Raw genomic sequence first — 72,089 nt, forward strand, 5'->3', positions numbered from 1 at the left:
ACTCTGGCTTCCAATTTATCTTCAACTTCCTAAAACAGTGAATGTGGCTTCCAATTTATGTGTAAATTGTGAATGTGGATTTTTATAACTCCTTTAAACTCTTACCGAAAGATATAATAAATGGCAACTTAACTACTTTCCCTTTATGGCGGCATTATAAAAATATGGTGTCTTTCAGAACTTGATGCACACTTTCCATAAAACAAGGCCACCTCATCCCAATCAGGCATGTCATTGATTGTAATAGGCAATGCAATCTTCTTTGTAAGATTTTGTCATTTATTGGATTTTAATTCTCTCACTCAAGCTTGCCATTTATTAACTAATTAATAACATCACTTTCCAATTCCCATGCGTATATAATTAATATCCATGCCAAACCATATAAAATCCAATCATGTAAGGGAAAAGGAGCCAGAACGTGTGCACCCTACATTCAGGGTCCACATGGCTACCACCTTTGACCGCTAGCTAGGTAGACAACCGAGTTGGCTACCCGATGTCATAATATTGGGTGTATATATGTTATATGAATTTATAAAATATGGATTATATGCATATACAAAATACAAAATACACACACACACACATATACTCAAATGTATGAATATACATTTATGCACACACACACACACATACTGACATGTATGAATATACATATATGAACATGTGTACATTGAAAAAAAAATGAAATTATGATTTAATCATTTAATTCAAACTTTCATACTGTAAGGAAGTTAAGTAGCGGAAACAACTTCCTACACTAACCTTGAGAGGAGGGTAATGCAAAACTTTTTTAGATCGTTACAATAGTTACAGAAAACAGAAATAGATATAATAGCAATCATACCACAACACAATGATTTACGTGGGGAAAACCCTTTCGGGAGAAAAACCCCACCCTCCAAAAGCAGCTCAATATTTTATTCAGCAATCAAAACAAATTACAAAATACTTGCAGAGCAAGCTCTTCGCAGGAGTACCACTAATCAGAGATTCAGAGGCAACTCAATAGCCATAAGACTCTTACACTCAACCTCTATCTCACACACCTCATAAATAGGAGATACAATACAAGAAACCGTCAAACGGTATTACAAAACCATGGGCTAAAACCACCCAATAAGGTGTAGCCGACCTTATCTCCCTTCTATGACATGTTAAAGCACACATCAACACGTGTCGCTCCCTTTTACAGCTCATTTATGTATCCGATACAAATTATTTTTCCTATTTCAGGAGTACAAACTTCCGGAGGCCATAACTTGAGAACCGGGTGTCCGATTGACGAACCGTTTGAAGCGCCGGAAAGCTCGCGAAGTGCTCTATCACCTCGTAACCCGCTTTGCCGGTTACAGCAACTTTTCAGGGTGTTTCGGAGCCTCTAAAGTCCCCAAAATTAAGTTTAAACATTTTATTGCACCCCTCCAAGATGAAAACTTTAATATCTTCAAAACTAGCTGTGACCTTGCGACGCAACTTTACCGGAATGCTTATCTAGCCAACCAGAAGCTTCACGGAGAGTTTCGCACCATTTCGTGCTCAAATAAAAACTTACTATAAATAGTAACCTCACATAAATGCAAGGTTGAGACACCATTTTTCCCAACAAATCTCCCACTTGTCGAACACCTTGCATGAGCGGAAGGGAATGTCAACACAAGAATCAATTGCTAGGGGCCATAAGGCCCATAGACTCTGAACACCATCTGAACTTCTCTGTGCTCACAGCCTTAGTTAAAGCATCTGCAACATTCATCAAAGTTTCCACCTTAACCAGCTTCACCCTACCATCTTCGACCATATCTCTAACAAAATGATACTGAACATCAATATGTTTGGTCCGGGCATGAAATGTCGGGTTCTTAGCTAGGCTAATTGCACTCTGACTGTCACAGTAAACTGTCACTATACCTTGTTTTATTCCAATATCCGAACACAGTCTCTTAAGCCAAATGGCCTCTTTACAAGCATGAGTAGCTGCCATATACTCTGCTTCAGTAGTGGATAAAGCAACCACAGCCTGTCGCTTACTCATCCAACTAATTGCACCACCAAACAAAGTAAACACATAAGCACTGGTGGATCTTCTGCTATCAATATCACCTGCCCAATCTGAATCTACATAACCATGGATATCAAGGGAAGTCATGTCTCCAACTGAATTACCATGATAACACAAAGAATACTCTGAAGTACCCTTCAAATATCTGAAGACTCTTTTGACTGCATCCCAATGAACTCTACCAGGATTAGACATATATCTAGAAAGTACTCCCACTACTTGGGCAATATCTGGTCTAGTACAGACCATAGCATACATCAAGCTTCCAACTGCACTCTGGTAAGGCACTCTGCTCATGTCTTCCATCTCCAATGGGGATGTAGGACAATCTGAAACAGATAGTTTCGTTCCAACTGTAAAAGGAACACTCAATGGTCTACAATTCTGCATGTTGAACCTCTGTAACACTGAATTCACATACTTACTCTGGCCTAGCCATAGCTTTCTGTTCGCCCTATCTCTTCTAATTTCCATCCCAAGAATGTGCTTTGCTGCACCAAGATCTTTCATTTCAAATTTAGCAGCGAGCTGAGACTTCAGTTCTAAAATCACACCTTTCCCTTTACCAATGAATAACATATCATCAACATACAATGCAATGAATAAGAAATGATCACCATAAGATTTATAATAAACACAGTGATCTGATTTAGAACGTTCAAATCCCAAACTCAACACATATGTATCAAATTTCTGGTACCACATCCTAGGACTTTGTTTAAGGCCATACAAAGATTTCTTCAATTTACAGACCAACTTACTTTTGCCTTTCACCACATAGTGCTCCGGCTGTGTCATATAAATATCTTCCTCCAAATCACCATGAAGGAAAGCAGTTTTCACATCCATTTGCTCAACCTCTAAATCATAAGCAGTAGCAATAGAAAGCAAAAATCTAATGGACGTCATTTTTGCAACAGGAGAAAATATCTCACCGTAATCAACACCCTCAACCTGAGAGTAGCCTTTTGCAACCAACCTTGCTTTATACTTCTCAATGCTTCCATCTGAACCAATCTTTTTCTTGAACACCCATTTACAACCAACAGGTTTTCGTCCTTCAGGCAATGGTACAAGATCCCATGTATCATTCTTTTTCAAAGCTGCCATTTCTTCTTCCATAGCAATCTTCCAGGATTCTGCATCATTCATACCTAATGCCTCTTCTACAGATTTCGGTTCATCCATACTAGTATTCAGAGCAAAAATACATCTCCAATCATCAGGTAAATACCTTTCAGGTGGTTGTCTATGTCTTGTAGACCTTCGAACAAGCTGAGTTGGAGGTTCTTCTTCCTCTTCTGAAGATTCAGAGCTGGATGAGCTCTCCTCAAATTCTTGCCTATCTAGGGGTCTTGATTCAACTCTTTCAGGTGTAGGAGGAAGTTGAATCACATCTTCTTTTTTTAGTCTGTTCTGGCTGCAATGTAACAGAAGGAGACTTAATTTCTCTAAAAATAACACTTCTACTGTGAATTACCTTTTGTGCAATAGGGTCCCAAAGCTTGTATCCTTTCACACCATAACTATACCCGATGAAGATACATTTCACAGCCTTGTTCTCCAACTTTGTTCGCTTCTCCTTTGGCACATGTGCATATTCCTCGCAACCAAAAACTCTAAGATGTCTCAATGAAGGCTTGTGACCTGACCATGCTTCCATAGGCGTTTTATCAACAAGAGCTGATGTAGGAGACCTGTTAATCAAGTAGCAAGCAGTGGCAACAGCTTCAGCCCAAAACTTTTGTTCAAGACCAGCACCACTCAACATACTCCTAGCCTTTTCCATCAGTGTCCTGTTCATTCTTTCTGCAACTCCATTCTGCTGTGGAGAATACGGAGTTGTCTTCTGCCTGTTAATTCCACAGTCTTTACAGAATCTATCAAAATCATTAGAGCAAAACTCACCGCCATTATCAGTTCTCAAACATTTTATTTTCTTTCCAGTCTGCAACTCAACCATTGCTTTAAATTCTTTAAAACGACTAAAAACTTCAGATTTACTCTTTAGAAAATAAACCCATGTCCTTCTACTAAAATCATCAATAAATGAAACATAATATGTGGATTTTCCAATCGAAGAGACATCTACTGGACCAAACACATCAGAATGGATAAGATCCAAAACACCACAAGTTTTATGAGAACTCGAGTAAAACTGAACGCGGTTTTGTTTTCCATAAATGCAATGCTCACAGAAATCAAAGTCAAGGTTACAGTCATTCAAACCTTCAACAAGGTTTTTATTTTTCAAGGTCCTTAGACCCTTTTCTCCAATGTGGCCAAGTCTCTGGTGCCATAACATAGTCTTCTCTGCAGGTAACTTTGCTTCAGACGAAAGAGCACCCTTAGGTACCCAAAAACCATTTCCATCTGCTGAAGGTGAAACCTTCAAATCTTCCAGTGAAGTATCCGCAGATTTGCTTTTTACAGAAGTGCTATTACACTCAACAGTGTATGCTTCAAGCTTATACAAAGTGCCAAACCTGACACCTCTAGCAACTACCATAGCACCCTTAATCATCTTACATCCTGTTTCAGAAAAGACTACCTGCACACCCGCATCTATCAGTTTGCTCACAGATAACAGGTTTCATTTTAATCCAGGGATATGCAACACACCATTAATCCCTTTTATTCTACCATCAGAAAACTTGATTCTAACTTTACCTCGACCAACAATGTCTAGAGGTGAATCATCACCTAAGTACACCTTACCTCCATTAAATCCTTCATATTCAGAAAACCAATCTCTATTGGAAGTCATATGAAAAGATGCACCTGAGTCAATTAGCCAGGCATCATTACCTGCATGAGTCGCCAAAGCCGCAATAAATGCATCGCCATCTTCCTTGTCGGACTCAGAATCAGAATCGAACTTTTTCTTTTTCTTCTTCTTTTCTTCTTTACAGTCCTTATGGATGTGACCCGATTTACCGCAATTCCAGCAAATGACTTTGGACTTTCCAGGAGATTTTGATCTCCCTTTGGATTTGGACTTGCCGCGCTTCTCATTCTTCTTGCCTTTCTCCTTAGGTCTTCCATGAACGGTTAGGGCTTCCTTTGAACTGATGGATACCTTCCTTCGCATCTCTTCACCGAGTAGGGCACCCACCACATCTTCAGATTTCAAAACAACAGAAGTACTACCGATAGCCATAACAAGAGAATCCCACGAATCAGGCAAAGAACAAAGCAAGATCTGACATTTCTCCTCCTCGTCCATCTTAACACCGACGGATACTAATTGAGCCACAATCATATTGAATGCTTCTAGGTGGTCTGCAATTCGTCCACCCTCTTCCATCTTCAAGGAATATAATTTCTTTCTTAAGAAAATTTGATTTAATAAAGATTTCACTTGATACATCTCACCAAGCTTAGTCCATAGCTTCTTTGCAGAGTTTTCTTCATGGACATTGATTAGAACAGAGTCTGCCAGGCACAGTCTGATTAGACCCTTGGCTTTTTGGTCCATAACATCATACTGAGCTGTCGCAGTAGGATTTAAGGGCCTTTGGACATTCGCATCAACAGCATCCCAAAGATCTCGATCTATTAGCAGATCTTCCATCTTTAGCTTCCACATCTCAAAATTACTTCCATTAAATTTCTCCACCTCTATTCTCCCTGACGAACTCGCCATCTGAATATTCCTGCAACAAGATCAAAAAGTGTCTTCTGCACAAGCTCCCACTCAAATCTGGATTAGTTCAAAAAACCCAACTGCCCACAATTGAAACCAAAGGTGATCAGGCTCTGATACCACTTGTAAGGAAGTTAAGTAGCGGAAACAACTTCCTACACTAACCTTGAGAGGAGGGTAATGCAAAACTTTTTCAGATCGTTACAATAGTTACAGAAAACAGAAATAAATATAATAGCAATCATACCACAACACAATGATTTACGTGGGGAAAACCCTTTCGGGAGAAAAACCCCACCCTCCAAAAGTAGCTCAATATTTTATTCAGCAATCAAAACAAATTACAAAATACTTGCAGAGCAAGCTCTTCGCAGGAGTACCACTAATCAGAGATTCAGAGGCAACTCAATAGCCATAAGACTCTTACACTCAACCTCTATCTCACACACCTCATAAATAGGAGATACAATACAAGAAACCGTCAAACGGTATTACAAAACCATGGGCTAAAACCACCCAATAAGGTGTAGCCAACCTTATCTCCCTTCTATGACATGTTAAAGCACACATCAACACGTGTCGCTCCCTTTTACAGCTCATTCATGTATCCGATACAAATTATTTTTTCTATTTCAGGAGTACAAACTTCCGGAGGCCATAACTTGAGAACCGGGTGTCCAATTGACGAACCGTTTGAAGCGCCGAAAAGCTCGCGAAGTGCTCTATCACCTCGTAACCCGCTTCGCCGGTTACGGCAACTTTTCAGGGCGTTTCGGAGCCTCTAAAGTCCCCAAAATTAAGTTTAAACATTTTATTGCACCCCTCCAAGATGAAAACTTTAATATCTTCAAAACTAGCTGTGACCTTGCGACGCAACTTTACCGGAATGCTTATCTAGCCAACCAGAAGCTTCAAGGAGAGTTTCGCACCATTTCGTGCTGAAATAAAAACTTACTATAAATAGTAACCTCACATAAATGCAAGGTTGAGACACCATTTTTCCCAACACATACCTCTTCAAATGACTACTACATACACTAACAATGAAAACCTCAACCAATAAATTTCAAACCCATAACCCCAAATTTTGTAACAACGACATGCAAACTTTCATACCACCGTGATTCAAAACACACCTACATCGATGTACACTAAAACTCTACAATGTTTGAAATGACAAAATATAATGGATATCAAGTCATGTACATGTATGTATATTCAGATGAGCAATTCTCTATATACATATTTTGTAGGGGGAAAAGTGAGACTAAGCGAATAAACCCTAATCCCACTCTCATACACACTCGTGGAATATGAAAGAGCCTAGGGAGGTAATGCACTTTGACTACTTATTAGGAAGAGAGAGTTGAGGATTACCTTTTAGTGTTTCTATTCCCTTGCTGCAAATGAGAGATAGGAATGATGCAAGTATACACTAGTAACCCTAATCTAGAAATGCAGAATCGAGAATAATTGACATGCTGCTAAAAAGTACAAATTAAGAGGCAAATTCAAAAGTGCACCTATGTCAAAAATTTGAGCCAAAATGCCTAGGACAAGGGTGTTATGCCCCTCTCCTGATTTTGCAAACCTAGAGTTGTAACAGTCAAACTGAGATCTGAAGAATGAGACCTACTAATCTACCAAATTTTGGTGAAAATAGGGAGGACCAAGGTGCCATGCCCCCATCCTAGGCAGGACCAAGGTGCCATGCCCCTGTCCCAAGGGTTTTCACTGATTTTTGTCCCTCAGAATAGTCCCTATGTGCACTTTTGATCCTGAAACTTGAAGCAACACACGGATCCCAAATCTACACCTGTAGTTGAAAATTGGGTTTTGGGTGGCTATATAGGGTTTTACCTTAGTCAAACTCCTAACCTCAACAAATAGCCGATTTGTATTGTAAAATAGTGTGTGTAAGAACCTTGTGTGTGTGCTAGATCCTAGAATGAAAGTAAACAATCTAGAGCAGCCCTAAAGAGTAAACCCTAATTGCTTGTAATTGACAAAGTAGATTCTCTAAATCAATGATGCAAAGTTATCTAAAGCATGAATGTAAACCAATTTGATGTAATGAAGCTCATAAAAAGACATGGAAACAACATGAAACAACACCCAACCCCAAGAGAGAGGTAGAAGCCATTCTTCAGTTGGTGATCTCCTATTGCTTTCCTACATCTTCAAAAAACTTCAAAATGATGGAAGAATGCTTGATGAATGATTGATAGGAGTTGTGGAATGTTTTTGAAGACTTCAAAATATATTCTCTTTCGCTACATAGAAGGTTCCTTGTGATCGCTCCAAAAGATTTTTCCTAGATCCAATTCCTTAGACCTTCAAATGAAGAAAGAGAGCTCTTATGTTGTTGGCATTATAACAGACAAGGGAGATTGTTGGCATTTCAATAAGGATATTCAGAAAGTTGTAGATGACTATGGATATAACTGATTAAGGATGTTCACTATCTTAATATTGTTATTTTGTCATTGATGTCAAGAAATTGATTTTCTAATTTAGTATGATGTTGCCATATCTTAAGAAGTATGTTTTGAAAAGAGTTAAGATGTCGGTAAAAGACACAGAAAGAATGTGATGAATAAGGGGAGGAATAAGTTATTCAATGGGAAACTATTACCGAGTTAGACAATGATGAGATCATGATGTTTAGATTGTTTTGATATCCTACATATGTTATTGTTTGTAAGGTTTATACTATACTATGTTACCGAGCAAAGAACCTAGTCGGTAAACCCTAAGGAACCTAATCGGTAAACCCTAAGGTTATTGATATTGGTTAATGAAGGCAGAATGTCTACCAAGTGAAGTGTAGTATTTACCGAGTTGCAACCAAGTAATAACAAAATGCATTGAATGAATAAAAGCATTATTTAATGAAGGAAGCTGATGAGCTGGAGTTGATTAAATGATTGGTAAGCCATGTATGAAGTTTGTTAAGGATCTATGGCAATGGAAGATCGACAGGAAGATCTACAGCTCAGATTGAACCACAATACCTTGGAAAAAGTTCCAAGAAATGTATGCAAGTTCCAAGGTGAGGTAAAACATTTTTAGATCGAAGAATACAGGGAACCTGGTCAAGATTGAAGATCTGATGGCTATGATTGATCATGGGAAATGTGATCAAGGAGATTAAGCGGTTGGAAAATTGTTTATAAATAAGGAACTATTGATAAACAATGGATGCGGGCAAGTGTAAGCACAGGGATGCTACATAGTGATTACCAAGCATAGAAGCTTGAAGACTTGTTTTGATAACAGAGTATAGAGCCTAGCAGAGGGACAAGATAAGTCCTATGACTAGATTGTATTGAGCAAATAAGAATCTGCTTTAACATTTTAGATGTGAAGTTGCAGATATATTTTTATTACTGTTATTTTGTGAAGTAACAGAAAATCTCTTAACCGAGTGGACTTAACAGTCTTATTTGCAAAACCCTCTAGAAAGGTGACATTCTTATTGAGTGTTTGAAATCCTTTAACAAGGTCACTTCTAACAAGGTGAAGATCCTAACAGATCTGAGAGAAATCCCTTAACTAGGTCACATCTAGCAATGTGTTTGTAATATTTAACAGGATTTGCTTTTAACTGAGCATACTCTAGAAGAGTATATTTCTTAGTGGGTCCGAAATCCCATAGTGGTTCCTCCCTATTTCGATTTCCACATTAAATCTGGTGTTATATGTTTTGTGATCTTATCTGTTTATGAGTCTGCATGCATTACTATTTTTCTGACAAGTTTACCGAAGTTGAATCTATTGTTTTTATGGAAGATTAAGTTTGAATGATTCACCCCCCCCCTCTCATCTTGATAGCTTGACATCTATACTTAACAAATTAGTATCAGAACCATCAATTGGTATCAGAGCATTTTGAGTCTGAAAAAAAAAAGGTTTAAAGGTACTTGAGGCAAAGATCCAAAGATGTATAAGACGGATGCACCAAAGCTGAACAAGTCAAGTTTCTCTACATGGCAGAAAAGGATGAAGCTGCACTTATCAAGAGTTGGAGAATATGTTGTCTACTATCTAGAGAATGATTTCGTTACACCTAGCACCTATCCATTAACAATGGAAGAGACAAAGGCAAAGGAAGAACATATTCAAGCAATGATTGAAATAACATCTGCATTGACCGACTCAGAGTTTAATGATCTAGAAGGTTGTATTGATGCTAAAGCAATGTGGGACAAGCTCATATCTATGTATGGTGGAGATGAACATGTTCAAAGAGCAAAAGTGGATAGTCTAAGAGGACAACTTGAATCTATGAGGAAGAATGAAGGTGAGAACATAACACAGTACAGTACAAGATTAAAGGAGATTGTCAATCAAATCAACGGAGCATGAGGAACTATTGAAGAAAAGGATGTAACAAGTAAGTTATTGAGAACCCTTCTACTAGCTTATGCAATCCGAGTCTCTACAATCAATGAATTGAGGTCTGTACCCAATATGCTAGTTTCTTTAGATGCTACTATTGGTAAGCTACATGCATTTGAGTTAAGTAGCTTTGATAACAATGGGTCATCGGTAAATAAAGTTGAATCTGCATTCAGTTCTTTTCATATTGATGAATCTGATGATTACAATGATAGAAAGTATAAGTACTCTGAAGGAAATCACAGTGGAGCAAGTGAAAGATTTCACAAAAATATGGAAGAAGTACACAAATTGTATGAGGAAATCAGGAAGCAAGAAGAGTTTGAAGCATAATTGGCCATAAGGTTATCGACAAGAAAAGGTAAGTACAAAGGAAAGTTGCCTTTGAAATGTTTTAATTGTGATAGAATTGGACATATGGCTTGTAACTGTCCTGACAAAGAATCTAGTGAAAAGAGAGATTACCGAGATGACAGACAAAAAGATAATCATTACAGAGGACACCGAGACTTTAGGAGAAGAGATAAAAAGACATGCCTAATAGCTGATGAGGAATCTAATGATGATAAATCAGATGAAACTGATATAGAGGAAGTTGTTTATGTGGCTATCAAAGATGGATTAGATGAACAAAGGTATGAAGAAAAAGCTTTAATATCTCATATAAATACTAATGATTCTTGGATCATAGATAGTGGATGCTCACATCACATGATAGGTGATAAACACAAGTTTGTTAAATTAGATGATTATGATGGAGGCTATGTAAGATTTGGTAATGATGCACCATGTTCGGTAAGAGGTAAAGGATCCATAACACTTCTTGACAATGCTAAATGTAATGATGTTTATTGGGTTGAAGGTTTGAAATACAATTTGTTCAGTGTAGCACAGCTAAACAACATAGGTTACCGAATAGAGTTTCAAAAAGGAATTGTCAAAGTTCATAACAAGCATGGAAAGTTAGCTGCTACTGGGACACAAACAAGAGGTAATACATTTCATCTTAACTGAACTCAGAGTAAGTGTTTATATGAAAAGACAGATGATACCTGGTTATGGCATAAAAGGTTTTGTCATGCCAATTTTGATAATCTGATCAAAATAAGTAAGAAGCACTGAGTAAGAGGTCTACCGAGTCTTGAGAAACTTGAGAATGCTATGTGTCGAGGATGCCAGAAGGGTAAGATGACAAGATCAAGCTTTACAAGTAAGTCCTACACTTCTAAGGGAATTTTAGATCTTGTGCATACTAATCTTTGTGGTCCTATGAAAGTTCAAAGTTATTATGGTGATAAATATTTCATATTATTTGTGGATGATTACTCAAGGATGATGTCAGTAATGCTTTTAAAAGAAAAATTAGAATCTTTTCAAATGTTTAAATGGTACAAGGCAAGAGTTGAAAATGAAACAGGAAGACAACTAAAATGTCTTAGATCAGATAGAGGAGGACAGTTTACCTCTGATGAGTTCAACTTATTCTGCAATGATCATGGTATAAAAAGAAAAGTCTCTGCATCAAGAACTCCACAACAAAATGGGATAGCTGAGAAAAGAAATAGATCTATTGTGGGTGAACTCACAAAGTTGGTTCCCACTTTTTGGTACGTCCTAATTTTTGCTGGAATCATACATTTTGTAAAAAATATAATGATTTAAGCTTTAAGAGGTCCAATTTTAAGTAATTAATTGAAGAGAGTTAAATCAAAGGCTCTTAGATCAAAGTTTCTTGGATAGAACCTCTCTACTTCTAAATCATACTTGCAATGGAGTCTCCTTCTCATCTATCAAATGCTGATAAAAAACCAATTTTACATTAGCTTTTGGGGGCTCAAATTAATTCATTTAAAACTTTTTTTTTAAAAGTATTTAGTCCTTATTATAAGATTTCCAAATAGTATAAAAAATTAATATATTTAATTTCATTAATATATTTTTATTTTATTTCTTATGAATATAGGTTTTTCACCAAACATGAACTTCTTTGTTCAATGCATTGGGAAAAATAGTAATCTAATTCAAAAAAATTCTGAAAATATCTATGCACTAGGTATTGATGTTTTCTTTCTAACAAAAAAAAGAAAATTTAATTTTGATATATATAGAACAAGTTATGTGTTCAAACGTACACCTATATCTAAATTATAATTAGTCAAACTTCAAAACTTAATAAAATGAAAAATATTCAACATATCACTATCAAACCAACTGTGAGCCCTGGGTATTGATGTTACAAACCAAAATTCAAAAGTATTAAGTTTTTATCATTTATAGAAAAAAAAATTATGTGTCTCCGGATACACATCACTCTTAAAAAATGTTGTTTGTTGTATAAAACTACATTTTGAGGGGGATGGAAAAGTCAATAAAATTTTATTCAAACAAATTTGAAAAAATATATTTAGAATCTACAAACAAGATTTTAAAAATCACTAGTTTATATCATCTTCAAATTCTTAATGGTTTAAAAGTTATAGGTGTCGGAAAGTGAAGGGTTTTTTCAAAATATTCATATAAGTGTCAAAGTTGGTCAAAAAGTGGGAACTGGTATTGTGAGTTTACCCTTGTGTATTGTGCAAGAACCCTGATGATTAAAAAGAAAGTTCCACAAACATTTTGGAGAGAAGCAATAAGCACAACAATTTACACCCTGAACCGAGTACAACCGAAGAAAGGAACTTTGAAGACACCTTATGAAATCTGGTATGACAAGAAACCTAATGTAAGTTATTTTAAAATTTTTGGAAGTAGAAGCTATGTACACAAAGATGATAGAAATTGTAAGTTTGATCAGAAAAGTGAAGAAGGAACATTTCTAGGTTATTCTTCTAGAAGAAAAGCATTTAAATATCTGATCAAATCATCTAACAAAATAGTAGAAAGTGCAAATGTGAAAATTGATGAATTTGCATAAAGAAATGATGAAGGAAACTCCAAAGAACCAGAAGATTATGAAGAATTTGTCTATGTTCAACCGAGAAGTCCTACTAAGAAGACTGTTGACGGAAATGAAGAGAATATCAAGTTATCGAGTGATAAAGAAGATCATACAGAGCCTACCGAGCCTGTACTAGCCAAGTATGTCAGAAGGAATCATGTACCAAGTCAGATTATAGGAGATAAGAATGATCCAGTGATGACAAGGAACAAACTAAGACAAAACACATCTGATATCTGAATTTGAACCGAGGATAGTGAAAGAGGCTTTTAACAGTGAAGATTGGATAAATGCTATGATAGAAGAAATTGATTAAATCAAGAAGAATGACACATGGACACTGGTCCCAAGACTGAAGGACAAAAATGTAATTGGTACAAAGTAGATTTTCAGAAACAAGCTGAATGAAAAAGGTGAGGTCATTAGAAATAAAGCAAGACTAGTTTGCAAAGGTTATGCTCAAGAAGAAGGAATAGATTATGGTGAGAATTTTGCACCTTTGGCAAGACTTGAAGGAGTAAGAACATTGTTGGCATATGCTACTTACAAGAATTTCAAGGTATATCAAATGGATGTGAAATTTGCATTTCTGAATGGTATATTAGAAGAAGAAGTTTTTATTGAACAACCTGAAGGATTTGTTCAAGGAGAAAATAATGATCAGGTATGTAAATTGAACAAAACTTTATATGGTTTGAAACAAGCACCTAGAGCATGGTATGAGAGATTGCACTCATATTTGATCAAAATTGGTTTTATAAGAACGAGTGAAAACAACAATATGTACATGAAGAATGATGAAAATGGAATACTGATCTCAGCCATATTTGTTGATGATATTATTTTTTGTAGAAATGACTCTTTATGCAAGAACTTTGGAAATGAAATGTGAAAAGAATTTGAGATGTCATTAATCGGTGAGATAAAGTATTTTATAGGCTTTTAGATACTGCAAATGAAAGATGAGATTTTCATTACTCAATCCAAGTACATAAAGGAAATCTTGAAGAAATTTGGAATGGAGGATTCTAAACCTGTAAGTACTCCTATGACTACAAACTATAAACTATCAAAGAATGATGAATCTGCATCTGTTAATGAGACACTTTACCGATCTATGATTGGAAAGTTGCAATATGTTGTTCACAGTAGGCCAGATATAGCACATGTAGTAGGTATAGTTGCAAGATTTTCTATAGATCCTAGGGAAACACACATGACAGATATCAAAAGAATTTTCAGATACTTGAAAGGCATTGAAGATTATGGCTTAGCATATCAAAAAGAAAATGTCTTTGATTTAAAATTTTATACTGATGCTGATTGGGCAGGCAACATTGATGACAGGAAAAGCACAAGTGGAGGAGCTTTCTTTTTAGGAGAAAGACTAGTGTGTTGGCTTAGCAAGAAACAAGGATGTGTTTCACAGTCAATAGCAGAAGCTGAATATGTTCCTGCAGCATTGAACTATACCAATATAGCATGGATAAAACAACTGTTGGAAGGCATAAATGAGAAAGTTACCAAGCCAGTAACTATATTCTGTGATAATACTAGTGCCATTAACATTTCAAAGAATCCTATTATACACTCTAAGACAAAGCATATCTCTATCAAGTATCATTATCTTAGAGAAGAAGTTCAAGAGAAGAAAGTGGTTTTGGAGTATGTTAGCACAAAGGAACAAATAGCAGATATCTTCACCAAGCCACTACCAAGGGACACTTTTGAGCATCTTAGAAGTAAGTTAGGGGTCCTACCCCTATCTTCCATTCACTAACCGAGTTCAGTGAAAGCATCAATTCAATGACTCTACAGAATATCTTTTAGGAGTTGATGCTAATTTACACAGTTTAGGAGGTTTTCTAAAGGTGTGCAAGCAACAATAACAGGGAATAGGAACTGAAGACAAAATGCTTTGACTGAGACTGAGTAGATACATAACAACAAGGAATTCACTTCTCAGTGGAAGAAATTATGTTTTAGTTCTTTTCATTTTTGGCATTATTGTCAAAGGGGGAGAAGACTAATGTATGGGGGAGAAGACTAATTACAGGGGGAGAGAATTTCAGCAATCCAAATTCAAATCATTTAGGTCAAATCAATTCATTTTGCCATCAATGCCGAAGAGGGAGATTGTTGGCATTATAATAGACAAGGGAGATTGTTTGCATTTCAATAAGGATATTGAGAAGGTTATTGATGACTATGGATATAACTGATTAAGGATGTTCACTGTCTTAATATTATTATTTTGTAATTGATGTCAAGAAATTGATTTTCTAATTCAGTATGATGTTGCCATATCTTAAGAAGTATGTTTCGAAAAGTGTTAAGATGTCGGTAAAAGACACAGAAAGAATGTGATGAATAAGGGGAGGAATAAGTTATTCAATGGGCAACTATTACCGAGTTAGACAATGATGAGATCATGATGTCTAGATTGTTTTGATATCCTACATATGCTATTGTTTGTAAGGTTTATACTATACTATGTTATCGAGCAAAGAACCTAGTCGGTAAACCCTAAGGAACCTAGTCGGTAAACCCTAAGGTTATCACTATCGGTTAATGAAGGCGGAATGTCTACCGAGTGAAGTTTAGTATTTACCGAGTTGCAACTAAGTAATAACAAAATGCATTGAATGAATAAAAGCATTATTTAATGAAGCTGATGAGCTTGAGTTGATTAAATGATTGGTAAGCTGTGTATGAAGTTTGTTAAGGATCTGTGGCAATGGAAGATCAGCAGGAAGATCTACAGATTAGATTGAACTGCAATACATTAGCACAAGTTCCAAGAAATGTATGCAAGTTCCAAGGTGAGGTAAAATGTTTTCAGATCGAAGGATACATTGAACCTGGTCAAGATTGAAGATCTGATGGCTATGATTGATCATGGGAAATGTGATCAAGGAGATTAAGCGATTGGCAAATTGTTTATAAATAAAGAACTGTTGATAAACAATGGATGTGGGCAAGTGTAAGCACATGGATGCTACATAGTGATTACCGAGCATAGAAGCTTGAAGACCTATTTTGATAACAGAGTATAGAGCCTAGCAGAGGGACAAGATAAGTCCTATGACTAGATTGTATTGAGCAAATAAGAATCTGCTTTAACATTTTAGATGTGAAGTTATAGATATATTTTTATTACTGTTATTTTGTGAAGTAACAGAAAATCTCTTAACCGAGTGGACTTAAAAGTCTTATTTGTAAAACCCTCTAGCAAGGTGACATTCTTATTGAGTGTTTGAAATCCTTTAACAAGGTCACTTCTAACAAGGTGAAGATCCTAATAGATCTGAGGGAAATCCCTTAACCGGGTCACATCTAGCAATGTGTTTGTAATCTTTAACAGGATTTGCTTTTAACCGAGCATACTCTAGAAGAGTATATTTCTTAGTGGGTTCGAAATCCAACAGTGGTTTTTCCCTATTTGGGCTTCCACGTTAAATCTAGTGTTATATGTTTTGTGATCTTATCTGTTTATGAGTCTGCATGCATTACTGTTTTTCTGATAAGTTTACTGAGGTTGAATCTGTTGTTTTTATGGAAGATTAAGTTTGAATGATTCACCCCCCCCTCTCATCTTGTTAGCTTGACATCTGTACTTAACATATTAGTATCAGGTTTATCAATTCCTTAGGCCTTCAAATGAAGAAAGAGAGCTCTTATGTATGAAACTCTAGATCTTAATTTCATCTTTAGGCTGACCTAGGATTTGAATTTCCTGCTAATATTTTGGGGTTAAGAATTTTAATATCATAAAATTATGCTCCCGAAATTCAAGGAACAATGTCGAGGACCGTGTGCAACTTGCACAAGGTCCGACCAACTTTTCACCAAATTTTCAAGTCCATTATATACAATGATATTAGAGCAAATCCCAATGTTACACTTGATTCCAAGGTGTTTCAATATGTTAAATCGGGCCTTATAGGTTGAAATGGGACATAATTAGGGTTTATGATTTAATTATTTATTGAAGGAATAAAATGAAAAGAGGCACACTTAGGGTAAAGGGCCCAAATTTATAACATATGAAGAAATAAAATATGAATTTATATTTAATTAAATTCATTAATTAAATACTTAAAAGAGATAAGAAATGTAGGATACAAAACACACTAAGGTGGGTGCTAAACCAAGTGTGAAATTGTACCACCCTAGCAAGGGTGTACAATTTATGATGCTACATTTAACCCCCACTTTAGTGGTCATATGATAGTATGTGCATATAGAAGCTAAAGTAAAGAAAAGTAAACATCATTTGAAAAAAGGATATATCCATAAGTTGTTGGACGAAGCCCCTAGCGGTATCTGCAGTACATAGTTAGGAACCGCACCCTACAAAACCACATGTTAGATCACAAAATCACCTAATGCTTACCAAGGAAGGTGATAAAATTTCTGGGTAGCTATATGCTGTCCAATTTCAGCTTGCTTATTAGTGAGGTGAAACAGGGTATCATGTTTACCATAGTGAATTGTAATGAAGATCTTGATGAAACATTTTCACAACAAGGCTCAATTGTACATACAAGCACTTTATAGAACAAATGCACAATAAAAGAATGAATTCACAATTCCAACACCATAGATGGGGTGAAAATTGGAGTTCCCTAGCTCACGTTATGATAGATTAAATAAAAAGGGAAAAATTAGGGTTTTTAACTTAAAATAATAAAATGAAAAAAGTGCATACCTCATAAATATGAAAGTGACACTTTCATTTGTCACTTTTTGACTTTCAACATTATTCATTGTAGAGGATCCCACGTATCAGTCATCATGCCTCAATGTCAACCCAAGTGACCTACATGGATGGAGATCCTACACTGGGCTGTGTTGACTAGTGGACCGCTCGATGAGGTGAGTTGACTTTCCATTGACTCGTCGTTGACTGTTTCTGATTGTATTTGATTTTCATGGTTGATGATGTCATCATCAAGATCATGCACATTCTCCCTATCTGGGCACCATGGTCTTCTAGGGTGCCCTAGTCCCATAGGGGTGCCCTAGTCCCATGGGGGTGCTCGGGTCCTCCCAGGGCGTTGTGGTCCCACTTGGACACCCTAGTCCCAAAGGGGCACCTTGGTCCACTTAGGACGCCCTAGTCCTTTCTCAAAGTGACTGAGGGTTGCACAGGATCAAGAGTCAGATAGATAGGATAAATGTGATGATTTTTTTGGTTAGATGTTTATGATCGATGAGTAAAAACTGATGACTTGATGGTTTTGATTTTGTAGATTCTTCTCTACATTCATGAGCATATTGTCGGTCACACCTTCCAAAGACTACAAAGTCATATTCTGAGGCTCTCACCAAAGGATAGAGAGTTGTTGCATTTGGTAGGTTTGCGGTATGCTATGACTATGCTTTCCATCAAGTTCCACCCTGCGATGCTGATGGATTTTATGAAGAGATGGGATGTGGATACCTCCACGTTTCTTCTACCCATGGGGGAGATGACAGTCACACTCAAGGATGTGTATTGCATAGTTCATCTTGCAATCTAAGGAGGGAAAGTGAGATACCATGCTAATCACACCGCTATTGGTTATAGGAGAGAGCATCTCTACTACATCAAGAGAGAGATGCCCAGTGAGATGGGGGGTCGCATTATGATCAATTGGCTCTTGCATCCCACTGGTGAGGTTCCACTAATGAGATGACTAATGATTGATACCATTTCATTAGCCATGTGCCCTAATGGGTGTGGCAATCACATGCATGGAGGTCTCTCTTACATAGTTAGATCTATGGAGAGACATCGAAGGGTATTCTCTTGGGGGTGGAGCATGCTAGCCTACCTCTTTCATGACATAGGAGAGTACATCTTTGGATAGGGATGCAACTTGATGACCTACACACTACCACAAATATGGATATTTGAGCATATCACATGCACCAGGCCTGTTGGGGTTTCTATTGACTTGGTTCTAGAGCAACCTAGGGTATTCGCATGTCCACTTACTCATGAGTGGTGGTTCGAAGATCTGCTGCATTGGATAGTGATTTTTTACAGATTGACAGCAAAGGTTATTAGATGGAGAACCTACCTCAGGATGTATATGTGGGTGGGTATACATAGGTATTTGTTTTGCATGCAGAGAACCATCTACTAGAGGGATGGTATAGCCACATTGTAGTCCCATTCTACTTTGACTGAGTTCGGTGGTAGTTTGGGTTCGAGCAGTGTGTCCCTACAGATGTGCCTATCTACATCCGACACTCATGCATGACTCCTAGGCTGGGAGCCATTTCGAGACCTACCAGTGATGAGATTGATATCATGGATTTAGATGGGTCAGATTAGGATATCACAACTGACTATAGAGATGATGTGGGTGCACACTGATGGTACATCACATGGTCGGGTAGGACATACCCTGGAGCCATCTTTCCAGTAAACTTCCCTAGAGGGAACCCCAAACCATGGATACATGCAAGCAATGAGGAGGACTTCGATACATCCAAGAACCTTGGTGAGGAGGACATAGACAATCAAGATGATGCAAGACAATAAGAGAATGGTGGTGATGGAGATGATCCTCATGCAGGAGAGAGAGATTAGGATGTTGATGATGAGGGGGATAGAGAGGAGGAGGATGAGGAGGAGGAGGAGGAGGATAAGGAGGATGAGGAGGATGAAAAGGAAGAGTCAGATGTAGTTCCTCATCACTCTGCAGATGACACCATAGACCTAGATCCACTGACCATTCCATTGTGAGGGGAGAAGGACCCTATAAGGGGTCTTGATTCTAGTCCCCACCATCCCATGCCCACTGTGCAAAGGTAGTATGAGTGCAAAGAACCTAGTGGGTCCCAATCACGGGAGGTCTCTTTCCATGACCCCTAATAGTGAGAAGGAGATTCACGTAATGTTTTTTATGATTGTTCAATTTATACATCTTAATTATTTGGATTTGATGATATAGATATGTTGGCATTATAACAGACAATGGGAGATTGTTGACATTTCAATAAGGATATTGAGAAGGTTGTTGATGACTATGGATATAACTGATTAAGGATGTTCACTATCTTAATATTATTATTTTGTCCTTGATGTCAAGAAATTGATTTTCTAATTCAGTATGATGTTGCCATATCTTACAAAGTATGTTTTGAAAAGAGTTAAGATGTTGGTAAAAGACACAAAAAGAATGTGATGAATAAGGGGAGGAATAAGTTATTCAATAGGCAACTATTACCGAGTTAGACAATGATGAGATCATGTTGTTTAGATTGTTTTGATATCCTACATATGTTGTTGATTGTAAGGTTTACACTATACTATGTTACTGAGTAAAGAACCTAGTCGGTAAACCCTAAGGAACCTAGTCGATAAACCCTAAGGTTATCGCTATCGGTTAATGAAGGCGGAATGTCTACCAAGTAAAGTTTAGTATTTATCAAGTAGGAACCAAGTAATAACAGAATGCATTGAATGAATAAAAGCATTATTTAATGAAGGAAGTTGATGAGCTGGAGTTGATTAAATGATTGGTAAGTCATGTATGAAGTCTGTTAAGGATCTATGGTAATGAAAGATCGGCAGGAAGATCTACAGCTCAGATTGAACAGCAATACCTTAGCACAAGTTCCAATAAATGCATGCAAGTTCCAAGGCGAGCTAAAACATTTTTAGATCAAAGGATACATTGAACCTGGTCAAGATTGAAGATCTAATGGCTATGATTGATCATGGGAAATGTGATCAAGGAGATTAAGTGGTTGGTAAATTGTTTATAAATAAAGAACTATTGATAAACAATGGATGCGGGCAAGTGTAAGCCCAGGGATGCTACATAGTGATTACCGAGCACAGAAGCTTGAAGACCTATTTTAATAACAGAGTATAGAGCTTAGTAGAGGGATAAGATAAGTCCTATGACTAGATTGTATTGAGAAAATAAGAATCTTCTTTAACATTTTAGGCGTGAAGTTGCAGATATATTTTTATTATTGTTATTTTGTGAAGTAACAGAAAATCTCTTAACCGAGTGGACTTAACAGTCTTATTTGTAAAACCCTCTAGCAAGGTGACATTCTTATTGAGTGTTTGAAATCCTTTAACAAGGTCACTTCTAAGAAGGTGAAGATCCTAACAGATCTGAGGGAAATCCCTTAACTAGGTCACATCTAGCAATGTGTTTGTAATCATTAATAGGATTTGCTTTTAACTGTGCATGCTCTAGAAGAGTATATTTCTTAGTGGGTATGAAATCCCACAGTGGTTTTTCCCTATTTGGGTTTCCACGTTAAATTTGGTGTTATATGTTTTGTGATCTTATCTGTTTATGAGTCTCCATGCATTACTATTTTTCTGATAGGTTTACTAAGGTTGAATATGTTGTTTTCAGTGAAGATTAAGTGAGAATGATTCACCCCCCCTCTCATCCTGTTAGCTTGGCATCTGTACTAAACATAATAGTATCAGAACTATCAATTGGTATTAGAGCTTTGGACTCTAGGAGAAAAAGTTTAAAGGTACTTGAGGCAAAGATCCAAAGATGTATAAGAGGGATGCACCGAAGCTGAACAAGTCAAGTTTCTCTACATGGCAGAAAAGGATGAAGTTGCACTTATCAGGAGTTGGAGAATATGCTGTATATTATCCTGAGAATGATTTTGTTACACCTAGCACCTATCCATTGACAATGGAAGAGATTAAGGCAAAGCAAGAACATATTCAAGAAATGATTGAAATAACATCTGCATTGACCGACTCAGAGTTTAATGATCTAGAAGGATGTATTGATGCGAAAGCAATGTGGGACAAGTGCATATCTGTGTATGGTGGTGATGAACATGTTCAAAGAGAAAAAGTGGATAGTCTAAGAGGACAACTTGAATTTATGAGGATGAATGAAAGTGAGAACATAATCCAGTATAGTACAAGACTAAAGGAGATTGTAAATCAAATCAAAGGAGCAGGAGGAACAATTGAAGAAAAGGATGTAACAAGTAAGTTACTGAGAACCCTTCTACCAGCTTATGCAATCCAAGTCTCTGCAATCAATGAATTGAGGTCTGTACCCAATATGCTAGTTTCTTTAGATGCTACTATTGGTAAGCTACACGCATTTGAGTTAAGTAACTTTGATAACAGTGGGTCATCGGTAAATAAAGTTGAGTCTGCATTTAGTTCTTTTCATCTTGATGAATCTGATGATTACAATGATAAAAAGTATAAGTATTCTGAAGTGAATCATAGTGGAGCAAGTGAAAGATTTTGCAAAAACATGGAGGAGATACACAAACTATATGAGGAAATCAGAAAGCAAGAAGACTTTGAAGCACTACTAGCCAGAAGACTACCAAGAGGAAAAGGTAAGTACAAAGGAAAGTTGCCTTTGAAATGTTTTAACTGTGATAGAATTGGACATATGGCTTCTAACTATCCTAACAAAGAATCTAGTGAAAAGAGAGATTACCGAGATGATAGATAGAAAGATAATCATTATAGAGGACACTGAGACTTCAGGAGAAGAGACAAAAAGACATGCCTAATAGCTGATGAATCTAATGATGATAAATTAGATGAAACTGATACAGAGGAAGTTGTTTATGCGGCTATCAAAGATGGATCAGATGAACAAAGGTATGAAGAAAAAGATTTAATATCTCATATAAATACTAATGATTCTTGGATCATAGATAGTGGATACTCACATCCTATGATAGGTGATAAACATAAGTTTGTTATATTAGAAGATTATGATGGAGGCTATGTAAGATTTGGTAATGATGCACCATGTTCGGTAAGAGGTAAAGGATCCATAACACTTCTTGACAATGCTAAATGTAATGATGTTTATTGAGTTGAAGGTTTGAAATACAATTTGTTGAGTGTAGCAGAGCTAAACAACACAGGTTGCCGAATAGAGTTTCAAAAAGGAATTGTCAAAGTTCATGACAAGCATGGAAAATTAGCTGGTACCGGGACACAAACAAAAGTTAACACATTTCACCTTGACTCAAATCGGAATAAGTGTCTATATGCAAAGAAGCACTGAGTAAGAGGTCTACCGAGTCTTGAGAAACCTGAGAATGCTATGTGCTGAGGATGCCAGATGGGTAAGATGAGAAGATCAAGCCTTACAAGTAAGTCCTACACATCTAAGGGAATTTTAGATCTTGTGCATACTGATCTTTGTGGTCTTATGAAAGTTCAGAGTTATTACGGTGATAAATATTTCTTATTATTTGTGGATGATTACTCAAGGATGATGTCAGTAATGTTTTTAAAAGAAAATCAGAAACTTTTCAAATGTTTAAATGGTACAAAGCAAGAGTTGAAAATGAAATAAGAAGACAACTGAAATGTCTTAGATCAGATAGAGGAGGAGAGTTTACCTCTAATGAGTTCAACTTATTCTGCACTGATTATGGTATAAAAAGACATTATGGTATAAAAAGACAAGTCTTTACACTGAGAACTCCACAGTAAAATGGGATAGCTAAGAGAAGAAATAGATCTATTGTGGATTGTGCCAAAACCTTGATGATTGAAAAGAAAGTTCCATAAACATTTTGGAGAGAAGCAATAAGCACAACAGTTTACACCTTGAACGGAGTACAACTGAAAAAAGGAACTTTGAAGACACCTTATGAAATCTGGCATGACAAGAAACCTAATGTAAGTTATTTTAAAATTTTTTGAAGTAGATGTTATGTACACAAAGATGATAGAAATGGTAAGTTTGATCAGAAAAGTGAAGAAGGAACATTTCTAGGTTATTCTTCTAGAAGCGAAGCATTTAAATGTCTGATCAAATCATCTAAAAAAATAGTAGAAAGTGCAAATGTGAAAATTGATGAATTTGCAGAAAGAAATGATGAAGGAAACTCCAAAGAACCAGAAGATTATGAAGAATTTGTCTATGTTCAACCGAGAAGTCCTACCGAGAAGACCGCTGAAGGAAATGAAGAGAATATCCAGTTACCGAGTGATGAAGAAGATCATACAGAGCCTACCGAGCCTATACTAGCCAACTATGTTAGAAGGAATCATGCATCAAGTCAGATTATACGAGATAAGAATGGTCCAGTGATGACAAGGAATAAACTAAGATAGAACACATGTTTGATATCTGAATTTGAACCGAGGATAGTGAAAGAGGCATTCAACAGTGAAGATTGGATAAATGCTATGACAAAAGAGATTGATCAGATTAAGAAGAATGACACATGTACACTGGTCCCAAGATCGAAGGACAAAAATGTAATTGGTACAAAGTGGATTTTCAGAAACAAGCTAAATGAAAAAGGAGAGGTCATTCAGAATAAAGCAAGACTAGTTTGCAAAGGTTATGCTCAAGAAGAAGGAATAGATTATGGTGAGACTTTTGCACCTTTGGCAAGACTTGAAGGAGTAAGAACATTGTTGGCATATGGTGCTTACAAGAATTTCAAGGTATATCAAATGGATGTGAAATCTGCATTTCTGAATAGTATATTAGAAGATGTTTTCATTGAACAACCTAAAGGATTTATTGAAGGAGAAAATAATGATCAGGTATGTAAATTGAACAAAGCTTTATATGGTTTGAAACAAGCACCTAGAGCATGGTATGAGAGATTGCACTCATATTTGATCAAAATTGGTCTTATAAGAACAAGTGAAAACAACAATATGTACATGAAGAATGATAAAAATGGAATACTGATCTCAACCATATTTGTTGATGATATTATTTTTTGTGGAAATGACTCTTTATGCAAGAACTTTGGAAATAAAATGAGCAAATAATTTGAGATGTCGATAATCGGTGAGATAAAGTATTTTATAGGTTTACAGATACTGCAAGTGAAAGATGAGATTTTCATTACCCAATCCAAGTGCATAAAGGAAATCTTGAAGAAATTTGGAATGGAAGATTCAAAACCAGTAAGTACTCCTATGACTACCAATTGTAAACTATCAAAGAATGATGAATCGGCATTTGTTGATGAGACACTTTACCAATCTATGATTGGAAAGTTGCAATATGTTGTTCACAACAAGCCAGATATAACACATGTAGTAGGTATAGTTGCAAGATTCTCTGTAGATGCCAAGGAAACACACATGAAACAATCACAAGAATTTTTAGATACTTGAAAGGCACTGAAGATTATGGCTTAGTATATTGGAAAGGAAATAATTTTGATTTAAAAGTTTATACTAATGCTGATTGGGCAGGCAACATTGATGATAGGAAAAGCACAAGTGGAGGAGCTTTCTTTTTAGGAGAAAGACTAGTGAGTTGGCTTAGCAAGAAACAAGGATGTGTTTCACAATCAACAGTAGAAGCTGAATATGTTGCTGCAACATTCAATTGTGCCAATATAGCATGGATCAAACAACTGTTGGAAGGCATAAATGAGCAAGTTACCGACCCAATAACTATATTCTGTGATAATACTAGTGCCATAAACATTTCAAAGAATCCTGTTATGCACTCTAAGACAAAGCACATCTCTATCAAGTATCATTATCTTAGAGAAGAAGTTCAAGAGAAGAAAGTGGTATTGGAGTATGTTAGCACAAAGGAACAAATAGCAGATATCTTCACCAAGCCACTACCAAGGGACACTTTTGAGTATCTCAGAAGTCAATTAGCAGTCCTACCCCTATCTTCCATTCACTAACTGAGTTCGATGAAAGCATCATTTTGATGACTCAACAAAATATCTTTCATGAGTTGATGCTGATTTAAACACTTTAGGAGGTTTTCTAAAGGTGTGCAGGAAACAATAACAGGGAACAGGAATTGAAGACAAAATGCTCTGACCGAGACTGAGTAGATACATAACAGCAAGGAATTCACTTCTCAGTGGAAGAAATTATGTTTTAGTTCTTTTCATTTTTTTTTGGCATTGTTGTCAAATGGGGAGAAGACTAATGTATGGGGGAGAAGACTAATGATAGGGGGAGAGCATTTCAACATTTCAGGAATCTAAATCACAATCATTTAGGTCAAATCAATTGGGTTTGCCATCAATGCCAAAGGGGGAGATTGTTGGCATTATTATAGACAATGGGTGATTGTTGAAATTTCAATAAGAATATTCAAAAGGTTGTTGATGACTATGGATATAACTGATTAAGGATGTTCATTGTCTTAATATTATTATTTGTTCATTTATGTCTAGAAATTGATTTTCTAATTCAATATGATGTTGCCATATCTTACGAAATATGTTTTGAAAAGAGTTAAGATGTTGGTAAAAGACATAGAAAGAATGTGATGAATAAGGGGAGGAATAAGATATTCAATGGGCAACTATTACCAAGTTAGACAATGATGAGATCATGTTGTTTTGATTGTTTTGATATCCTACATATGTTGTTGATTGTAAGGTTTATACTATACTATGTTACCAAGCAAAGAACCTAGTCAGTAAACCCTAAGGTTATCGCTATCGATTAATGAAGGCGGAATGTCTACTGAGTAAAGTTTAGCATTTACCAAGTAGCAACCGAGTAATAATAGAATGCATTGAATGAATAAAAGCATTATTTAATGAAGGAAGCTGATGAGCTGGAGTTGATTAAATGATTGGTAAGCCATGCATGAAGTCTGTTAAGGATCTATGGCAATGAAAGATCGGCGGGAAGATGTACAGCTCAGATTGAACCACAATACCTTAGCACAACTTCCAACAAATGTATGCAAGTTCCAAGACGGGGTAAAACATTTTCAGATCGAAGGATACATTGAACCTGGTCAAGATTGAAGATCCGATGGCTATGATTGATCATGGGAAATGTGATCAAGGAGATTAAGCAATTGGCAAATTGTTTATAAATAAGGAACTATTGATAAACAATGTATGTGGGCAAGTGTATGCACAAGGATGCTACATGGTGATTACCAAGCACAGAAGCTTAAAGACCTATTTTGACAACAGAGTATGGATCCCAACAGAGGGACAAGATAAGTCCTATGACTAGATTGTATTGAGAAAATAAGAATCTGCTTTAGCATTTTTAGATGTGAAGTTGTAGATATATTTTATTACTGTAATTTTGTGAAGTAACAAAAAATCTCTTAACCAAGTGGACTTAACAGTCTTATTTGTAAAACCCTCTAGCAAGGTGACATTCTTATTGAGTGTTTGAAATCCTTTAACAAGGTCACTTCTAACAAGGTGAAGATCCTAATAGATTTGAGGGAAATCCCTTAACCATGTCACATCTACCAATGTGTTTGTAATGTTTAACAGGATTTGCTTTTAACCAAGCATACTCTAGAAGAGTATATTTCTTAGTGGGTCCGAAATCCCATAGTGGTTTTTCCCTATTTGGGTTTCCATGTTAAATCTGGTATTATATGTTTTGTGATCTTATCTGTTTATGAGCTTGCATGCATTATTGTTTTTCTGATAAGTTTACTGAGGTTGAATCTGTTGTTTTTAGTGAAGATTAAGTGAGAATGATTCACCCCCCCTCTCATCCTGATAGCTTGGCATCTATAATAAACATATTAGTATCAGAACTATCAATTGGTATCAGAGCACTGGACTCTGGGAGAAAAAGTTTAAAGGTACTTGAGGCAAAGATCCAAAGATGTATAAGAGGGATGCACCGAAGCTGAACAAGTCAAGTTTCTCTACATGGTAGAAAAGGATGAAGATGCACTTATCAAGAGTTGGAGAATATTATGTATATTACTTGGAGAATGATTTCGTTACACCGAGCACCTATCCATTGACAACGGAAGAGATTAAGGCAAAGCAAGAACATATTCAAGCAATGATTGAAATAACATCTACATTGACCGACTCAGAGTTTAATGATCTAGAAGAATGTATTGATGCTAAAGCAATGTGGGACAAGCTCATATCTATGTATGGTGGTGATGAACATGTTCAAAGAGAAAAAGTGGATAGTCTAAGAGGACAACTTGAATCTATGAGGATGAATGAAAGTGAGAACATAACCCAGTAGAGTACAAGAGTAAAGGAGATTGTAAATCAAATCAAAGGAGTAGGAGCAACTATTGAAGAAAAGGATGTAACAAGTAAGTTATTGAGAACCCTTCTACCATCTTATGCAATCTGAGTCTCTGCAATCAATGAATTAAGGTCTGTACCCAATATGCCAGTTTCTTTAGATGCTACTATTGATAAGCTACATGCATTTGAGTTAAGTAACTTTGATAATAGTGGGTCATCGGTAAATAAAGTTGAGTCTTCATTTAGTTGTTTTCATCTCGATGAATCTGATGATAACAATGATAGAAAGTATAAATATTCTTAAGTGAATCACAGTGGAGCAAGTGAAAGATTTCGCAAAAACATGGATGAGGTACACAACCTGTATGAGGAAATCAGAAAGCAAGAAGAGTTTGAAGCACTACTAACCAGAAGGCTACCGAGAGGAAAAGGTAAGTACAAAGGAAAGCTACCTTTCAAATGTTTTAACTGTGATAGAATTGGACATATGGCTTCTAACTATCCTGACAAATAATCTAGTGAAAAGAGAGACTACCAAGATGACAGATAGAAAGATAATCATTACATAGGACACCGAGACTTCAGGAGAAGAGATAAAAAGACATGCCTAATAGCTGATGAATCTAATGATGATAAATCAGATGAAATTGATATAGAGGAAGTTGTTTATGTGGCTATCAAAGATGGATCAGATGAAGAAAGGTATGAAGAAAAAGCTTTAATATCTCATATAAATACTAATGATTCTTGGATCATAGATAGTGGATGCTCACATCACATGATAGGTGATAAACAAAAGTTTTTTATATTAGAAGATTATGATGCAGGCTATGTAAGATTTGGTAATGATGCACCATGTCCGGTAAGAGGTAAAGGATCCATAAAACTTCTTGACAATGCTAAATGTAATGTTGTTTATTGGGTTGAATGTTTGAAACACGATTTGTTCAGTGTAGCACAGCTAAACAACACAGGTTACCAAATAGAGTTTCAAAAAGGAATTGTCAAAGTTCATGACAAGAATGGAAAATTAGCTATTGTCAGGACACAAACAAAGGGTAACACATTTCACCTTGACCCAACTCGGAATAAGTGTCTATATGCAAATTTAGATGAAACCTAGTTATGGCATAAAAGGTTTTATCATGTAAATTTTGATAATCTGATCAAAATAAGTACGAAGCACCGAGTAAGAGGTCTACTGAGTCTTGAGAAGCCTGAGAATGCTATGTGCCGAGGATGCCAGATGGGTAAGATGACAAGATCATGCTTTACAAGTAAGTCCTACACTTCTAAGGGAATTTTAGATCTTGTGCATGTTGATCTTTGTGGTCCTATGAAAGTTTAGAGTTATTATGGTGATAAATATTTACTATTATTTGTGGATGATTACTCAAGGATGATGTCAGTAATGTTTTTAAAGGAAAAATCAGAAGCTTTTCAAATGTTTAAATGTTACACGGCAAAATTTGAAAATGAAATAGGAAGACAACTAAAATGTCTTAGATTAGATAGAGGAGGAGAGTTTACCTCTGATGAGTTCAACTTATTCTGCGATGATCATGGTATAAAAAGACAAGTCTATGCATCGAGAACTCCCTAACAAAATGGGATAGCTGAGAAAAGAAACAGACCTATTGTGGATTGTGCCAGAACCCTGATGATTGAAAAGAAAGTTCCACAAACATTTTGGAGAGAAGCAATAAGCGCAACAATTTACACCCTGAACCGAGTACAACTGAAAGAAGGAACTTTGAAGACACCTTATGAAATCTGGTATGACAAGAAACCTAATGTAAGTTATTTTAAAATCTTTGGAAGTAGATGTTATGTACACAAAGATGATAGAAATGGTAAGTTTGATCAGAAAAGTGAAGAAGGAACATTCCTAGGTTATTCTTCTCGAGGCAAAGCATTTAAATGGATGATCAAATCATCTAACAAAATAGTAGAAAGTACAAATGTGAAAATTGATGAATTTGTAGAAAGAAATGATGAAGGAAACTCCAAAGAACTAGAAGATTATGAAGAATTTCTTTATGTTCAACCGAGAAGTCCTATCGAGAAGACTACTGAAGAAAATGAAGAGAATATTTAGTTATCGAGTGATGAAAAAGATCATACAGAACCTACCAAGCCTATACTAGCCAAGTATGTTAGAAGGAATCATGCATCAAGTCAGATTATAGGAGATAAGAATGATCCAGTGATGACAAGGAACAAACTGAGACAGAACACATGTCTAATATCTGAATTTGAATTGAGGATAGTCAAAGAGGCATTTAATAGTGAAGATTGGATAAATAATATGACAGAAGAGATTGATCAAATCAAGAAGAATGACACATGGACACTGGTCCCAAGATCAAAGGACAAAAATGTAATCGATACAAAGTGGATTTTCAGAAACAAGCTAAATGAAAAAGGAGAGGTCATTCGGAATAAATTAAGACTAGTTTGCAAAGCTTATGCTCAAGAAGAAGGAATAGATTATGGTGAGACTTTTGCACCTGTGGCAAGACTTGACGGAGTAAGAACATTGTTGGCATATGCTGCTTATAAGAATTTCAAGGTATATAAAATGGATGTCAAATCTGCATTTCTGAATGGTATATTAGAAGAAGAATTTTTCATTGAACAACCTGAAGGATTTGTTGAAGAGAAAATAATGATCAGGTATGTAAATTGAACAAAGCTTTGTATGGTTTAAAACAAGCACCTAGAGCATGGTATGAGAGATTGCACTCATATTTGATCAAAATTGGTTTTATAAGAACAAGTGAAAACAACAATATGTACATGAAGAATGATGAAAATGGAATACTGGTCTAAACCATATTTGTTGATGATATTATTTTTTGTGGAAATGACTCTTGATGCAAGAACTTTGGAAATTAAATAGCAAAGAATTTGAGATGTCATTAATCAGTGAGATAAAGTATTTTATAGGTTTACAGATACTGCAAATGAAAGATGAGATTTTTATTACCCAATCCAAGGACATAAAGGAAATCTTGAAGAAATTTGGAATGGAGGATTCAAAACCAGTAAGTACTCCTATGATTACCAACTGTAAACTATCAAAGAATGATGAATCTGCATCTGTTGATGAGACACTTTACCGATCTATGATTGGAAAGTTGCAATATGTTGTTCACAGCAAGCCAAATATAACACATGCAGTAGGTATAGATGCAAGATTCTATGCAGATCCCAAGGAAACACACATGACATCAATCAAAAGAATTTTCAGATACTTGAAAGACACTGAAGATTATTAGTATATCAGAAAGGAAATAATTTTGAGTTAAAAGTTTATACTGATGCTGATTGGGTAGGAAACATTGGTGATAGGAAAAGCACAAGTGGAGGAGCTTTCTTTTTAGGACAAAGACTAGTGAGTTGGCTTAGCAAGAAACAAGGATGTGTTTCACAGTCAACAACAGAAGCTGAATATGTTGCTGCAACATTGAATTGTACCAATATAGCATGGATCAAACAACTGTAGGAAGGCATAAATGAGCAAGTTACCGAGCCAGTAACTATATTCTGTGATAATACTAGTGCCATAAACATTTCAAAGAATCTTGTTATGCACTCTAAGACAAAGAACATCTCTATCAAGTATCATTATCTTAGAGAAGAAGTTCAAGAGAAGAAAGTGGTATTGGAGTATGTTAGCACAAAGGAACAATTAGTAGATATCTTCACCAAGCCACTACCAAGGGACACTTTTGAGTATCTCAGAAGTCAGTTAGGGGTCCTACCCCTATCTTCCATTCACTAACCGAGTTCGATGAAAGAATCAATTCGATGACTCAATAGAATATCTTTCATGAGTTGATGTTGATTTACACACTTTAGGAGGTTTTCTAAAGGTGTGTAGGAAACAATAATAGGGAATAGGAATTGAAGACAAAATGCTCTGACCGAGACTGAGTAGATACATAACAGCAAGGAATTCACTTCTCAGCGAAAGAAATTATGTTTTTGTTCTTTTCATTTTTTTTGGCATTGTTGTCAAAGGAGGAGAAGACTAATGTATGGGGGAGAAGACTAATGATAGGGGGAGAGCATTTCAGCATTTTAGCAATCTGAATCCGAATCATTTAGGTCAAATCAATTGGTTTTTCCATCAATGCCAAATGGGGAGATTATTGGCATTATAACAGACAATGGGAGATTGTTGACATTTCAATAAGGATATTGAGAAGGTTGTTGATGACTATGGATATAACTGATTAAGGATGTTCACTGTCTTAATATTATTATTTTGTCATTGATGTCTAGAAATTGATTTTCTAATTTAGTATGATGTTGCCATATCTTATGAAGTATGTTTTAAAAAGAGTTAAGATGTCGGTAAAAGACACAGAAAGAATGTGATGAATAAGGTGAGGAATAAGTTATTCAATGAGAAACTATTATCGAGTTAGACAATGATGAGATCATATTGTTTAGATTGTTTTGATATCCTACATATGTTTTTGATTGTAAGGTTTATACTATACTATGTTACCGAGCAAAGAACCTTGTCGGTAAACCCTAAGGAACCTAGTTGATAAACCCTAAGGTTATCACTATCGGTTAATGAAGGCAAAATGTCTACCGAGTAAAGTTTAGTATTTACCGAGTTGCAACCAAGTAATAATAGAATACATTGAATAAATAAAAGCATTATTTAATGAAGGAAGCTGATGAGCTAGAGTTGATTAAATGATTGGTAAGCCGTGCATGACGTCTATTAAGGATCTATGGCAATGAAAGATCGGTAGGAAGATCTACAGCTCAGATTGAACCACAATACCTTAGCACAAGTTTCAAGAAATGTATGCAAGTTCCAAGATGGGGTAAAACATTTTTAGATCGAAGGATACATTGAACCTAGTCAAGATTGAAGATCTGATGGCTATGATTGATCATGGGAAATGTGATCAAGGAGATTAAGCAGTTGGCAAATTGTTTATAAATAAGGAACTATTGATAAACAATGCATGTGGGAAAGTGTATGCACAGGGATACTATATAGTGATTACCGAGCACAGAAGCTTAAAGACCTGTTTCGATAATAGAGTATAGAGCCCAGTAGAGGGACAAGATAAGTCCTATGACTAGATTGTATTGAGCAAATAAGAATCTGCTTTAGCATTTTTAGATGTTAAGTTGTAGATATATTTTATTATTGTTATTTTGTGAAGTAATAGAAAATCTCTTAACCGAGTGGACTTAACAGTCTTATTTGTAAAGCCCTCTAGCAAGGTGACATTCTGATTCAGTGTTTGAAATCCTTTAACAAGGTCACTTCTAACAAGGTGAAGATCCTAACAGATTTGAGGGAAATCCCTTAACCGGGTCACATCTAGCAATGTGTTTGTAATCTTTAATAGGATTTGCTTTTAACTGAGCATACTCTAGAAGAGTATATTTCTTAGTGGGTCTAAAATCCCATAGTGGTTTTTCCCTATTTGGGTTTCCACATTAAATCTGGTTATATATGTTTTGTGATCTTATCTGTTTATGAGTCTGCATGCATTACTATTTTTCTGATAAGTTTACCAAGGTTGAATCTATTGTTTTCAGTGAAGATTAAGTGAGAATGATTCACCCCCCCTCTCATCCTGTTAGCTTGGCATTTTTACTAAACATATTAGTATCAGAACTATTAAGAATGTTATTAATTAAAAACCTCTTTCTATCTCTACAGTTGGCATCCAAGAGTGGCACTCCCTTATCCTATATGCAGTGACAGGCCTCATCCCAACTGCACACATTCCTATCTCCTTACAGATAGTGCATAGACCATAGGGGAGTGTGGGGCACCAAAAAGACCTATTCACCCCTATTTGGGTGGAGATGGAGTTCTAGTGAGAGAGGGAGAGATCCTTGTTAGAGTGACTATAGCAAATAGAGCGTGATCTAGCAATGTCTCAGGAAAAGGAAGCCACATACCATGGGATCATGATGGAGAGGGATCGTAGGAGCTCCACATAGAGTCACTTATGTTCCACATAACAATACACACCCATGGGCCCACCCCCATGGCTAGATCAGGAGGGGAAATCTAGTCACCATCCTCTAATTGCGAGTCCTAGGGATAGGAGATGATCATGATGTGATACTTTTTGATGTTCAGTGATATACATGTTTTGACATTCATCGATACATATATTTGTTTATGCTTATGGTTTGTCTCAAAACATGCTATTTTAATTCTTGAAACAATGTATGCATTGCTTTGATTAAAAATAACATATTTGGAAATGAACATGAATGTCTAATTTAATTTTCATATGATTAATTTCTCAATGCTTCATGATTAAATTGATACATGTGTGATTTAATTAAATAACTAAGTATTTAATTAAATTCTAGGTTGGTGATATAGATGGAAAATGTGTTAAGCTTAAGAATTATATGACTAATGTGATTTAATTAACTCTAATTAAATACAACATGATATAACCCTACTTAACACATACGAAATTATATAACATGCTAGCACATATAAAATGAAAATCTATTACAATTTACATAAATGAATCCAAGGCAAACAATAAAGTAAATAAACATGCTTGCCAAGAATGATGTAATGTAGACTAAATAATACAATATCATTTAATACCACATACATCAATGAAGATATGCTAACATATTATCCAATTTGGAGTAAGAAAAGGCATAAGAAGAGAGAATAAACTAGAATAAGAGAGAGAGAGAGAGAGAGAGAGAGAGAGAGAGAGTAGGCATAGTATCTACAAAGGTGCATAGCATTTATAGGTTCCTTGAGAGGCATACCTTCCACATCTGCTATCTTGTAAGCACCAGATCCATAGACTTTGACAACTATGTATGGTCCAAACCAATTAGGGCTGAACTTTCCTTTCCCCTTGGGTAAGGCATTCACATTGTGCCAATTCTTATAAAGTACTAAATCACCTATTGAGAAGGAATGTTGAATGACTTTATCATTGTAGCTTAGTTGTAAAGTTTTATGATACACTTGAATATGCTCAAGGGCATTTATGTACCATTCGTTGAGCATCTCAAGTTGTTGGAGCCTTTGTTCTCTATAGGAATCACCATCCACTATACCCTTAAGAGAAAATCTTAAAGATGGAATTTCTAACTCCAAAGTCATAATTGCATCAACACCATAAACAAGATTATAAGGAGTACAACCTATAGCAATACACAAGCTCATCCAGTAAGCCCAAAGAGCATAGATTAACTGAGTATGCCAATCCTTCCCATGCTTGTTCACAATCTTATGATTTTTTTTTCAATTATCTTGTTTGAAGACTCGGCTTGACCATTTGATTGAGGATAGTATAGTGTAGATAATTTATGCTGAATATGATATTTCTGGATAAACTTATTCACATATTTGTTTTTAAATAACGTTCCATTATCTGAAACCAAAATAGAAGGTATTACAAATTGGGAAATGATGTTATCTAAGATGAATTGACAAATTACTTAAGCGGTGGTAGATCGAAGACAAACTGCTTCTACCCACTCCATAAATTAATCAGTTGTAGTGATGATGAAAGTATGTCCTTGAGATGAGGAAGGAAATATTTTACCAATGATATCCAAACCCCATGTAGAGAAGGGCCAAGTTGCTACTTGAGATCGAAGTTCTTGGGCAGGACCATGGATCAAATTGCTATATTGCTGACACTGATGACATTTCTTAACAAATGCAAAGGAATAATTTTCCATGGTTTGCTAGTAATATCCCATTCGAAGCAATCTTTGAACTAAGGATATGCCCCCAAAATGCCCCCCACAAGCACCTAAATGTGCTTCCTCAAGAGCAATAGGGATTTCATCTTTGTTTAGACATCGAAGGAGAAGACCATTATAACCCCTCCTATAAATAACATTAGAAAGGATAATGTATCTAGCAGCCAACATGTGAATACTAGCCCTATTATTCTTATTTGTAGAGTTAGGAAAGGTACCATTACTCAAATATCTTATGATATGCGATTACCATTCATCAGAATCTATAATGCAACAATATGCCATATCACTAGGATTATCAGCAATAGCCAAGGTAGTGAGGTTGTGAATAGTGAATTTGAGATCTACCAAGGGGTCCTCTAAAGACACAAGAGAGGCTACACATGCCATTGCATCAACATGTCGATTAGCTTTTTGAGGAACAGGCTCCATGGCATAGGAATCTAACTTTTGCAACAAGGATATAGCTTAATCTCTATATCGTGATAGTTTATCTTGCTTCTAGCTTGATTAACTCTTGTCACTTTCCTTATGATTAATTAAGAGTATCCATAGATATGTAGATGTTTGACATTTAATGCTAAGGTTTCTTTAATTCCATAGCCTCGTATTCAGCAATATTATTGGTACACAAGAAATTGAGATGATATGATAAAGGGATGGGTTTCTTTTTAGGAGAGATTAAGACCACCCCTGCCCCCAATCCTTTATGACACCTAGAGCCATCGAAATATAATTCCCAAATCTCATCAATCTCAACAGTGAAGATGCATTCATTAGGAAAAGACTCCAGGTTAGGTAGGGAAAAGGGTGAAGGAGCCTCGACTAAGTGGTCAGTCAATGCTTGACCCTATATTGCCTTATGTGAGACAGACTTAAGAACAAACATGGTCAACATTATAACCCACTTGGCTAAGCATCCTAAAAGATAAATTTTAGAGAAAGGATGCTTGAGAGGGTCAAATTTAATGATAACATGGACTTCAACATTTAGAAGGTAATGCCTTAATTTTTGGGTTGCAAAGACTAAAGCAGGGCACTGCCTTTCTATCGCAGAATATCAAACTTCGTAATTGAGTAGAGTGCGACTTATATAATAAACTAAAAATTCTCTACCATCCTTATCACATTGTGCCAATAAGGCTGCAAGAGAATGAAGGGAAGCAATTGTGTATAACAAAAAGGGTTTAGAAGGGTCAATGGGTTGAAGAATAGGAGGATTGGCCAAATAGGTTTTTAAGTCTTCAAATGCTTGAAGAAAATTCTCGTTGCATTGAAAGGTGATATTTTTTTAAGCAATTGAGTAAAAGGAATGGTATGATCCACAAGCTGAAAATGAACCTATGAATAGCTTGAATCTTTCCTTGCAAAATTTTTAATTGGGAAACATTTTTAGGAGGTGGCATATTAACAATGGCATATATCTTTTTTGTATCCCCCTCAATTCCATGATGCGAGACTCTGAATCCTAATAGTTTACCATTATCCACACTAAAAACACACTTTTGGGGATTCAAGCACATGTTGTATGTACAAATTCTATCAAAGAATTGATGAAGGATCTTAACATGATCTTTGCAAAGAATGGATTTAGCTAAGATGTCATCAATGTAATATTCTAATATTTTATTTATGTAATCATGGAAGATAATAGTCATAGCACATTGATGGGTAGCACCCACATTTTTTAATCCAAAAGTTTGATAACTCAATGATGAATGGTGAATACCAAACCGGTACTGAAAGGGGGGGGGTGAATCAGTACAATCAAAAACACTTTCCTAAAACTAGTTAGACAATAAACACTGCAAATGACTGGCAACCAGTGAGACCAGTTTGAAACAAAGTACAACTGGTAAAGCTAAGAATGACTGAAACAAGCATTAACTGGTTACTCACTTAGCTTTCCACTCAACCTAATACTACACTTCCATTTCACCCTTATGCATGAATAGGTAATCTATCATCAAAAATATAATAACTTGCCAACATAATCATGATTCACTGCTTGACAGAAAATAACAAAGCATCACATGAAAGAAGCATCACACATGACACACATATTTTTCACGTGGAAACCCAACTGGGAAAAACCACGATGGGAATGAATACCCACAAGATATTTTGAACTCTTTAGAAGTCTTCTCTATTAGGAGCCTAGTCTGGTTAAAGACTTATTACAACAAGTTCTGTTAGGAACTGATCCTGTTAGGGATCACCCAGTTAAGGGATGGATAAAATACCCGGTTAAGGGTTAAACCTTATTAAAGGTTACCTTGTTAGAGGATTTCAAGAACTCAATGGCTTTGAGTCACCCTGTTAAAGGATTTATAGCAAGCTGGTTAACGCTACCCTGTTAAGCGATTTTCTAACTATTGAAGTGGTTAAAGATCAATAGCTGTTACAATGATCTGGTAACAACACTCAATGCCAATGTAGATCTTCTTTAGTTCCTCTTCTCCTTCTGCACTCACACTCTGCAGGTATCACTCCACTTATCCTGTCTAGCAAGAATCATGTATCTCTGCACTCAGATACACACACAACATTTTCCAACAACCTCAGAAAGAAACACAACATTGACCTTATAGGAAATAGATAGGTTGGTAGCATAAACCCTAAACCCTAAACCCTAAACCTGTTAGGTTAAGCAATTCAAATGGTTCAATCCTAACCGTTGAGCATATTGCATTAAATGCAAAAATCTTGAACCAATCTCAAGACATTCTCCATCATTCATTTTCCACCGCTTTCATGGTGGCTATAACCCATCATGCATTTTCACCATTTACAGACTTCACACATTCCCAAGGTAGATAGGAACAATATCCTTCATGCACACAAGGCTGACGTGGCAACACGATCTATTCTTTGTTACAGTGCTAACTCATCACACAAAGTCATCGGTTGAGTCACACAAGCTTGAAGCACTTCAACCGAAAACCCTAAAGCTGAGACTACCAAACGGTAGTCATATCACATTCCATGTACCAGTTCACATCTCAACATATCGGTTCTTCTTAACCCATTTATTGGTTCTCCTTCACACATATACATATACCGGTTCACAAGCATACCGGTTCTCTTGCCTATTGCAAACTTCAATATACCGGTTCAGCATATTACCGGTTCACTTCAATATATTGACATCAATGACAACATATAATGTCATCAGGTCTTCATACTGGTTCCCATAATTCCAACAATCTCCCCCTTTGGCATTGATGGCAATATACAAATATATCTCTCTGCTTCACATCTTCTCCCCCAATATCTACAGATATCTTCTATGCTTCACATCTTCTCCCCCTTTGACAACAATGCCAAAGTGGAGGCACAAGCTTCCCTGATTCTTTATGCTACTCTCCCTGAGGAGTAGCATTCTTCAACACATCAATCCTGAAAAGATTTGACAATGCAATACTTGACTGATGTGGAGCACGTACCTTAGTTCACCTCCTGAAGGGGCAGTACCCCTAATTCACCTCTTAAGTAGGTAAATGTAGCCTTTGGGAGGGGCTTGGTGAATATGTCTGCTAACTGCTCCTTACTGGAAACATGTTCCAGTGCAATCTCTTTGTTCTGAACCTTTTCCCTCAAGAAATGATATTTAAGCTCGAAGTGCTTGGTTCTAGAATGCAAAACTGGATTCTTGGAAATATTGATAGCACTTGTGTTATCACAAAATATGCTTACCGGTCCAGAGACAGGAACTTTGAAGCCATTTAGTACATGCTTCATCCAGATTGTCTGAATGCAGTTCATGAAAGCTACAACATACTCCACTTATGCTGTAGACTGAGAGATACAACTTTGCTTCTTACTCATCCATGAGACTAGTCTACCACTCAGAAAGAATGCACCACCAATTGTGCTCTTTCGGTCGTCCACATTACTAGCCCAATCAACATCTGTGAATAATTTCAAGTTGAAATCATTGCTATAAGGATACCACAATCCATAGTCAACAGTTCCCTTTAGATATCTAAGAATCCGCTTGACTGCAACCAAGTGGGATTCTCTTGGGATTTTCTGGAACCTTGCAGTAATGCCAACTGCATGTGCAATATCTGGTCTGCTGTGCACTACATAATGCAACTTACCAATCATTGATCGGTATTCTTTCTCATCAACCAAGGCTAAGTCATCCTCTTTGGATAGTTTAGAAGTAGTCACCAATGGTGTACCAACTAGTTTACTATCTTCCATGACAAAGGTCTTCAACACCTCTTTGACATACTTGGACTAAGTGATAAAGATTCCATCTTTCATCTGTTGAATCTGTAGTCCAATGAAGAACTTAGTCTCCCCTATGAGTGACATTTCAAATTCTTTCTTCATCTCATTTGCAAAGTCATGACTCATCTTCTCATCTCCACCAAAGATTATATCATCAACAAATACCTCATAGATTAGAATCTGATCTTCTTCTGATTTCAAGTAGATATTGCTATCTTCACTTGTTCTCTCAAATCCAATCTTCACAAGATGGGAGTGCAGGCGTTCATACCATGCTCTAGGTGCCTGCTTTAGACCACACAAGGCTTTATGTAGCCTACACACCATGTCACTATCTTCAAATAGGGAAAACCCATCTGGTTTCTCTATATATACCTCCTCTTCAAGTACTCCATTTAGGAATGTAGATTTTACATCCACTTAGTATACTTTGAATCCTTTAAAAGATGCATATGCAAGAACCATACGAACTCCTTCCAATCTTGTTACCAGAGAAAAGGTTTCTCTATAGTCTTCTCCTTCTTCTTGAGCATACCCCTTACACACCAGTCTGGCTTTGTTCCTTATCACTATACCATCTTCATTCATCTTGTTTCTAAAAACCCATTTGGTTCCAATGACATTTTTATGCTCCGGTCTGGGCACCAAGGACCATGTACTATTCTTTTCTATCTGATCAAGTTCCTCCTCCATTGCCTTGATCTAGTCTTCATCTTTATGTGCCTCTTTGAATGATTTAGGCTCAAATTTAGAGATCATGCATGAATTTTCTCTAACCTTTCTTCTTGTAAGAATTCCTACATCTTTGTCTCCTATGATCTTCTTTGGATCATGATTGAGTTTGGCATACTTGGGTATGTTCTTAACAGCTTCCTCTTTCTTTTCTTCATCATCCTCATCTTCATCAGCATCAGCATCTACCAGTCTAGGAGCATTGTTACTGGTGCTAGGCTGATTTGCAACTGGTTCCCAGAAGGTTACTACCGGTTCATCTCTTGCTCATTGCCAGTTTCCTCTGGTTTCTTAGAGTTTTCATCAACCCTAACATTGATGCTTTCAATGATTCTCTGAGTCCTATTATTGAAACATTTGAGAGCTTTGCTTTAGGTGGAATATCCTAGAAATATTCCTTCATCACATTTTGCATCGAACTTGCTCTGATATTCACTCCTCTTGATATAGCATTTTCTACCAAATACTTTAAAGTAGCTTACCATAGGTGTCTTACCAGTCCAGTACTCATAAGGAGTCTTATCCTTTCCTTTCTTGATGAGTACTTGGTTCATTGTGTAGACTGTAGTGCTCACTGCTTCTCTCCAAAAGGTGTGAGCAACCTTTCCTTGGATTAACATAGTTCTAGCCGCTTCAACCACAATCCAGTTGTTCCTCTCTACTAAGCCATTCTTTTGTGGAGTCATGGGGGCAGATAGTTGCCTCTTGATGCCATTTTCTTCACAATATTTGTTGAATTCACTGGAAGTGAATTCCCCTCCTTGATCAGTACTATGGCATTTGATTCTCCTACCGCTTTCCTTTTCTACCAATGCTCTGAAAGCTTTGAACTTTCCAAAGGCTTCATACTTATCCTTCAAGAATGTGACCCACATCATTCTTGAGCAATCATCTGTAAGAATCATAAAATACCTATCTCCCTGCATACTCCTAGTTTTCATAGGACCACACAAATTAGTATGCACAAGATCAACTAAATTGTCTGTAGTGAAAGATTTACCTTTGAATGTTGAGGAAGACATTTTCCCCAGTTGACATTCTCTGCACAAAGGATTTTTCGGTTTGCTCAGCACTGGAAATCCTCTAACTACCTTGATCTTACTGGCCTTCACAATGTTATCAAAGTTTACATGGTAAAGTCTCCTATGCCATATCTAGCTATCAACAAACTTAGCCATAAGACATGTACTGATATTTGCATTCAGTTGAAATAGGTTACCTTTGGTCGACATACTGGTGGCCACCATTTCACCATTCTTTGCTTTGATTCTACACACTCTATTCTTGAATTCCAAAGTGAGTCCACTATCATTCAGCTGGGAAACACTCAAAAGGTTGTTTCTAAGACCATCAACCCAATACACATTGTCAGCACTACTCTTTCCATTCAGAGAGATGGACCCTCTGCCCTTGACCATACATGGTGCATCATTACCAAAGTGAACCACACCACCATCATACTCTTCCAAAGATAGAAACTTGCTCCAGTCACCGGTCATATGGTGAGAACAACCACTATCAATAATCCACTCATTGGAATTGTCAAAGTAGGAGACAAGAGCCTTCTTGTCAGACACATCTTCCTTGACAGCGACAAACACAATATCTTCATTTTCTTCATCTTCTGACTCCTCATCAGTGACACCTTCATCAACTACCACAAAATAGTTTCTCTGGTTTCCTCCTTTGAACATCTTGAACTTTTCTGATTTGTCCTTGCTATCACCATTAGGAGATTTTACACCAATGTGTCCTATCCGGTTGCAATAAAACCATTTCAAAGGGAGCTTACCTCTATATTTACCGGTTCCCTTAGGAAGTCTCTTAGAAAGAAGAGCTTTAAATTCCATCAAAATCTCCTCATCATCCATTTCTCTACTCTGTCTTGGTTCACCGTTGGTGCTTGCTTCTTTGCCTTTTCTAGATGGTGCAGATGATGCTCTAAAGGCCGATTCAGTCTTCTGCACACTACCATAAAATTTTTTTAAGTCATAAGCAGTCAACTTTGCAATGATGGAGTCTAGGGATACCTTAGTCTTGTCTATTGACCTCAACTCCTGAATAGTTGCAACCCTTATTGCATAGACTGGTAATAAGGATCTCACTTTGCTTACAATAGTGGAGTCTTCTATTTTGCCTCTTGCACTCTTGATGTCTCCAACAATGGTTTTGATTCTTATTCCATATTGTTGAATGGTCTCTCCTTCAACCATCCGCATGTCTTCAAACTTACCCCTAAGGCTTTCTTCTTTAACCTATTTTACATGCTCATCTCCACCATAGATATTTTCAAGAGTATCCTATACTTCTTTGGGACTTACTTTATCTTGGACATCAATAAACTCAATGTCAGATAAACTACTAATTAGGGCTTCCATGACTTGCCCATTCTCCTGCATCTCTCTCTTTTGGTCATCGGTGAGAGTACCGGTAGGGGCAACATAAGCATTCTCAACATAGGTCCAGTGTTGAGCACCCATGCTTTTAATATAAATCTTCATTTTGTCCTTCCATATTTTGAAATTATGCCTGTTGAACTTTGGACCTTCCCTCTTCATCATTTCAATAGGATCTTTCCCTCAAGCGATTAAGCTTACAACACAGAGGACCTGGAAGTTTTCTCTGATACCAATTGATAACTCAATGATGAATGGTGAGTACCAAACCAGTACTGAGAAGGGGGGGTGAATCAATACAGTCAAAAACACTTTCCTAAAACTAGTTAGATAGCAAACATTGCAAATGACTGGAAAATAGTGACAGTGGTTTGAAACAGAGTACAATCGATAAAGCTAAGAATGACTGAGACAAGCATTAACTGGTTACTCACTTAGCTTTCCACTCAACCTAATACTACACTTCCATTTCACCCTTATGCATGAATAGGTAATTATCATCAAAAATATAATAACTTGCCAACATAATCATGATTCACTACTTGATAGAAAATAACAAAGCATCACATGAAAGAAGCATCACACATGACACACATATTTTTCAGGTGGAAACCCAACTGGGAAAAACCACAGTGGGGTTGAATACCCACAAGTTGTTTAGAACTCTTTAGAAGTCTGCTCTGTTAGGAGCCTAGTCTGGTTAAAGACTTATTACAACAAGTTTTGTTAGGAACCAATCTTGCTAGGGATCACCTGGTTAAGGGTTAAACCCTGTTAAAGGTTACCTTGTTAGAGGATTTCAAGAACTCAATGGCTTTGAGTCACCCTATTAAAGGATTTACAGCAAGCCAGTTAAGGCTACCCTATTAAGGGATTTTCCAATTGTTGAAGTGGTTAAAGATCAATAGGTGTTACAATGATCTCGTAACAGCACTCAATGCCAATGCAAATCTATTTTAGTTCCTCTTCTCCTTCTGCACTCACACTCTGCAGGTATCACTCCACTTATTCGGTCTGGCAAGAATCATGTATCTCTGCACTTAGATACACACACAACATGTGCCAACAACCTCAGAAAGAAACACAACATCAACCTTATAGGAAACAAATAGGTCGATATCATAAACCCTAAACCCTAAACCTATTAGGTTAAGCAATTCAAACAGTTCAATCCTGAACATTGAGCATATTGCATTAAATGCAACAGTGTTGAACCGATCTCAAGACATTCTCCATCATTTGTTTTCCACCACTTTCATCGCAGCTGATAACCCATCACCCGTTTTCACCATTTACAGACTTTGCACTTTCCCGAGGTAGATAGGAACAATCTCCTTCATGCAAGATCCTTCACGTGCACAAGGCTGATGTGGCAACATGATTTGTTATTTGTTACAATGCTAACTCATCACACAAAGTTATCAGTTGAGTCACACAGGCTTGAAGCACTTCAACCAGAAACCCTGAAGCTGAGACTACCAACCGGTAGTCATCACATTCCATGTGCCGGTTCACATCTCAGCATGCCAGTTCTTCTTAACCCATATATCGGTTCTCCTTAACACATATACCGGGTCACAAGCATACCGGTTCTCTTGCTTGTTGCAAACTTCAATATACCGGTTCAGCATATTACCGGTTCACTTCAATATATTGACATCAATGATAACATACAATGTCATCAGGTCTTCATATCGGTTCCCATAATGCCAACAAAGGCATCATAACTCAACAAAACATGCTTGAAGGGGATGTGAAAGTGGTTTTAAATTGATCTTAAGGATTAATAAAGATTTGATTATATCCTGAGAAACCATCCATGATGGATAATAAAGCCTGCTGCAGAATCCACTATCATATCGATGTTAGAGAGAGGGAAATCATCCTTCAAAGAGGCTTGATTAAGATCTCAAAAATATGTACACATCCTAATCTTGTTATCAGACTTAGCCACAACCACAATGTTTGAAATTATGGGGAATAATCGATAGGATGGATGAATCTGACATCCAATAAATTTTCAATCTCAGCCTTAACAAGTAATTGATAACTCAATGATGAAACACTAGTACCAAACCGGTACTGAGAGGGGGGGGTGAATTAGTACCAACACAAATATAGTCCAAAACTGGTTTGATAGAAAACACTCCAAATGAATGATAAACAGAGATACTGGTAAAACAGAGTGCAACCGGTAACATCCAGTATAGCTCAATCAGTCATGAACCGGTCACTCAATAAGCTTTTCCCTTAGCTCAATACCACATTATCATAATATTCAAATGCATGAACTAGTAGACTTAACCATCAAATCTTCACAACAGTGAGTTCAATATGTTTTATAGACCGACATAAAACATAGAACCTTCATGTGCATAATAGATAAAACAGAGCATCACAAGACAAGAGCATTACACATGACACACATATTTTTCATGTGGAAACCCAACTAGGAAAAACCACGGTGGGGATGAATACCCACAAGCTGCTTTTTGAACTCTTTAGAAGTCCGTTCTATTAGGAGCCTTGTCCGGTTAAGGACATTACAAAAGGTTCTAGTAGGAACCGATCCTGCTAAGGATCACCCAGCTAAGGGATACCCGGTTAAGGGTTAAACCCGATAGGGTCACCTTGTTAGAGGATTTTAAGAACTCAATAGCTAAAAGGATCTCCTAAGCTTCTCTAGCTTCTCAGAACTCATTAGCCTCGAGTTACTCAGTTAAGGGATTTGAAACAAGCCAGTTAAGGCCACTCGATTTAAGGGATTTTGAATCAAGCCAGTTAAGGCTACCCTATTAGGGGATTTTACAACTATTGAAGTGGTTAGAGATCAATAGGCATTACAATGATCTGTTAACAGCACTCAATGCTAATGCAGATCTGTTTAGGCTCCTCTTTTCCTTCTGCACATTCACTTTGCAAGTATCTCTTCTCTCATTTGGTCTGGCAAGAATCACGTATCACTTTCCTTGGATACACACTCACAACTTTTTCCAACAACCTCAGACAGAAATCTAACATCGACCTTATAGGAAACATGTAGGTTAGTAGAAAAAACCCTAAACCCTAAAACTGTTAGGTTGAGCGATTCAAACGGTTCGATCCTGGCCATTGAATCATACTGCATTAAATGCACTAGTTTTGAGTCAATCTCAAGACATTCTCCATCGTCCATTATCCACCATTTTCATGGTAGTTGATAACCCATCACGCATCATCACCGTTTGACAGACTTCGTACATTCCTAAGGTAGATAGGAATAGTCATCTTCATGCAAGATCCTTCATGCCCACAAAGCTTACGTGGCAACACAATCTGTCCTCCATCATGCTGCTAACTCATCACACAAAGATCACCGATTGAGTCACATAGAATTTGAGGTACTCCAACCGGAAACCCCGAAGTGGAAGCTTCCTACCAACCGGTAGTCATATAGTGCTTCCATGTGCCGGTTTCCATAACTAGATGCCTGTTCACCTTGAACAAATGTGCCACTTCACTTTGGCATATACCGGTTCACACATATGTTGGTTCCTCTCTCTTCACTTTGGCATATATCGGTTCACACATATGTCGGTTCCTCTCTCTTCACTTATCACATGTGCCGGTTCACACTATGTCTCATATTGACATCAATGACAATATACAATATCATTATGTCTTCATGTCGGTTCACATAATGCCAACAATAAAGATTTGATTATATCCTGAGAAACCATCCATGATGGATAATAAAGCCTACTACAGAATCCACTATCATATCGATGTTAGAGAGAGGGAAATCATCCTTCAAAGAGGCTTTATTAAGATCTCAAAAATATGTACACATCCTAATCTTGTTATCAGACTTAGCCACAGCCACAATGTTTGAAATTATGGGGAATAATAGATAGGATGGATGAATCTGACATCCAATAAATTTTCAATCTCAGCCTTAACAAGTAATGATACTTTAGGGTTCATCTTTTAAATCTTTTGCTTCACAGGTTTACCATCAAGAACTAAGACAATGTTATGAGTGACAATCTTCGAATCCAAGCAAAGATTTCAAGGAATTCATGCAATAATTCAAAATATTGTTTTTGTTCTTCTTCATCAAGACATTTCCCTATCTTAATGACTTTGTCTTCAACACAAGGATCCATCCTGATATCAATAGTGTCACTTATGAGGAGATTACTTTGTTGAGGAGTATCTTTCAACTGAGATATTTAAAGATTTTTTTTAACTATCTCATCATTATTTCTTTCTTTCCCAAATTAAGCTTCTACATTTAAACAATAGGGAAAACTATGATTATGGTGATAATGAGGAAGGTTGTCATAAACTCCTAGGAACTCAACTAAGGAATCGTTAGTGAGAAAAACATCCAAAGCAAAGAAACTAGAGGAGTCACAGTCAATACACTCTGGATATTTTATTGAGAGAGAGGTAGAGATGACATTAACACTAATAGATGGTCTCTTAGAAGATTTAGTATGCTTAAAAGGATCATAGCCAAGCCTGTATGTCATATCGCGGAAATTATTTTCCAAGGGAACCTTTATCCCTTGTTCTTGAGAAACATATTTGTTACCATTATATCCCCACCTAGCTAAGATGTGAAAACCAAGACCATAAGAGTTAGCCATTTCTGAAAGAGAAGGAAGATTTTGATAAGGTGAAGGATCAAAATCCTCTAGACCAAAAATCAAGGGTGACGAAGTCTGAGAAGCTGCCATAAAGTTATTACTCAATGACCTAGATAAAGTGAATTGTATTTTTAGGTTCTTTTTCTTTCTTCTTTTTGACTTTGGGTTCTCTAGGGTGGATTTTATATTCTCCTATGAAAGTAGGATTAAAGTCAAGGGATCCTCAATCGTCTTCTACAAGAATCTTTTTAGGAGAGAAGGCATCTTCAGTGGTAGAATCAGGTTGGGAAGGCTCTCCCTCAAGAACCTTAGGTTCACTTGAGGAATTATCGGGAGGTGAATTAGAGGTAGGAGATGAATTTGAAGAAATAGACACACTAGTAGGAGTAGAGGCTTTGGAAGAATCATCTAAGATAGCTAGGGAAGAACCGGTTGAAGAGGATTCAAAGGTTGATGTTTGCTGACAAGATTGGAGATTAGTGTCACCTAGCAAGGTATATTTTTTGTTATTATAAATGAATTTAACTTGTCTATTCAATGTAGAGGGGACAACTTGCATGCTATGAATCCAAGGTCTCCCTAATAAAAATTTATATGTCAAATATCCAGACATGACATGGATAGGTGTGGGTAGAGAAACAAGATCTACCTTAACAAGCAAGGTGATGATACCTAACAAAGATTTAGCAACATTATAAAAGTCCCGAATAGTAAGAGAATCAGGCTTAAGAAGAGATGTATCAACATTCATCTTATGCAACAAGTTAATGCTACAAACATTAAGGCCGAAACCATTATCCACTAGTGTTCATCTTATTGCACTATTGTTTATGATAACCATAATCATTAAAGGATCATATTGATGTTGGATTTCACTATTGGGTAACTCATCTTGTGTAAACACAATTTGAGCTTTGGGAGATGTGATAGAATCAATTAAGGAAGCCATACTATTGGATGTCACTGCAGATGGGACATTCAAAGTTTTCAAGGAATCTTATAACATTCCATGATGGGTTGAAGAAGTTTGAATCAAATCCCAAAGGGATATCTTGGTAGGAGTAGCTTTAAGTTGTTCAATGAGAATATATTCCTTGCCAAGATTTTCTGAGATGCGAGGTGCTTGAGGAAGAATAGGTTGAGGATTAGGAAGAGAAGTTGCGATAACCCGAGGAGGATTAGGTTGCCTATTATTTCTTGTGTTATAAACATGGGCAACTGCATGATGAGTCTCCTTAGTTAGTTGTTTAGCATAACTATAAGGACTCTTAGTGGGATTTCTTCCTTGCACAATAATGACAGGCTTGTTAGGATTACTAAAGGAATCATGACCATATCCACCTTGAACCGTGAAGAGAGGTTTATTAGGAAGAGGTAAAGTTGAGGAAGGACAAGCGCCTTAGACTAAAAAAAAAAGCTTACTATGTTCATTCACATTTATCATGTTGATCATTCACATTTATCATGTTGATTAACCTTTTAGATGTATTATTTTTGTTTGAAGATTTAGGAAAAGACATAAAGTCATCAAGGGCATCATGCAACAAAGCATGGTCATATCGGTTGAAAGGTTGATCTTTTGATTCAAAGGGAGACATATCGTTGTAAAGGAAAATCATTGTAGGCAACCATGTTGCTAGATGTAGTGGAGGAGTTTATTGGAATGTAGCCATTAAAGGAATCATTCAACGTATCTTTCTCATCAACATGAAATGGCATAGCAACAAGGTTGATTAGTTTCTAGCAAAATGATTGTTTAGAAGGCTTAGGGTTCAAAAAATCATCTAGAGCTTCATCTAATTAATCCTTACTAAAATAAAAATCAACATGATTGCATACATCATCAAAAGAATGAAAATATTGCAAATAAAAATCTAACATTTTGAAATGGAAATTGAATGAAAATTATACAAACAATATAAGTAAATAAAAGGAAAACTTTTTCTTTTTCTTGAATTTTTTACTTTTTTTTTTAGAATTTTATGTTTATGAAGGAAATGAAAGATAATAAATCTAGATATAACAATGCAATGCAATAAAAATGAGATTGGATTGATGTCAAGTTCACCAAAGATGTGCAGGGGGGAAAGTGAGACTAAGTGAATAAACCCCAATCCCACTCTCACATACACACTCACAGAATATGAAAGAGCCTAGGGAGGTAACATACTCTGGCTACTTCTTGTGAGGAAGAGAGAGATGAGGATTACCTCTTAAGGTGTCTATTCCCTTGCTACAAATGATAGATAAGAATGATGCAAGTATACACTAGTAACACTAATCTGGAAATGTAGAACTAAGAATAATTGATATACTTCTGAAAAGTACAGATTAAGAAGAAAATTCAGAAGTGCACCTATGTTATAAATTTGAGCCAAAATGTCTGGGACCAGGGTGCTACGCCCCTATCCTGATTCTGCAAAGCTGAAGTTGTAACTGTCAAACTAAGATCTAAAGACTAAGACCTGTTGATCTACCAAATTCTGCTAAAAATAGGGAGGACCATGGTGCCACACCCTTGCCATGGGTATGACTAGGGCACCACTTCCCTATCCCAGGGGTTTTAACTAATTTTTTTCCTCAGAATAGTCCTTCTGTGCACTCTTGGTCTTGAAACTTGCAATGACGCCTAGATCTTGAATCTACACTTGTAGCTAAAAATAGGGTTTTGGGTGGCTATATAGGGTTTTTCCTTAGTCAAAACCCTATTTCAGTGATTTCCACCTCAACAAATAGTGTGTGCAAGAACCTTGTGTGTGTGCAAGATCCTAGAATGAAAGTAAACAATATTGAGAAACCATAAAGAGTGTTGGTCCTTGACAATTGGAATAGTAACTAGATTCTTAAGACTTAGCTCAGGGATTGGACATCCTTACCGAGTAGGTACCTCTCCTATAGAAAAGTTTCATTTACTTTATCAACCAGGGATGTGAACTTGAAATGGGTCGGTACGGTATGTACACTAAGCTCAAATTGCAGCCATTCTATCCTATTGCTGGAAATGGAAATTATGTAGAACAAATGTGAGAAAACATGATGACTAACAATTTATCAAAACTCACACTGGAAAGTAACTTAAGCAAACGCTACAAATGGCAAAGTTTTGGTTGACAGACAGGAACTACTCTGCCTACTTTGGCTATAGGAACCGTTTCCAGTGGTTGCAGGAACAGTCAAATACCAAAACAATAATTATAACAAAATGGAAATTACTAAAAAACATGAAAGAAATAATCACCAAGTGGGCCCCCTTGAGTGAGTATATCCAGAACTCAGATACCAACTGTCAAGCTCAAAATACCATCATCTTCTTTATTTCAAATTGATTGCAAAATACAGAAGTCTGAAATTTGAATGCTACTAAATCTATGGTTATTATGTGTACCCCCATGAGGAGATAGAGACCTTTATTTATAAGAAAACTTATAACAAGCTCCTAACTGATCAATTCATATGCCAAAGGAATAGGTGAACACAACTTATTACATTAAAAGAAGAAGTCAATGCATGAATATAGAACAACAACAATTGTCCTGCTGCTAAGAAAATATATCGCAACCTCCTTCCTAGATTTATGCTGCATTAGGAACAATCATGAATGCTCCATAAATCGCTCTGTTGAGGAAGTGATAAATCAGTTATGACCTTCTTCAATGCTGCTCCACTTTGATTGGGTCTACATCCAATGACATGTTGATGTGTCTTTCAACCACAAGCTTATTCATCCTTTCATCTTGGTTGACCCTGCATCATGGCGTTAATATGCACAAAAGCATGTCTATCCATTGATGTTAACATAACATAAATTAAACCATATTTTAATATTAATTCAAATAATTTGCATAGATTTTCTGAATAAATATCATTAGATAAACAACCTTAGGTCTATGATAAATTAGGTCCAAAAATACTAAAAAGACAACAATGAGGAAAGTTCTATGACCCAAACATTTAACCAAAGCAAGAGTTATATGACAAAATTTGACAAAATAGAGCCATTATTTTGGCTCATCATCACCCCCCAACCTAGCTTCTTATTGATCCTCCAACAATAGGAAAGTTTCTAATTCTAGCATTAATTCTAAAATTCCCAGGGGTAACCTATCCGGAACCTCTTGTAGTCAAGCTCTAATAGAATCCTTTCATCTTTTCCAACTGTGTCCATCTAGAGTGCTCTACTGCTTCATCATAAGACATGTCATTATCTCTACATCCCATTAGTGGCCATAGAAGAATGGGTGGCTAGTCAAAATAAAGCGTTCTTGGATTCCTTGATTCAGCTCTCAATGGAAGTGAGATATCAAGTTCCTCCTTCTTGTGTATTTTAAATTGTTCTCCCCTAATAATTTTGTTTTTAATCCATGAAATGAGAGCCCTTAGTTGAATATCTCTAATGTAGAGAAGGGGATTCTAGTCAGCATCATCAGGAACAACATAATTATGTAAATAAAACTCACAAATAATTTTTTTGATGGTTGTAGGAGACGTTTGATAAACATGATAAAACTCCTGAGGTATTTTTAAAGGACTTAGATCCCTAGCAATTCTCAAAACTGAAAACAAATATGTTGCTCTTTCAAATATAGGGAGTAGACTCGAGGTGGCACTCTGCACTGCATTAGTTGTGGTATCATAGTGACTACCATATCCACCTTATTTTTTATCTGAGCAATTTCCTCATCTTTTTGTTCAACTTTCTTTTGTTGATCAATAAGTATTTGCATATATGCTTTTCTATCTCCCATTCTCTATAGAAGGCAAGAGCAACAACATGACTACTAAGAAAAGAGGTTGCTCTATGAACTGGTTCTCTAGGTTTTGACTTCCAAGCTCCACCTTCTATTTCAACAATCTTCTCTGTGATAGAGGCCAAGTTGTTGAGCCCATCCAAGCCCACACCTTCCTTTGTTTGTTCATGAGGGATTCCTTCCTCTACTTTTTCACCCTTATCCCTTTCTTTACTAAGTTCTTCAGGTTCCTGAACCTCCTATGACTTCATAAGTGAGGATAGTGGAATAACATCCTAGTAAGGACTACTCGGTTCTTTCTCTAGGGAATCAACAGGAATGTTGGAACTTGGCTTCTATAACTATTTTTTATTTTTAGGTTTTTTTTGGTGCTTACGGATTCTTCTCAAAGGCATTTCCTCAATGGTTGTAGGATGGTTTTCTATATCTAACTATTCAGGCATTTCCACAGCTTATGTGGTAGCTGCAGGAGATTCTTATTTTGCAATCCTTCTTTTCTTTGTGACAGGAGGGGTTGAATCCACATTTTTTCCTTTCTCCTTCTTCTCCATGTCAATTTACTTCTCTTTAGCTTTTTTCCTCTGTGCAGCAACCCTAGTTCTCATTAGGGTTTGTGATGGAACCCTTGTCGAGGCTTCTACTGCTTCTGACAAGGTTTCTCCTGATGAGGGTTCCTCTTTTGCAGGAACATTCTGAACTAGTGACATCTTGGAGGATAAGGCATCAACAGCAGGACCAGGTCCTTCCAAATTTTCCCTTTCTTGAGATGGGGGTTGTTCTGCTAGATCCACATTATTTACTCCAAACCTTCTAAGTTTTAAAAATTCATCCTAGGTCATCTGGGAAACATCTCTCAAAGACCTTTCAACCAATAATTTAATCAAAGAATGGTAATAGAATGAGGTCTACCTCTTTATGTCTTTACTACACTGATGGAAAGAAGAATGTACAACACATTCAAAACATTCATTCTCCTCCCATGGTGCAGATGAATCAAGAGCTTAAAATGGTGGGAATGCAGTCACAAGAATCTCCCTTCACAAGTCAAATATTTTATGATATATAATTCTACTTCTTTCCATTTGGGAGGAAGGGATTCTCGTCTAATCCCCTGCTCATCTCTTACCAAAGGTGGGTCATCATGTTGCATGAATTCTTCCCTCACACTTCATGCATCCTTTGTTTTGGGGTAATTTTCTCCATCTACCAGCAACCCTTCTACCTCTATAATTTGTTCTTCTGTTGCAATAACTCTCAACCCTTTCACCCTAGCTTCTCCATCAGGATATGTATGGTTGAATTATCTCACAATATCCTCATTGAAATCAGTTAGCTTAAAAAAATAGTTTAACCAACCACTACTTCAGAACTCGAGTTTACAAACCTAGTCTTGCAGAAGAACATCATGCACTGTAGGTTCATGGTGAATTGGTGGACCACCCATTGTAACATTGGCACTCACATCTCACCACTTGCATAAATATACCCAATGTCATCTAAACTCTGCAAATTCTCAAAAGAAAATATGCTATGCTTGCAAATAACCTAGCCACACTTCAAAATAACTCAAGGCAAGCAAAAACAATGGTGGTGACAGAAGGCATAGCAATGGGAATAGAGTATGACATATCACATCAAACCAAAATGATTTTAAATTTAAACTTTTATTTGAGATGACATAAGATTTATCCATGACAACATAGTACTTTCTCCCCCAACCTAAGACTTTACAGGTGTCCACACATGTGGAGGATGACGAAAAAAGACAATTTATGCAAATATCATTGTGGTAATAAATATGATTTAATAAATATATATAAAATAAATAAATACACATGAGCATACCTAATATTGTGCCGTAATGACAATAGTTGAAGAAATCCATCATGTTTCAAGTCGATCTGCTATGTACAGCTAGTGAGGTGGGGAAATGAATTGTGAAATTGGAATGATACAAAAGAGTGTTGGGTAAGTACGGGAATGGAATATTTATTGGCAAAGAAGTTTACTTCCATGGGGTATGGAAGTATTTATTATGAGCATGCGGTAAAAATTTAGGAAGAATGTGGGATGACAAGTCCCTCTACTTTTTCTATAGGGATTCCAGCACCTTCTGGTGTAGTGAAATTCTTTAGGAATTCCTCTTTTGAAATAGGCTTATGATAGAGGTGAAACCAATGACCATTTACCAAAAATTTGAATTTTATAGGATCAATAGTGGCCAATCATATTGCACCATTTAGAAATGTTTCAATCACATCATAAGGCCCTAACCAATGTGTCTACAATTTGCCCAAATTATCCTTATACCTGGAGTCATACAAAAGGGCCCAATCTTCTGGTTTGAATTCTTTGTCTCTGATAAATTTATCATGCCATTTGATGCATTGATTCTGAATGGTTTCTATGTGCTACAAGGTGAACTTCCTTATTTCATCTAAGGCATTAAGCTATAGGGGCCTATCTTATTGAGTTGTAGAGTGAGTCATATCTAAGGCTATGGCTATTCGAAGTGTTTTATGCTCAAACTCCATAGGCATCATAGCCAATTTATCATAAAGCATCTCAAAGGGTTTAAAACCTATAGTTGTTTTCCACGTAGTTTGATATGCCCACACTGCTTCAAACAACCTACTAGACCAATCCTTACGATGTAGTGCTATAATTTTGGTTAGTATGGATTCAATCTCCCTATTGGTGATTTTAGTTTGTCCATTGGCTTGAGGATGGTAGGGAGTTGAATTCCTATGCCTTATATTATACATTGACCAAGTATGTAATAAAAGTGGAAGTAAATTGTGCCCCTTGATCAATCACTATGTCCCATGGAACTCCATATCTTGTGAAGATCTCCTCATACAAAAATTTTGCTACCCGATTATCTCCGGTATGCTTGAATGCTTTCACCTCAACCCATTTTGTAACATATTTAGTACACACAAGAATGTATGATCTACCATTTGAGGGTGGATCAATTGGCCCAACAAAATCTAAGCTCCATTTGTCAAATAGTGTTACAATCACCTATGGATGCAAAGGCATCTCATCAGACCAACTGGGTCTACACATCCTCTGACATCCATCACATTTCCTGGTATACTTGACTGCATCTCTGTGCAAAGTCGGCCAATAATAACTTGTATTCATTATCTTTATAGTTGTTCTATTGGCAACAAAGTGTCCTCCACAAGGCTCATCATGGTAGGTATGAAGGATATTAGAAGTTTCATCTTCTCAAACACACTGTCTCATAACTTGATCTAGCCCTACATTGAATAAGAAATCTTCTATCCATGAAAAATTAAAACTCTTTTCTATAAGTAACCTTCTCTCTTTGGGTGAGAAATGAGGGGGAACTTTGTTAGTTGCTAGGTAATTTGCTATTTCAGCATACCATGGAGTGTGCACATTAATTGAAAACAAATGCTCATCTGGAAAGGAATCGCCAATGACTGTAGGATCATCCTTTATCCGAAGTCATGATAGAAAGTCTACTACTATATTTGCCTTACCTGGCTTGTCTATGATAGTGATGTTAAATTCATGCATCAGCAATAACCATTGTGTCAATCTGCCAGAAATTGAACCTTTATTCATAAGGTACCTGATGGCTGCATGATTAGTATGCACAAATATCTAATAGCCAGTGATGTAGTGTCAAAACTTGTTGAGGGCATAGATAACAATTAACATTTCCTTTTTTGTAACAGTATAATTTAGCTTAGGTCCCTGCAAATTTTTACTGATATAATAAATTGCATTCTCCAAAAATCCTTTTTTCTATCCCAAGATTGCTCCAATTGCAAAATCTGATACATCTGTGTGAATGTGAAAAGGGAGAGACCAATTAGGTCCTTTGAGAACAAGAGCTTAGGTTAAAGCTCCCTTGAGTTTAGAAAATGCCTCTTCACATGGTGGTGTAAGATGACTATTGATATTCAGGCATCTTTCTGAAGTGACCTCTACTTGAGCAATTGACTCAAACTCAGATACTTCAGGTAAATAAGAGGTTTGGACTTCCTGCAGTAGCAAGGTATGAAATATATTTGTGGTTGCAGGAGAATCCAAAGAACTTGTAGATGGAAGAAGAGGATGCAAAGGACATGTTGGCAAACTAGGTAACTGTTGAGCTGCACCATAATGGTTTTCTATGATATTAGAGAGTATTATCATCTTTTTGCAGTTCTATGAATGGTTCTTTGGCCAACATCATAAGCTATTGAATAGAACTAAGTTCCTCTGCTTCTTCCCCTACATCTTACCACACTACTTGCTCTTGTTAAAGTTGAGGTTGTGCAAGAGAATAAAGTGCAAGAGTTTTAATAGTTGTACAATCTAAAATGGTCAAATCCACTAATCTACAATCCTATGTATGCATCAGTTGTAGCAAGCCAAGGTATTCCCAAAATGATTGGATATCCCCCCAATGTTTCTTTAGGATAAAATATCATAAAATCAGTTGGGTATTCCCAAGTATCTAGTGTGACAACAATATCCTCAACCATCCCATCAGGTCAGATAGTGGAGCTATCTACAAGCTACATGAATATTGGGGTAGACCGAAGACTAGTAATACTGAGTTGTAGTATGACATCCTTGGTCATAACATTTATAGCTGCTCATAAATCTATCAGGGCATTCTTAATTTGAGTTCCATTGATGACTACTTTCACAACAAGACTACCTAGGTTGGAATACTTAGGGACAACAACTTTTCCTAACATAATATCAGCGAGTTGTCCCAATACATGGACTATTTATGGGTCCTTTTTCTTTTCTCCTATTTTCTTTAAACATGCCTCCTTAATAGCTTTTCCATATATAGGAACATCCTTAATAGCTTGGAATCGTGGAATATTTACACATATATGTTTTAATTGATCAATAAGATCAAAAGCTATATCATCCTACTGCCTAGTCACTTCTATCTGCAATCTTTGAGGAAATAGGGGTGGTCTGACAGGTGTGCATGTAGTTTCAGATTGAAGTACTTGCTTAGGATCTGCAGGTCAGCTAGGTGTAGTATCTTGTGCAATCTCCTTGGATGGTAATACATTTATAAATTGAGGAGATGGGGCAGGCAAAGTTATTCTTGGTCGTAAATGAATATCACTTATACTGAGAGAGTATCCAGGATATTGATTAGGATCAGCTGAATAAACTTGTTGTTGTTGCTTAGGTTTGTTATTGGGATTTGGTACAAGTTGAGTTGGGAGTTGAGTTTTCTTGGGTGGAGTAGCATTAATAGCTAGTGGCATTAAAGTAGGTTGTTGGGACTATTGCAGTGGCTACAAGAAACCAAAGGATTGGTTTGACCATTGCTGACCTCCCCTCCATTGAGGTGACTATTGTGCATTACCCTGAGGTTGTGACCAATTCCCTTGTGGTTGTTGCCACTAACAGGAAGGTTTTGATATTTGGGCCAAGGATTTGGGGAGTTATTCCAAGAATAAGGAGTATAATTCTTAAATTTTTGGGAATATGGAGGGATGTTGATTGTTTTGTGCATAATAATTCATATAAGAACTAGAAAAAGACAATGGATCTTGTGGCATACCTTGTCTTGGGGGCCATGGCCTTTTTTGTGCAATATAGAAGAGCTTGTCATCATCTCCATAGACTGGCTTGAAATCTAGAGGAGCCTGCTGATTGTCATTTTAGAAAGGAGCTTACACTTGCAATCCTTTTTCTTTTGCCTACAAGGAGGACAAAATTCAGCAAGCATTGCCTCTTATTCTTCATGCTTCTTTTCTTGAAGTGTATCCAACTAAGTAGCCATGTTATTAATAATATCCTCCTTAAAATCCTTTAGTAGATGAGTTATCTCCATCCTTGAGACTGTTGTAGATGCTTTTGCTACTGAAGATCTAGGTCTATAATATCTACCTTTCTTGGCCGAATCTATAGAGTATTTTTAACAGATCTTCCGGATGTCAACCCATTGAGATTGAGTAATGTCTCCTCCTCTCATGAGGTCTAGTTCTGCAATACAGTCCTCATTAATTCCCCTTAGAAAAATAATTTTAGGGATTATTCACTCAAGGTTCTATGCTTAGACTTTTTGACACTAAACAAAACCCTCTCAAGATAATCTTCCAGACTTCCATATTCTTTTTGTGTCATTTGAAAGATATCATCACCATGTCGATCAATTCCTTTGTAGTAATCTTTATATTTCTCAAAGAAATTTTCCTTCATTTCATCCCAGGTAGTTATTACATCTCTACCTAAACTCATAAACCACCTAAGAGCATATTCTTTTAGAGTAGCAGGGAATAGCTTGAGTTTATAAGCATCAGTGGTATAATCATAACTTATGTAGAGAATATCAAATTCAAACAGAAAGGTATCCGGATCTTCTATGACCAAGCCATGGAACTTTGGAAGAGAGGAGGCTGGTATGTTCTTGAAATTTGCATTATCATGCAAGTCAAGAATAGGGAGCTCAAAGGTGTAATTAGGAGGTGGTGGACCTCCAGGAGCTTCCATTTGGGGTTGACAAAGAACCAAAGATAAATCAAAAACACCTTGGTTTCTAGCTTCCATAAAAGCTTCAGCAAAAGGATTTATATCTAGGGCTTTATTTGAGCTTATTTCAAAAGCAGAATGTGAGGGAAGAAATATTCCTAATGCATCTCTTCTTCATCTATGCATGCATATTTTATAAGTGAATTCAAAAAACTAATTCTAAAGAAAACTGAAAGACTTAAAACTAATCGACTACAACAGGTTCATAGTTTGGCACCATCCCCAACAACAATGACAATAATATTGGTCCTTGGCAATTGGAATAGTAACTGGGCTCTAAAGACTCAACTCAAGGATTGTAAATCCTTACGAAGTAGCTACCTCTCTTGTAGCAAAGGTTCATTTAGTTTATTGACCAGAGACGTGAACTTGAAATGGGCCGGTACTGCATGTACACTAAGCTTAAATTGTAGCCATTCTATCCTACTGTTGGAAAGGGAAATTCTCTAAAACAAATATGTGAAAAAATGATGACTAACACTTTATCAAATATCACACTGGAAAGTAACTTAAGAAACTACTACTAATGACAATGTTTTGTTCAACAAACAGGAACCACTCTACCTGCTTTGGCTACAGGAATATACATAGGAACCATTTTTAGTGGTTGTCAAAATATTCAAATACCAAAACAAAAATTATAATAAAATCAAAATTGCTGAAAAACATGTAAGGACTACTCACCAAGTGGGCCCCCTTGAGTTAGTATATCCAGAACTCATATAACAACTGTTAAGCTCAAAATACCATCATCTTCTTTATTTCAAATTGATTACAAAATACATAGGTTTAAAAGATGAATGTTACTAAATCTATGGTCATTATGTTTACCCCCATGAGGAGATAGAGACCTTTATTTATAAGAAAATTTATAACACTCCTAAGTGATCAACCCACGTCCCAAAGGAATTGGTGAATAATTGGCATTTGAGCTCAACCGGTCAATGTGTGTTTGCTTGATGCAACTGGTACATGTCTATTTTGTAAAGTTATTAGATTCTTGTGTGATGACTATTTTGTATTTTGTCATTGATGGAAACTATGTTTCTTAAGTCATCTAACTCCTACAGTTCAACTAACAAGACTTAACCAGTTAGCAGAGATAGTTTTATCAGAACTGGTAATTAGGACTTTAACCAGTAAAAGACTAACAAAGTTACATTCCGACAACCGGTACATGAAATTCATGAAGAATGAGATGATGCAGTTTTGTATCAACATTAAAGGATATCAGATCAAGATATATTTGAGACCACACATCCAAATTTAATCAAATGAAGGAGATTAGATTGGCAAGATAGCAAAATGTCTAGATACTCAATTGGTAGTGATGAAAATCACTCAGATCGGTAAAATGACATAGAATTGGATTTATTATGTTGGTGGCCGACATAAATAAGGTGTGCATTGAAATTTTATCTAGATTCATTGAACCTAGGGAATTGGTCCAAGGTTCTAGCCAACCTAATGATGTTTTTAAGATGTGTTATGAGGTATAAAGCCAGTTATGTGTATGAGCTTCAATGTGTGAGAAATTATTAGCGAATGTTGTATTTCTAATAGTATGGTGATCAGAGAAGTTTTGAGATGAAGTATATGTGATGTTATAATGCTTAGAGGTAGATCTTATTAGACATTAATGATGTTATACTAAGATCATTTGAACCTTTTGTTATCCTAACTATTACAATAGCTAAATCCCCTAATCGGGTAGGTCCTAACAGGCCTTATAACCTTTAATTCCCCTAACAGGACAACTCTCAAAAAGGGTGATAAATCCTCACATGAGGTTGATCCTAATAGTTCATTAAGGTCCTCATAGGGCTGATAGGTAAATCCCCTAATCGGGTGACTCTTAACTGAGTCTACTCCTAACAAGACATTTCATTGCAAGACCTTAACCAGTCAAGATTTCTATTCTGTAGATAGTTATCTTGTGGGTACTAACTCCCACTGTAGTTTTTCCCATTTGGGATTTCCACGTATAACCTCTTGTGTTATGTGGTTTATACTTTATATGGTGTTTTCTTACTTGGTGTTGTTTCTCATATGCTTTTTTAGTTTCAAGTTGTTGAAGTGCATAATCAGATTTGTGGTGTTTTTACTTGCACTAATTTACCCCCCATCTTAGTGCCTTATAAGTTCATCAATTGGTATCAGAGCCAAACTTCCTTAAGGCTTAACCACTTGGAAGGGATCTCTAATCATAAGGCAAACATGGGGGAAGGAATGAGTTACTATGAAATGGATAGGGAACTTGCTGAAACCAAGGGAGACCTAGAAACCTTAAGAGCCAATTACAAGGCATCATTAGATAAAAGGAAAGAACTCTCTGAAGAATTGTTGGAGATCTCTGAAAGTAGTTCTTCAAAAGGTGTAGACATTGATGCACTAGTTGAAGAAGTGGAGAAGATGAATTGTGAGAAGGCTGACATGAGAAGAGAGCTGGAAACACTTACAATCCGGATGAGTCAAGAACTTGAAGCTAGAAGGAAGGTTGAGGATCAAGTCCAAGATAAAGAACATGAAATATTTAAGATTAAGTAGGAGAATGCAACCTTGTATGAACATTGGCATGAGGAGAAAGAAGAAAAAGAAGGAATATAGTTAGATCTTGAAATGGCAATGTCTCTTAGAGAGACCCTCATGAAAATAAATGAAGATCTTACAAAGGAACTTGCTAAAGCCAATGAGAAGCTTGATAAATTCAACAATGGTTCCTCTATGCTTGATGAACAAATCCAATCTAAAAAAGATGCCAGGTGATACAACCGGACTGGGATACTCTACATTTGAGAAAGGTGAACCTTCTGACATAGAGAGCAACTTGCATGAAGGTAAAAAAGGTCCTAAACTTCCAAAATCTATAGGTAAGAAAGCTTACAAACTTGTCTCTTTTAACTACCATAAACCAAGACATACTGCAAATGTGTGTAGACACAAATCTGATATTAATATTTCTTATAGACCTAATGCTAGGTTTATGCCTAGAAAATTTGAAGGTTACTATTATACATGCAACATTTATGGGCATAGATCTATTAAATGAAGGTATGGAGCTAATAATAAAACACCTCAAATGAATCCAAGATTTGTTGGTGATTGGAGAAGGAATTTCAATGACTAGAGGAACACTAATTGGCAAAGACCCTATGTTAACCTGTCTAGTCCCTATGAGATGGAGAAAAGACGAAATGTGATTTGTTCAATTTGCAATAACTTTGGACATGTAGAAAATGAACTACAAAAGAAGGATAGGTAGAGGCAATTCAGGATAGTGGAGAGTCTCTGGAGTGGCATGCTATTATTGTCATAAATCGGGACACATTGCTAAGTTTTGCAGAATGCAAAGGAATCAACTGGTAAATCATTCTACAGATCAAAAAGGGAAAAAGACAGTGGATGTTGAGGAAACCAGAGTCGAGATGAATAAGATTTGGAAGAAGAAGAGTGATGATAAATCATTTGAGGAAACTAGTTCTTAACCTAGTGTGGAGAATTCTTTATTGGCAAACTAAGTTGTATTCACAACTTGGGGTGTGCATATTGTCAAATCTTGAGATAAACCCCTGGATAATGTACTGTAAGTTAAATCTGCATATTCCGATGCATTTTGATGTTTAAAAGTCTTTTTTAATCATAACTGGTAAATATTATATAGTTTGGGCAACCAGTAATAAGCTTTAGAGTATTTTAAGGTGTTTTAGGGTTTGGTCAGTAAGATCATTTATTGCGGTAGATAAAGTGCAAATAAATAGAACATATTGAATTTTATTTGTCACTTTGCAATCTTGAGAATGTTTGGTGAGCAATCAGAGTAGAGAAAAGTGTGTGCTAGCTGCATTCAATCCATTTTCTAGCAGTCGGAAGTAATAGAATGCGCAATTTGAATCTGTGATCAGGTTATTAAAGGTTTTGTTGGTTAGAAACCCTAGTACCGAAGAAGAAAAGGTATTTATCTGATAAATCCTACTCTTTGCTTAGAGATTTTGCATAGTTTGACATGGATACTCCTCATCTTGTCGATGTGACTGAGAGGTCATGACTATAATTTAAGTGGCATCCATTTAAATTAGAGGAAACGGACCCTATAGGTGCCCTATCCATTGTACCATATGGAATCATACACAGAGAATGTTAGATTGTTTTACCATTGTAAACTAGAGGACATGGGTGTTATAGTGATTCATGAGCAATACAGATCATTGTGAGATGAACATGGTAGATTGAAAGAACAATTCAGGAATGTTGTCGACATAAGGTTTCACCATGCAATAAACTTCATTGATGACTATGATAATGAGTTAGTAATATTTTTTTTAAGCTAGATTCATGATCAATTCATGTGGCTGGATAGACCTCATAAGATAACAAGGAAGCAATCCATGCAGTAACCGGTTTCTGGTCAACCGATGAAGTGCCATTATTGAGGTCAATACCTAAAAATGATGTTGAGAAATTAACAGGATCAAGATGGGATGGAAGAGCCATGAATATTAATAACATCAACAATCATGTTGTCAAATTTGCTTCTATGGTGATTGGGCAGAGAATCTATTATTCAAGTAGAATGAACAACATACCAGCAACAACTATTCATACTACTTACCCGATGGTCAAAGAGAATGTTAATTATGACTTGGCAGAAGCATTAAGGAGTGAATTAATGGCGAATCTTGAAGTCATGAAGAAGGACAAGAAGCTGAGATTCAATTTTGGCTAGCTGGTTATGGGTTTTTTCTTCTATTTCAAAAACTTTTCCCCTAGTATTGGAGATGTTCAGTGGATAACCGGTACACTTGCCCTACTACAAATGAATAACAGTATCAGGTTGATAAAAGATAAGTTTGACAATATTTCATGGGGATACTTTAAATAATTTCAAAAGAAAATGCACGCTAGAGAGCGTATACCGGCAGAGGTAGTTAACCGATATGAAGACTCAATCTATTTCATGGTAGACACCGAAAAATGTTTAATGGAAGCAGTCATCCCTAGGACAACATGGGTGCTATGATGCGATATGAAGTTGATAAGGAATAACTTATCATATATGCAGAACACTTGTTAGAGCAACCAGTCGATACCACCGCTAAAAGATTTTAAACCTATAAGGAAAAATTATTGCAAGTACATTCTAAATTACAATGACCAGTAACTGCTAAGAAAGTCAGAAAAGAAGTAGAAGCATTTATAGAACAAGATGGCTTCACCAAGGAAAAAATAGCTGTAGCTAGAGCTAAGAATGAGGTAGAACAAAGTGGTATGTCTAATGCACCAACTAGTACTCCCACCGGTAAAACAAGAGCAACAAAGGCCAAAGCAGCAGAAAAGAAAAAGGAAAAAGAAACAAAGGAGAAAACTATTGAATCACAGAGAGATAAACCATCAAAGATACAATTTCAGAGGAAAGAGAAAACTATTGAGACACCTATTGCACTGGTACAAACCAATAAGAGGAAGAAAGAGAAAGCTCACAAACCAGTAAATGATGAAGAGGCTATAGAATCTGAAGAGGACAAAAGAGAACTCAGAGCAAGTGATAAGAAGTAAAAAATAACTAGTAAGGGAAACTCACCTAAGATAACTTTGACATTAAAAGATTCTTTTAAGAGAATGGTCAGATTAATAAAGGACTATGGAATATATAAAGGTTTGGATATACTATTTATTCATCTATCTGAAATTCAACAAAGGGAAATCGAAGATGCAGTCATCTTCAGTATTAGCAAGTTTAGCAAAGCACTTAGTGAGCTACAAGGAAAAATCCCAAATTCCTTGTATAACTTAATTGATGCAAGATGGTAGGCTACCATCAGCCAAGCTAAAGAATTCATTGATTATATCTTTAAAAACCTACAATCGGAAGCAAGTGAAGAAGAAATTAAACAAATAAAGGTTAATGCAAAGGCATCATACAGATCCAAGAAGAGATTACCAAGAATGTTAATAGGGGAGACCGAATCAGTCCAGAAGGAGACTAAATTTTTGATTAAAAAGGCTTTAGGTCTCATCCCGGATGAAGAAGAAGAAAAATATGAACAAGTTGAGAAAGATAGTTATGAAGGACTACAGGCAAAAGAACTTCCTAAGGGTGTAAAGATCACATATTTTGAACAGGATAATAGTTTGATGCAAGATGACCCTATTGATACTGAACCTATATACATACCAGATGATGATGCCAGTGATTGTGATGCTACTGATAATATTTCTAATACTTTTGATAATGTAGATGTTATTGATGATGTACAGGTCAATATTGATGTATAGGATATTGATATGGAGATGGGTGAGCACAACAAGCACAAAACATAGAAGAAGAGAGAGAAAAAGATAAAAGCATAACTTTACAACCGATGAATGCACAGCCTAATGTTACTCAAACTGAACCAGTAACTGTAGATACAAATGTATATATTGCTACTGAAGAAAGTCAGAAGGATAAGACTGATGAAGAGAAGGTAGAGGAAGCACCGGTAAAGGAACTAAATGTTGAAGATCAATCAACACCGAACAAATTAACCACGAAAGAAGAAAAGACAGAAAAGGAGAAGACATATAAGAAGGACGAAGAGGAGAAGAAGGATAGTTATCTCCAAGCTCAAAGAAGACAACAATAATTGATGATGATGATGATAACTCGGTAAGTATTAAAGGTCCTACTGATATGGATAGTATGAGTTCCTCACAACTAATGGACATAGCACAAGCCATGAAATCTAGAGCACAAAAGAAAAGACTAAAGGAACAAAAAAAGGAAGTAGAGACCTTAAGGACAACAGTTGAAATTTTGTCTAGGCTCCTACCGGAGATTGATATCGAGAATCTTGTTACTCTGATGGACAAGCTTGGTCAGCTAGTTGTTGATATCGACGATCAACTCAAAACCTTTGAAGAAGCAACATATATTTTTATTGAAAAAGATTATAAGCAGAAAAGGTTAGAACAATTAATGGTTGAAATAGACAAAGGCAAGGTAGCTCTAACGGTAAATAAAGATTAGTTGAAAATTGAATTGGAAATTGCAAGAAAGATTTTGGCTACCATTTCCAAATTTTCTTTATTTTGTGCTGATATGAAGGTGGAAAGGGAAGAGGCTAAGAAAGATCTTGAAATCCTAGGCCAAACATTCAGATCACTGAAGGACTTAGCTATTGATTTTGGTAGATCAGTTGAAGATCTTCACCACAAACTTGAGGTGTATGAACATGAGCAAGTCAAACGGTTAAAATCATTGCAGGAGCTAAAGACAAAATTGATTCCAAAGGTGGAAATTCTTTAGAGAGCTTACAAAGAGTCAGGGGTAATTTTTGCTACTCTAGAGATGAGTACAGTAGATGCTATGGAGGAATTGAAAGCCTAGCTAAAGACACATATTGAGATAACTGGAACACTATTATAGACTTGGGCTAATGATCTCAAGTAGTTGAAGATCAATTTATAGCGTCCTAAAATTGCAACACTTACAATTTCGACTGCATTTCGGTCTTCATGATGGCAACGCAACACGGAACCTGAATGGAGACCCCGAAAGTTGTCCATGACACCAAAAACTGCATTTTTCCAGCACCCTGGCCTGATCCCTCCTTGTGCCCTGCTATCCCGGGAGGTGGGACCAGAGCGCCCAGCGCCCTGGTCCTTCAGAACCAGGGCGCCCAGCGCCCTGGTCCCTGGCCCTATTTTGGGCCTGGTCCCCTAAGGGACTTTGGGTCTTTTTGTTTGCAAATTGCAAAATAACATTTCCTAGTCGGCCTAAGGTCAGGAAAATCAGTCTATCAGCCCTAATTGACAAGTATATAAACTACATTTTCCTCTCCCATTTTAGGGAAGAACGACATATGTGTACAAGCGTGGAAACGATATTCAAACATTCAAGCATTCAAGCATTCAAACATTCCTTCAAGCAATTGATCATTCTAAGTCTCCATTCAAGGCTAAGTGTTGCATTCAAGACAAGGATTCAACCATTGAAGAGGAGATCACATACTACAACATACAACAACATCTATACCTTCGCACATAAGGATACAAACCTCCTTACAACAAGGTATTAGTACTTGTTTTACATTACAATCATTTACATTTACAGCATTTCTCATTTCTTGGTTAATTCCAAAACCGCGGTTTGACCTAAGGGCAAACCCCTAATCCCTAACCCCCCAATCGTCTTCGCTTTTCTATGTGTAGGTTGCAGGTATGCGGCTAAAATTGAAGATCTGGAATCCTTGTGCAGAGACGAACAGATCCCCCTTCGTTTCGCAGATTTTTCAGAGGACCGTGTGCATGCCGGGCGCCATCGTCCCGTCAACTTTTGCTCAAATTTGCAGGACAGCACCGTATCAACATTTTACTGCTAATTCCAGGTTTGCAGCTTCATCCTATATCCCTATCTCAGTTTATAAGCGAATCTTTCTCACTTTCTATGCATTCCTAGCTTGATCATTCTATGCACATTCTTTACAAAAGAGGGTAGCCTTGCTGTCTTAACCCTTGAAACTCAGTTAGAATCCAATCTTGCATTGTGTGGGATTGGATCTTGTGGGTTTCAACCCCTCTTTTGAATGTAAAGTCTCCCCTAAGTGAAAAGCGTCAACCCTAGTAACCTCCCTTCTCTCTCCTTGGAGTTGGAAGAGGGGAGAGCAACTAGGGTTCGATTATTTTCCGCTTTACATTTTGGTCAATCAGACATGAACATCCTTTTTGATTATTCATGGTTGGATCTGAAAATTGGCTTCCTTGATTACATTTCCATGTTTGATCTTTTGCAAATTTTAGAGGTTGATTGCATAAAAACCCTAAAATTTTCTTTTTAGTAATTAAGCTTGTGAAATGTTTAATTGTTAATGCTTGTTTCAGATCTACCCTTCTATTGCAAATTATCAATTCATATATGTGCTTTAATTTTGAAAATTAAGTGGTTAAGTGTCAAAACCCTAATTTTTGAAACCCTCTTGATTCAACCTTTGTCCGACAATTTCACTGATCAAAACATCTCCAAATCAGCTGTAACTTTGGATTCCGCAATAAAATCATAATATCTTTCATCCCTGAAAATTTGGAAAAAAGTTGCGAGGACCGTGTGCACTCCGAGCGCCATCGTCCCCGACATTTTTTTCGAAATTTCGAGAGCTAGATCTTACTGTATTTTTCTGCTAAAATCCAGAATTTTGGCTGATTTTATCAATTCTAACACTTTCAAAATTACAGTCAAAGTTGGTCTTGCGATTGCTTGGATTAAGGCTTCTAATCATTCAAGAATTGTTGAAATTGAAATTTTGTGTCAAAATTGTGTTCTTACTATCCTAAATCTGAAAAGTGTGTTGGCATTCAGTCGAAATTTCAGTGCTTTATTCAAATTCTTGCAATTTGTGACTTTTGAAATTAAGTGCTTAATTACAACAAACTCTGATTTCCACTTTCAAAATTGAATTTTGCATGAAATTGAGTCAACTTTTAAATTTCAAAACTTGCATTGCTTTTGGTATTCCCTCTAAAATCATAAAATTCAAAATTTCAGTTTCCCTCCCTTTTTCAAAATTCAAATTTTGCATTTTTCGACAATCTGGGTAGGGTTCAATTTTGAGATTGCAACTTTAATTTGGCCTATCTACAGATCATAAAATCACTCAATTTTTTCAGGTTAGCTTTAAAATCATCATAACTTTCATCCCTGCAAATTTCAAAAAAAGTTGCGAGGACCGTGTGCACTCCGAGCGCCACGGTCCCTGACTTTTTTTTCGAAATTTCGGGAGATTGTCGTGATTGCATTTAACAGCCTAAATCTAGGAGATTGGCTGATTTTATTGAAATTTGCTACCTCTAAAATCAAAATCTCCTCTCCCTCTCTAGTGCATGAGTTTTACAACAATAAGCCCTACTTACACTATTCCCGTTAGATGAAGCTGTAGAATTAAGTCTTTCTGAGGTTTAATTACCGAGGAGATGGAACCTAATTTGAATAGCCTTTTTAACGAGGACATGGGCAATTCCTCTAATCCTCCTAATGATGAAGAAGCTCTCCATGAGGTTTCTGTAGAACAACTTACGAAATTGGATAATCAATTTGATGATTTTCGACAATGGATGTCTCAAGAATACCCCGATAGTCAAGCTCTTCCTTTAATTGAGGGTCTAAAATGCATGCTTCAAAGTGATAAGAATGGAATTGATATTTTGCATGGTATTGCACACATTGTGGATTCGAATGTGATGCCTATGAAGAGTTGTGCTGAAAATTTAGGTTATACACAACCTCCCACTCAAGTCAATCATTCTATTCCTTTGACAACTTCTATTGCTAGCATACCTACCTTTACATCAAACATAATGGCTACTTCTATACAAGACATTCTGCCTATGATCCCAGTCATGGGGGCAATCCTTCCTCTTCAATTAATCCTCTTCCTTCATTTAATCCAACTTCTTCATTCATTCCTTCAATGAGTGTTCCTATTACATCTCCACAAATGAACATGATGCAAGGGGGTAGTTCATTCAACCATTCCATTCCTCCTTGTAGTGTTCATCCTTTCCAATCATCTCCTATGACTAACTATCATAGTGTCCCACCACCTTACTCTTTACCTTCTTTCAATAACATAACACCTCCATCTCAATCTAACACATCTAATATGAATCCTTCGACTGAAGGGACTATTAACAATCTTGCACAAACTGTCTCTTCTTTACAGCAACAAATTGCCTCTATGAATCAATCTAAGTTTAGTGTGCCCACATTTGATGTTGCGAGCCCACTTTCTCTTGACATTGTTCGAGCTATCCCGCATTTGGAACTTTATAATGGTAAAGGTGATCCTCTAACACATGTTAAGACTTTTCAAACAATATGTACCGATTTTGCTTATGACCAAAGGTTGCTTGCAAAACTGTTTACTAGAACATTAAGAGATAAAGCCCTACAATGGTATTGCTCATTGCCTTCTTATTCTATTACTTCTTTCGAACAGCTTGCAAATGCTTTCATTCAACAATTTCAAAATAATATAAGTCCTAAAGTTACTTTGATTGATTTAATGCATTGTAAACAAGGTGTTAAAGAAAAAGTGACTGATTTCATTGGTAGATATAAGCATTTGTATGCTCAAATTTCTTTTCCAGTGCCTGACAATGATATTCAAAGAATCTTTATTTCTAATTTACAAAAAGATATTCGAGACAAACTTCTATTTTCTGAGTTTACTTCTTTCCAACAGTTGTGTGCAACTCTTCACAACTATCAACTGACTGTGAGTCAAATGGAACAATCACATCCTATGGCTCCGAGTGATAAGGGTGATAGCAGTCAACAACCATTTGGAAAGTTTAAACCGAACAGAGATTCCATCAAATTCAATGAAAACATCATCAACAACAATGTGAATGCAGCATCAGGTGTGCCTCCTATTTCTAAGTTTTTCAAGAAAGAAAGAAAGTATACTCCTTTGAATGAATCATTGCATAGTATTATGAATAAGCTATTGGAACAAAATGTGCTTACTCTTCCTCCTATAAGACAAATAGATCTTGCAAAGATAAATTCACCTTATTTTGAAAACAAAGCTTTTTGTCAATTTCATCGTCAACCTGGGCATGATACTGAAAAATGTTTTTCTTTAAAGGGTAAAACTCAAGATTCGATTGATAATAATACTATCTCTGTTTCTGGAGTGACTGATAAAGGCAACACATCTGTAGCTCCTCCTAACCAAAATCTTTATATTTTTACTGATCCACTACCTTCTCATACCTCTAATGCGATTGAGACTAATGATTCCTCTTTTTCATCTAATGGTCTTGTGTCTATGACTCCGAATGTGATTAACTTTGTAGAGCAGCAAGAAAACCCTAAAGAACCTTCCATCACATTTTATTCTACTGAAACTATCAGGGCACCCGATGGTCCTTTATACATAGTTGCAAAAGTTAAGAATACACCTTGCCGTGGAGTGCTTATTGATCCTTCGTGCATGGTTAATGTTATTACCAAAGAATTTCCTTTTACTTTGCAATTGATTCAAGTGATCTATGACAAAACAGATGTGATTGTGAAATTATTTGATGCATTTTCTTCTCCTGCAGTTGGTTCTATTACATTACCTATTGAGGTCCATAACAAATCCCTTGATGTGAACTTTGCTATTATTCCTTCATCCGAACAATTTCGTGTGAAGCTTGGCTATCCTTGGCTATCTTCCATGAAAGCTATTGCTTCTCCTATTCACAAGTGTTTGAAATTTCCCCATAATGGTGAAGTTGTTACTGTCAATCATAGTCTCTTTAAACCAGCTGAAAGAACTTCTAGTGTTCCTATTCATTATTTTTGGCCTAAACAATTCCAATCTCTTCCACTGCGAAGTGATCATCTTTTCAAATCTTATCAAAAGTGGAAAATAGATATGATCCTATCTCTAAGTGATCCTAGAACACCTAAACTTGATATTCCTATCATTCTTGAGAAGGAAGTTCCTCCTTTGAAAGATAAAACTAATGTCTTTCCTCAAGAAGATTCCCAACCCATCCCTATGGATGTGACTATGTCTATGCCTAATAAACCTTCTAAAAGTAGACCTATACCTCCTCGTCATGATGGACTTGGTCTTCTTCCTAAACCAGAAATTCCTCTTTTATATGGAGCAGTTCCTCCTCCGTCCTTTTATAGAGAGAAGAGACCTTCCTCTTCTCCTATTATCCAGCCTAAGAGACAACAACCTAAACACCCAAGTGATAAGGATGAGAACATTCCTCCTCCTCAATCTTCTCCACTTCCTACTAAGACTAGACGAAATCGTTCTGCACATGAATGCCGATGAAAGCGTCGTTTTAGGGCTCAAGCAGCTGCTTCTCAAACTTTGCAATCTCCAAAAACACCTTCAACAAGCATTATTCCATTTTCTCCAAAATCTCCTAAACATAAGATGCATGATGGTCTTGATCCTGTGCGAGTTAAAGATCCTATTTTTATAAATCTTGATGATAATATAGATGAAAATGTTATTCATGATGAACATGTTACTCCTCTTGCTTCTGATAGTGAATATGAACTTGTTGATATTGAT

This window comes from Cryptomeria japonica, chromosome 8 (genome assembly GCF_030272615.1).
Source record: "Cryptomeria japonica chromosome 8, Sugi_1.0, whole genome shotgun sequence".
Taxonomy (NCBI): domain Eukaryota; kingdom Viridiplantae; phylum Streptophyta; class Pinopsida; order Cupressales; family Cupressaceae; genus Cryptomeria; species Cryptomeria japonica.